Genomic DNA, 72,089 nt, shown 5'->3' on the forward strand with positions numbered 1-72,089 from the left:
GACAAGTGATGTTGAGTATTTTTTCATGTGTCTTTGGCCATTTGTATGTCTTCTTTGGAGAAATGTCTGTTCATGTCTTGTGGTAGGCTTTAATGTAGTAGTCCTAGCCCTTGTTTTATTTTAGCATCACCTGGTAACTTTAACATTTTTTGTACAGGCCTCCTCTAAGATTGTGATTATATTTATCTGAGGGAACCCAGTAATCTTCATTTTTAAAAGCCTCATATATATTTACCATGTACTGCGTAGTCCCTGGACCAGAGCACTGCAGTCACTGGGCACTAATTAAAAATGTAGAACTTTAGGACACCTAAGTGTCTGCCCTCAGCAAGGTCATGATCCCAGGGTCCAAGGATCTAGCCCTACTTTGAGCCCTGCATCAGGCTTTCTGCTTGGCGGCAGTCTGCTTCTCCTCTCCCTCTGCCTGTTGCTCCTCATGCTTGTGTTCTCTCTGTGTCAAATAAATAAATAAATAAATAAAATCTAAAATAAAATATAGGACCAGCCTGCTGAATCAGAATCAGCATTTTAGCAGAATGCCTGGGTGATCTGAATGAGTATTTAATTCTAGCAACACTGTGCTAGGTGATTCTTATGGGCAGTCCAGGCTGAGGACTACTGATCATGGGTGAAAGATGAAAGAGTCATTACATAATTAGTGGGCGCATCTGCAAGTGTTGTCTCTGGTTAATGATTCCTCATCACACCCTCAACACAAGAGATGGATCCCACTCATTTATTAGGAAGCAAAATTCTGAAAAACCAGCTGTATGATTTCCCTTAGATGTTTGTTCCCACTATAGTACCAGTATGTAATGTCCATGTGTAAAAATTGCTAATGTGGGTGGATCAAACAGCACCAGCAGGGTGTAGTCTAAGCAGGTGGATTCAGTTCGGTCTTTAATGCAGGAGCCTCCCACATCTCTTGATAGTTCTCTGCTTTGTCACCTTTTAGACACATTGAGGAGTATTAGGGCTCTCCAGAGAAATAGAACCAATGGGAGATTATATCTTTATCTATATCTATATTTAAATATGTATAAATCAGGTAATATGTCTCTATTATCTGTATCATCTGTAGTCATGAAAAGAGTAGTCTTATATGAGGTACCCCAACACTTTCCATGGGTACAGTATTACAATAATAAATCTGTAACATAGTGACAAATTTAGTGTTACATGGTTGAAGCTAATGAGTACTTGTTCTGAGAGGATTCAATAGGAACGGGTATTTTAACATAATAGGAGTTTGTTGTCTGTAAATTTGAAAGAATGCATGTCTCAGCCTGAAGCTCAGCCAAAGAATATTTACGAAACATAACACAGTGCTACATCGAGGCACTGTGCCAGGTGCTGACACTTCTGCAGTCATGAAGGCAGACGTGGCCTCTCCTGCATGTTTGCAATCCAATAGGGAGAACAGCTGTAACCAATCTCCTGGGCATTCAGTGCTTGAGGGACAAGTATGGGATGCCTGGAAAACATAGTCGCAGGTTCTTACTTGGTCTGGGGAAGGGGGCCAGGAGAGATACAGCTGAGTAAATGACATGTAATGTGGGTGAAGGGTAAGTAGGAACAAACCAGGTGAGGAGGGAGCAGAGAGAGGAAGACGCTAGGCAGGGGAAATAGCAAGTAGAAAAGACGGGTGGCAAGAAATTGTGCCTTTCAAGCCCAGCATTTCTGGAGAGGTGATTGTGAGTGTCACTATGGGGCCAAGTGAAGCTGTGGAAGTCAGCAAGGGTCAGGTCTTGAAGCACCTTTTGTGCAGTTCCTTTGAGAGGAATTTTGCCTTTTCCTTAAGAGCAATGAGAATCTGTGAAGACTTTAGGGAGAATGATGATCAGATTTTCATCTTAGAATGCCACAGTGTGAATGAAAGATATTGAAGGAGAGAGTGTCCAAGGGTGGAAGCAGGAACATGCAGAGCCAAGTCCCATCCATCCCCTATGCTGGCTGCCTGACCCAGATGTACTTCTTCCTGTTTTTTTGAGACCTAGAGAGCTTCCTCCTGGTGGCCATGGCCTATGACCGCTATGTGGCCATCTGCTTCCCCCTGCACTACACCACCATCATGAGCCCCAAGCTCTGTCTCTCCCTGGTGGTGCTGTCCTGCGTGCTGACCATGTTCCATGCTATGTTACACACTCTGCTCATGGCCAGATTGTGGTTTTGTGCAGACAACAAAGTCCCCCACTTTTTTTGTGATTTGTCTGTTCTGCTGAAGCTGGCCTGCTCTGACACTCGAGTTGGTGATATTTATCATGGGAGGGCTTGTTGTCATCATCCCATTCCTGCTCATCATCATGTCTTACGCACGGATTGTGTCCTCCATCCTCAAGGTCCCTTCTGCTAGGGGTATTCACAAAGCCTTCTCCACCTGTGGCTCCCACCTGTCTGTGGTGTCACTGTTCTATGGGACAATTATTGGTCTCTATTTATGCCAATCAGCTAATAATTCTACTGTTAAGGAGACTGTCATGGCCATGATGTACACTGTGGTCACCCCCATGCTGAATCCCTTCATCTATAGTTTGAGAAACAGAGACATGAAGGGAGCCCTGGGAAGAGTCTTTTGTAGAAAGAAAATTATCTTCTCTGCATGATGGTAACATTTTATATTTTTACATATTTCTATCTAGTAGATATAATAATTTTGGAGTATTATTCCAGATATTTTCCTTACCGTGGAAACATTCTGTTAAAATGATATAGTAGTTATTCAATATGTAAAAGAGACGAAATTGAACTACTCAGTTGAACTAGGGGAGAGAAGTCTTGGTGACCTGCTGGCTAAGCCTTCCTCTTTGTGTTCCTCAGGTGATTCTGGCAAAGTGTAGTTTAAGAATTCCTGTTTTAAACAATCTTCATGCCTTACATTCTTTAACTAATTTGTCATGGGAGACTATATTCCTTTTTTAAGCCAGAACTCTGCTTTCATTGTGGTATAATTTTATAAAATAATTCTCTATACTCTAAGGTCAATACTAAATGAGATCCAGAATCTCCACTCCCTGCCTCCCTCTTAATGTCTCCTAGGTACCTCTCTCTGCGTAAGATTCACATCATTTTATCTCTTAACCTTCCCCCTCCCCCTACTTATTTGTTTTCATGTCTTCTCTGTTTTCTGACTGGCCTGAGCTGAAATGTATTTTTCTAGCCCTTGCTACAAGAGTCTATTTTGTCTTTACCTAAAGGGACCTAAAATTTTCCCCAGGAATGAGGAAAGAAGTTGAAAGCTAGTAAACAAGTTCAGAATTTAAGGATGCCTCTTTTCTGTTTGGTATTTTCTGTTTGGTAATTCATATAGTTTGGTTCATAAAAGAACTTTGTATCTATGTTTTTATCCTACCCTGAACCTCACGACAATCCCAAGGAATAGATATGGTTATTATTTTGTAGACTGAAAAGCATGTTGTTCAATTTCTTGTCAAGTCACACAGTGTGTCAATTGTTGAATCTATGTAATATCCCAAATTGTGATTTTATTTCTTTTCATAGGCTTTCACTTTAGAAAGAAAGAGAGCACCCATTAATAACAAACCAATACTAAAGAAAACACCTCCCCCCAAAAAAAACCCCCCAGAAACCAAAACTCTCTTAGCTTCATTTATGGCATGGACTAGTTTTCCAACCTCAGTCCATTTGTGTCCCCACTTGTCCTCTCTAAGCTATGGCATCAAAACCCACCATTTTCATCCTCAAGTACATTCTGGTGACCTCCACCTCTCTGTCTGAAGTCAAGACTTTGTCCAAATTGTTACTGTCATCTGCCCTTTGGACATCTCCACTTGAGGCTCTATGAACTGTTCAAGCTCAACATGCACAATATTGAACTCTTCATGTTCCTTCAAATCTGCTCTTTGTCCATTATTCTATATCTTTATTTATGTCACTTTATACCCAGTTACCAGAACAGCCATACAATCTTTCATGACACATTTTCACTTATATTGTATTTCTTAAAATAGTTTATTGTATCCATGAGGCAACTAAGGAAACACTAATTCCTATAATGGATAAATACAGAAATCTCAGTGCCACCATACAACAGATGTATGGTGACAAGAAAAAAGATTAAATTAATGTACTTTCCTCCATAACAGCAAATTCCATTAACAAGAAAATAAAAAATAGACCCTCTTCTCAATAGCAATGGAATTTATGTGCAATAATATAAGAAGAACATTTTTAAAACTATGGAAAGATATTAAAGAATACCACAGGAGGGAGACAAGATGGCGGGGTACTAGGAAGAGGCGTCTTTTCAGCTGGTACCCCAAAGTGAGCTGATTACCTACCAAAGAACTCCGATCACCCATGAAATCAGCCTGAGATCAGAATTATACACGTCTGGATCTCTACAGGGGCAGAAGATGCCAGTGGGCAGGTAAAGCGGAATGGGAACGGCGGACTGATATCGGAAGATAAACAAAAGGGGGAGGGAGCCACCAGAGGCGACCGGTGCAAAAGTCATACCCCGATACGAGCGAGAGTGCCCTGCGTCTGGGGACCAGCATTAATTTGGAGACTGGTTGAAAGCACTCAAAAAGAGCAAAGGATCGCGGGGGCAAATTGTGGGAATCGGGGCGGCTAGGGACAGGGGCTTAAGTCCCCGGTCCCAGACGGCCTCCCGGGCGCGGAGGCAGAGAGTGCGGCGGAGAAACCAGCTCCTGGTCCCTAAGCCGCCAGCACGCCCCAGAGCGCGGGGGTTCCGGCTCCTGTGAGGGGATGGGAGCTGCGCCGGTCTGCAGAACGCGCACTAGCCCTACCACAAAGCTTGAGATGCGCGCGCACGTCGCTCCAGCTCTCCTGGGTTTCTAAGGCCTGGGGGCGCTTCTTGACCCGGGGCCATTGTTTCAAAGTCTAAGCCGGGGGCGCGAAACTCTTCCCCGGACAGAGGCGCGCAAAAGCCCAGCCTGCGGCTTACGGACCAGCGCCCCGTTCTCAGTGCCCCAGACGCGCGCCCGACCCACAGCCACCTCTGAAAAGAGGTGCGCGCAAGCCAGGCACTCCCAGCCCCGGCCGGCGGCAAAATCTCAGTGTGCGATCGCTGCTTGGAACCTCTCTGGCGGTCAGGAGCTCCCAGACAGCCGCCACTGCCTTGGCTTTGGGGACGAGCAAAAGATCCTGCGCCCCCAGGGTCTTTAACTTGGAACCTGCACTGCCAGCGTCCAAGGGGGAATTTATTCAGCTTCTGCACCCAGACTGAGGCTTCTCTCTGAGATGGAGATCAGGAAGTGTTCCAGGGTGCACCTTGACTGCACCAGAGTTGATACATCCAGCTACATCTGTTCAGTCTTCTCCCACCAAAATGACTAGGAGGAGGAATGCCCAACAGAAGAAAAATACAGAGGATGGACCTTCTGCAATAGAGCTAACGGCTATCAACATAGACAATATGTCAGAAAGAGAATTCAGGCTAACAATTATCCAGGCAATAGCTAGGTTGGAGAAAGCCATGGATGACCAAACAGAATTGATTAGGGCCGAACTGAAAGCGACCAGACAGGATGTTCACAATGTTAGGGCGGAGCTTAAAGCTACCAGGGAGGAGGTCCACAATGCTCTCAATGAGTTCCAATCCAATCTAAACTCTCTCAAAGCTAGGGTAACTGAGACAGAAGATAGAATTAGTGATCTGGAAGACAAACAGATAGAGAGAAAGGATCAGGAGGAAGCCTGGAACAAACAGCTTAGATCCCACGAAAGCAGAATTAGGGAAATAAGTGATGCCATGAAGCGTTCCAACGTCAGAATTATTGGAATTCCTGAAGGGGAGGAGAAAGAAAGAAGTCTAGAAGATGTCGTAGAACAAGTCCTTCATGAAAACTTTCCGAATCTCGCGAATGAAACCAGCGTTCATGTACTAGAGGCTGAACGGTCTCCACCCAAGATTATACACTCCAAAAAAACATCACGACACCTGATAGTCAAATTGAGAAATTATAATTGTAGGTATAATCTCTTGAAAGCTGCCAGGGCAAAGAGGCTCCTTACTTACAGAGGGAAGCCCATCAGAATAACGTCAGACCTGTCCACAGAGACCTGGCAAGCCAGAAGAGGCTGGCAAGATATATTCAGGGCACTAAATGAGAAGAACATGCAGCCAAGAATACTTTATCCAGCAAGACTGACATTCAAAATGGATGGAGAGATAAAGAGTTTCCAAGACCGGCAAGGCTTAAAAGACTATGCAACCACCAAGCCGATACTGCAGGAAATATTAAGGGGGGGTGCTATAAAAGAGGAAAAATCCCAAGAATAGCATTGAACAGAAATATAGAGACAGTCTACAGAAAGAAAGACTTCAAAGGTAACTCGATGTCAATAAAAACGTATCTATCAATAATCACTCTCAATGTGAATGGCCTAAATGCACCCATAAAACGGCACAGGGTTGCAGATTGGATAAAACGACAGGACCCATCCATATGCTGTCTACAAGAGACCCATTTTGAACCTAAAGATACACGCAGACTGAAAGTGAAGGGGTGGAGAAGCATCTTTCATGCCAATGGGACTCAAAAGAAGGCTGGTAGCGATTCTCATATCAGATAAATTAGACTTCAAACTAAAGACTGTAGTCAGAGATACAGAAGGACACTACATAATCCTTAAAGGGACTATCCACCAAGATGATCTAACAATTGTAAATATCTATGCTCCCAATATGGGAGCAGCCAATTACTTAAGAAAACTGTTAATCAAGATAAAGAGTCATATTGATATGAATACACTAATCGTAGGAGATCTTAACACGCCTCTTTCAGAATTAGACAGATCATCGAAGCAGAAAATCAATAAAGAAACAAGAGCATTGAATGACACATTGGACCAGATGGACCTCATAGATATATACAGAACATTCCACCCTAAAACAGCAGAATACTCATTCTTCTCAAGTGCACACGGAACCTTCTCCAGAATAGACCACATACTGGGTCACAAGTCAGGACTCAGCCGATACCAAAAGACTGAGATGATTCCCTGCATATTCTCAGATCACAATGCTTTGAAACTGGAGCTCAATCACAAGGAAAAGTTCCGAAGGAACTCAAACACCTGGAAGCTAAAGACCACCTTGCTTAAGAATGCTTGGATCAACCAGGAGATCAAAGTAGAACTGAAACAATTCATGGAAACCAATGAGAATGAAGACACTTCGGTCCAAAACCTATGGGATACAGCAAAGGCGGTCCTAAGGGGAAAATATAGAGCCATCCAAGCCTTGCTCAAAAAAATTGAAAAATCCAGAACACACCAGCTGTCTCTACACCTTAAAGAACTGGAGGATCAACAACAAATCAAACCAACTCCACACATAAGAAGGGAAATCATCAAGATTAGAGCTGAGATCAATGAGGGAGAAACCAGAGATACAGTAGAATGTATTAATGAAACTAGAAGCTGGTTTTTTGAAAGAATCAATAAGATCGATAAGCCACTGGCTACACTAATCCAAAAGAAAAGAGAGAAATCCCAAATTCATAAAATTATGAATGAAAAGGGAGAGATCACAACTAACACCAAGGAAGTAGAAACAATCATCAGAAGTTATTACGAACAGTTATATGCCAATAAGCTTAGCAACCTAGATGAAATGGATGCATTCCTGGAAAAATATAAACTACCAAAATTGAACCAGGAAGAAATTGACAACCTGAATAGACCGATATCTAATAACGAGATTGAAGCAGTGATCAAAAATCTCCCAAAAAACAAGAGCCCAGGACCTGACGGATTCCCTGGGGAATTCTACCAAACCTTCAAAGAAGAAATAACACCTATTCTCCTGAAGCTGTTTCAAAAAATTGAAGCAGAAGGAAAACTTCCAGACTCTTTCTATGAAGCCAGCATTACCCTGATCCCCAAACCAGGCAAGGACCATACCAAAAAGGAGAATTTCAGACCAATATCACTGATGAATATGGATGCTAAGATTCTCAACAAGATCCTAGCCAACAGGATCCAACAACACATTAAAAAGATTATCCACCATGATCAGGTGGGATTCATCCCTGGGCTACAAGGATGGTTCAACATTCGTAAATCAATCAATGTGATACAACAAATTAATATGAGAAGAGAGAAGAACAACATGGTCCTCTCAATTGATGCAGAAAAAGCATTTGACAAAATCCAATATCCGTTCCTGATTAAAACGCTTCAAAGTATAGGGATAGAGGGAACATTCCTGAAACTCATCAAATCTATCTATGAAAGACCCACAGCAAATATCATCCTCAATGGGAAAAAGCTTGCAGCCTTCCCGTTGAGATCAGGAACAAGACAAGGATGCCCACTTTCACCACTCTTGTTCAACATAGTATTAGAAGTCCTAGCAACAGCAATCAGACAACAGAGAGAAATAAAAGGTATCCAAATTGGTAATGAAGAAGTCAAACTCTCTCTCTTCGCAGATGACATGATTCTTTATATGGAAAACCCAAAAGACTCCACCCCCAAACTACTAGAACTCATACAGCAATTCAGCAGCGTGGCAGGATACAAAGTCAATGTGCAGAAATCAGTGGCTTTCTTATACACTAACAATGAAAATACAGAAAGGGAAATTAGAGAATCGATTCCATTTACTATAGCACCAAGAACCATAAGATACCTGGGAATAAACCTAACTAAAGAGGTAAAGGATCTATACTTGAGGAACTATAGAACACTCATGAAAGAAATTGAAGAAGACACAAAAAGATGGAAGACCATTCCATGCTCTTGGATCGGAAGAATAAACATTGTTAAAATGTCTATACTGCCTAGAGCAATCTATACTTTTAATGCCATTCCGATCAAAATTCCACCGGCATTCTTCAAAGAGCTGGAGCAAATAATCCTAAAATTTGTATGGAATCAGAAGAGACCCCGAATCGCTAAGGAAATGTTGAAAAACAAAAATAAAGCTGGCGGCATCACCTTACCTGATTTCAAGCTTTATTACAAAGCTGTGATCACCAAGACAGCATGGTACTGGCATAAAAACAGACACATAGACCAGTGGAACAGAGTAGAGAGCCCTGATATGGACCCTCAACTCTATGGTCAATTAATCTTCGACAAAACAGGAAAAAATATACAGTGGAAAAAAGACAGTCTCTTCAATAAATGGTGCTGGGAAAGCTGGACAGCTATATGTAGAAGAATGAAACTCGACCATTCTCTTACACCGTACACAAAGATCAACTCAAAATGGATAAAAGACCTCAACGTGAGACAGGAATCCATCAGAATCTTAGAGGAGAACATAGGCAGTAATCTCTTCGATATCAGCCACAGCAACTTCTTTCAAGATACGTCTCCAAAGGCAAAGGAAACAAAAGCGAAAATAAACTTCTGGGACTTCATCAAAATCAAAAGCTTCTGCACAGCAAAGGAAACAGTCAAAAAAACAAAGAGGCAACCCACGGAATGGGAGAAGATATTTGCAAATGACAGTACAGACAAAAGGTTGATATCCAGGATCTATAATGAACTCCTCAAACTCAACCCACACGAAACAGGCAAACACATCAAAAAATGGGCAGAAGATATGAACAGACACTTCTCCAATCAAGACATACAAATGGCTATCAGACACATGAAAAAATGCTCATCATCATTAGCCCTCAGGGAGATTCAAATTAAAACCACATTGAGATATCACCTTACACCAGTTAGAATGGCCAAAATTAACAAAACAGGAAACAACATGTGTTGGAGAGGATGTGGAGAAAGGGGAACCCTCTTACACTGTTGGTGGGAATGCAAGTTGGTGCAGCCTCTTTGGAGAACAGTGTGGAGATTCCTCAAGAAATGAAAAATAGAGCTTCCCTACGACCCTGCAATTGCACTCCTGGGTATTTACCCCAAAGACACAGATGTCGTGAAAAGAAGGGCCATCTGTACCCCAATGTTTATAGCAGCAATGGCCACAGTCGCCAAACTATGGAAAGAACCAAGATGCCCTTCAATGGATGAATGGATAAGGAAGATGTGGTCCATATACACTATGGAGTATTATGCCTCCATCAGAAAGGACGAATATCCAACTTTTGTAGCAACATGGACGGGACTGGAAGAGATTATGCTGAGTGAAATCAGTCAAGCAGAGAGAGTCAACTATCATATGGTTTCACTCATTTGTGGAGCATAACCAATAGCATGGAGGACAAGGGGTGTTAGAGAGTAGTAGGGAATTTGGGTAAATTGGAAGGGGAGGTGAACCATGAGAGACTATGGACTCTGAAAAACAGTCTGAGGGGTTTGAAGTGGCGGGGGGGTGGGAGGGCACAGCTTGCATGGAGCACTGGGTGTGGTGAAAAAATAATGAATACTGTTTTTCTGAAAATAAATAAATTGGGGAAAAATAAAAGAATACCACAATAAGTGGACATACACAATGACCCTAGATGTCTCCTTTTAAATAGATTAGGGAGAGTAATTTTATACACTAAAGTAGATCCATTTAAAACTGTGCATTTTGATGAGTTTTGAAACCTCATTATTTTAACAACATCAGTTATCCTAATACGTCCAGTACAGTCCAGGTTAAATTCTCAAAAGAATTATTTTTGTGGAAACTGACAAGTTATATTGATGTTTGACACATTTGACCACATAAAAAGAGGAAACTTATCTTATCTAGGACTAAAGATAACATAAACAAACTTGAAGGAAAATTGACAGACAATAATATGCCTAAAACATAAGATTAAAATTCGGAATATACAAAGAGCACTTACAAGTCATATAAAAATAAAACAAAGTAAATACCTTGAATAGCCAAAGCAATCTTGAAAAAGAGGTGTAACAATTCCAGATTTCAAGTTATTATTACAAAGCTGCAGTGATCAAAACTGTAGGTACTGGCACAAAAATAGATACACAGATCAATGGAGTAGAACATAAAACCCCCAAATAAACCCACAATTATATGGTCACTTAATCTTTGATAAAGGAAGAAAGAATATCTAATAGGAATAATACGGTCTCTTCAACAAATGGTGTTGGCAAAACTGGACAGCCACATGTGGAAGAAGGAAACAGGACCACTTTCCTAAAGCATACACAAAAATAAATTCAAAATGGACTAAAGACCTAACTGTGAGCCCTGAAACCATAAAAATCCTAGAAGAGAGGAAAGGCAGTGATATTTCTTGACATCTGCTGTAGCAACATTTTTCTATATATGTCTCCTGCAGCAGGGGTTATAAAAGCAAAAATAAACTATTGGTACTACATCAAGATGAAAAGCTTCTGCATAGCAAAGGAAGCAACCAATAAAACTAAAAGGTAACCAACAGGGGCGCCTGGGTGGCTCAGTGGGTTAAAGCCTCTGCCTTCGGCTCAGGTCATGATCCCAGCGTCCTGGGATCGAGCCCCGCATCGGGCTCTCTGCTCTGCAGAGAGTCTGCTTCCTCCTCTCTCTGCCTGCCTCCCTGTCTGCTTGTGACCTCTCTCTGCCAAATAAATAAGTCTTTAAAAAAAAAAAAAGGTAACCAACAGAATGGGAGAAGATATTTGTAAGTGACATATCTGATAAAGGGTTGGTGTTCAAAATAAAGAACTGATACAACTCAACACCCCAAAACCAAATAATCCAACTAAAAACAAGCAAAAAGGGGCACCTGAGTGGCTCAGTGGGTTAAAGTCTCTGCCTTCAGCTTAGGTCATGATCCCAGGGTCCTGGGATCGAGCCCCACATCGGGCTCTCTGCTAGGCAGGGAGCCTGCTTCCCTTCCTCTCTCTGCCTCTCTCTGCCTACTTGTGATCTCTCTCTCTCTGTCAAATAAATAAATAAAATCTTTAAAAAAACAAGCAAAAAGAAGACATACAGATGGCTAACAGACATGTAAAAAGATGCTTAATGTTACTCACTATTAGGGAAATCCAAATCAAAAATACAGTGAACTATCATCTCACACCTGTCAGAAGGGCTAAAATCAGCAATGCAAGAAGCAACAAGAGTTGACAAGGATGTGGAGAAAAAGGAAGCCTCTTGTACTTTTGGTGGAATACAAACTGGTGCAACCACTGTAGAAAACAGTATGGAGTTTTTCTCAAAAAGTGAAAAGGGGAACTGTCCTATGATCCAATACTTGCACGGCTATTTACCTCCCAAAATACAAAAGCACTAATTCAAAGGGACAAAGAGATACACATCCCTATGTTTATAGCAGCATATTTACAATAACCAAATGATGGAAGCAGCTCAATTGTCCATCAGTAGATGAATGGATAAAAAAACATGGTAAATATATATACACAATGGAATATTTTTCAGCCTCTTAACTATAGAGAACTGATGGTTACCAGAGGGAAGTGAGCAGGAGGATGGGTGAAATAGGTGATGGGGATTAAAAAGTTGTTGCAATGAGCACTGGGTGATGTATTGAATTGTTAAATCATTATATTGTACACCTGGAGTTAATATAACAGTCTATGTTAACTATAGTGAAATTAGAATAAAAACTTAATACATAAAAAATATTAACAGAAAATCCATGAAGATCTCAGGAAACAAACTGGGGGTTTATGGAGTGGAGGGGCGTGGGAGGGATGGGTGATGTACATTGGAGAGGGTGAATTGTGTAAGACTGTGAATTGTGTAAGACTGTGGTGCACCCTGTGAATTGTGTAAGACTGATGAATCACAGACCCATACCCCTGAAACAAACAAAACATTATATGTTAATGAAAAAAAGAAAATTCATGAAGAATAAACAGTATGAAAAGATGTTTGACTTCAATGATAACCAGGAAAAAGAAAATTGAAAAACTAACAATTGATAATTGAATGACCACATAATTGACAAATATACAAATGATTGAATTTCTATTTTAATAGTGAAATGTGGGAATAGAGATTTTAAGAGAGCAAATCCTGTGTCATTACACCTATGACATTCAAAACAAAAGCTACAAGCTTAATTTCAAATTAGTTTGTTTTGTTTATACTCCATCAGTTATTCATATCTGTTCATATCTCATTCATTCATATTTATAGCACATATCAAACTCTCTCTCTCCCTTCTAATTGTTACCCCCAGCCCCCCTCTTCCTCTTTCTTTCTCTCCTTTTATTTCTTCTTCTTCTTTTTAAAATGGCTGATCCATGTTGAATCACTATATTGTACACCTGAAATTAATGTAACACTGTATGTTAAAAGAAATTAAAAACTTAAAAAATTAAGTAAAATGGCTGATCTATTTAAGATAACTTTCAGTCATCAAGACAGCCACCAAATTCAGCATTTAGGGTCTCCTAGAAACAAGAACATTTTCATACATAATTACAATACCATTATCACACCCGAGATATTAAACATTAATATACATATATTTAATACAATCTATATACAAATCTCTCCAATGATAAAAACTTGGTTTTGGTGGGGAGGGCACATGGGTGGCTCAGTCGTTAAGCATCTGCCTTGGCTCAGGTCCTGATCCCAGGCTCCTGGGACTGAGCTCTGCATCAGAAGCCTGCTTCTCCCTCTCCCGCTCCCCCTGTTTGTGTTCCCTCTCTCACTGTGTCTCTGTCAAATAAATAAACAAAATCTTTTAAAAAATATTTCTTTTTTATTAGAAGTTTGTTAACATATAATTCACATACTATACCATTTATCCATTTAAAGTATAACATTAATTTTTATATACTCATAATTGTGTAACCATCACCATAATCAGTTTTAGAACATTTTCATAAACCCCCCCAAAAATCTCATTAACAATGACTACCCAGTTTTCCCTAGCAATCGCCACCTTACTTGGTGGATTTGCCTGTTCTTAATATTTCATATAAATCATATCATATAATATGTTATTCTTGGGATTGGCTTCTTTTAATTGGCATAATGTTTTCAAGGTTTATCCATATTATGTTATGTAAGAGTACTTTATTTCATTGTTGAAAAATATTCCACTGTCTGGATATACCACATTCTTTATCCAGTCATCAGTTGATGGTGATTTCCACATTAGGGCTGTTGTGACTGATGCTGCTATGAACATTCATGTACAAGTATTTGTTAGTACTTCAGTTTTCTAGGTATATACTGTTGGTTCCCCAATGTTGGGTCCCAACTGTAATGCGTCCGTGATGAAAGGAGTGAGCCTGATACAAAGCGAAGATCAAGCAAAGCTTTATTTCGCACCAAGCATCGAGAATCAAACTGACAGGCACGACCTCTCCCAGCCTCACAGACTAACTTTTATAGAGCAAAGGCCATGTGGTTGAGCCTGGCCACACACAGGTAGCTAATGAGATTGCAATACACAGAGAAAGCTGCACAGTCATGCTAGATCACACACAGGTAGCCAACTGAACTACAATTCACCCCATAGTAGACATTTGAACTAGCCTATCACCTTGGTGAGAATTGGTGCCCAAAAGCGGGGCCCACACTCCGTGGTAGCTAGGGAGACAGTATGTGCCCTTTACTGATTGGATGTCTCCAGCAGACCCGACTCATCCCTGCAAACGGGCTGTTATCTCCACCTGACCTGACCCGCACTTGTATTTGGGCTTTGTTACCTGGGACTAGTTTCCCGGATTTGCTTTTAAGTAATTTCCCCTGGGGGGAGGATGGGGCAGGGTCAATTTAAGTTTTACTGCATAAACAAAAAAATGGGTGTTCAACCGAGGTGGGGCCTCTCTGGCTAAATAGGCCCTGAACAATACCAAGGAGGGGAACTGCTGGATCATATGGCAGTTCTATGTTTAACATTTTGAGGAATCATCAAACTGTATCACTCACCTTCCCTCCTTCCAATGACCCCTATCTTCTGCCTGCTTCCTAGCACATGTGCTATACCTCAGCCACACTGAACTTCCTTTGCCTTTAAAAAGCTTCAGGCTCTCTCACCTCTGAGTTTTTCCATACGCTATTTCCTCTCTAGATACTTTCATTTTCTTTTTCTGGAGAACTCCTCAGATTCTGCTTAAACTTCATTAAAAAAAAAAAAGTCTTCTCTGACCTAATGGATAAGGTTAGGTGTCCTTAATATGCACTATTTTTTTTTAAAGATTTTATTTATTTATTTAACAGACAAAGATCACAAGTAGGCAGAGAGAAAGGGGGAGGCAGGCTCCCCATGAAGCAGAGAGCCCGATGCAGGGCTCTATCCCAAGATCCTGAGATCGTGACCTGAGCTGAAAGCAGAGGCTTTAACCCACTGAGCCACTCAGGCGTGTCCTTAATATGGACCCTTAACACATCTAGTATTTTCCCTATGATAATATTTGTGATGCTTGGCAGTAGCTTGTTTAGTTACCATGTCTGCCAGCTATCTAGCTGGTCTTTGAGGGCAGGAACCATGTCTACCTACCTAGTAGGCCTTTGAGGGTAGGAACCATGTCTATCTTGGTTTTTCCCACAGTTGTGAGCTCAGTGCCTTGCACGTGGTAGGTACCCAGTAAATATTTCTAGAAGAAATGCATTAATGAACTAATAGATTAAGGATTTCCTTGGTGAATCAATTGACACAATGCTTGCTATCATGGGCCTTAAAGCCCACTTGAGAAGAAAAGGTTGGGGGGGAGGAGTCAAGATGGCCAAGAAAAAAAAAAAAAGAGAAGAAAAGGTTGGTATATGTGGAAGAAATCATTGGACAACATATAACAGTGGTGACCAAGTGCTACAGTATTTGACTCTGATAACTATTGTAGTGGACAGATGTTGGCAGAAGGTAAAGAAGGGAGATACTAATGTGGGCTGTAATGGCTGGGGAAAGCTTTCTTGAGATCAGACTTAGAGTAAACCCAGAATTTTGTCTCAGGGTATGACTTACTCAGAAATGTGCAGGAGTAAGTGTGGATGGAAGGACTGGGCTTGTTAATAATGAGTTTCTTTGGGACCCAGGGATCCCAGGGGTCAGAGCATTATAGAAGAGAGGAGTTGGAAGACAATGGCAGGGCCTCTAGCTGATGGGGAAGTAACAAACAGGAGGCAGGCTCTGCCACACTAAGACAAGCTGGGTAAGCTGAGAGGGGGTTCAGAAGAGGTAGTTACTCCAAAAAAATCCCCTTTAACAGATTAAAATAAGATTCCATAATTATACAGTGCAATTCTTGAAGGATGATTTAGAAGTCATCAGCCTCAGTGTTTTCCTCTCTCAACAGCGATTCCTGTCTCTGAGTATAACTGGGAATCATCAGAGCTATTAGTGGGAAAAAATAAATTGTATATTTGTGGAGTAATTTATACTTTGCAAGTGCCAATCATTCCAAACCTGCAATTCTGCAAGGTAGGTAAGATTCATTAATGATGGAGCATAAGGTTGGAAGAGTTCAACAATTTGCCAAGGTAAATGATGGGGTCTGATTCCTGTGGGCTCCTAAATGTTTTGCTTGGGGGTGAGGTAAACAGAGTGTAAAAGACAATTTTGGGAGCCCCTTTCCATGAAGCCTGTTTTCCTCACCCTCCATTGAGTTATCCTAGTATTAGTATCTTTAGCTAGGGATAGATTTAAGTCATAACTTCAGAGGAAATCCTTTGGATTTCTTTGGGTTCCAAATGTTTGTCCCTTCTGGGCCAGTAGTTTCTTCCACCCCACAATATCCCTTTCCACTTACTTTACTTGCACCGAGGTGTCCTGCTCATGGATAGTGTGAGGGATAGAGATGAGGGTAGAGGTACTTGGGAAAATACTGCATCCTCATCACAGAACTTAATGATGGCAGTAGTAAATCTTACCAGTGCCACACTTGGTCTTAACTTTCTTTGGCAGAATAAATTAGGTACTGTTGTGTTCCTATTGAGCCTATTGGGGAGCTCTGACTAACGGAGATTAAGTTTCTTGGCCAGAACAACAACAACAACAACAAAACACCAAAACTGAAATCTTGCCATTTGCAACAATGTGGCTGGAACTAGAGGGTATTATGCTGAGCGAAATAAGTTAATCAGAGAAAGACAATTATCATCCGATCTCACTGATACGAGGAATTTGAGAAAAAAGACAGAGGATCATAGGGGAAGGGAGGGAAAAATGAAACAAAACCAGAGAGAGAGACAAACCATAAGAGACTCTTAATCTCGGGAAATAAACTGAGGGTTGCTGGAGGGAAGGGAGTAAGAGGGAGGGGATAGCTGGGTGAGGGACATTGGGGAGGGTATGTGATATGGTGAGAAAAAAAATTGTTTTTTAAATAAATTAAATTTTTTAAATAAGTTTCTTGGCCAGGTCGTGGTACAGGTATGGGTGTAGTAAGGGGATCCCAGGTTGACTGGCTCCAGGGCCCAGCACTTAAATGCTAGGTATGCACACTGGGATCTTCCCAAATTCAGCTGCTTACCCTGCTGTCCATCTCCTTCCTTCCCCCTTCTAACTCTTGCTTCTCTGACTAGTGTCCCTTGGGTCAATCAAGTCTTTTTATTTTTTAAGTCTTGAAAGAGAAAACAGACAAGATTTTCATGTGGGTTAGAAGGGTATTAATCCAGGTAACAAAGAAATTAAAATGGAGGAGCCATTTTTCTAGTAGTTCAAGTGTTTGGAACTGGACCTGAAGTGCTGGGGCCGGGGTTCTAGTGCCAACTGACGATGAGAGAACATCTAGTGCCTTCTAATCTGCAGCAACTGAGACCTGTGTGCCATTCTGCAGTTGGAGGAACCCCCCATGGTTCTCAATGGTTCCCAGGCTGTGGCAGGTGCAGAACATGGGCTCAGATCAGTTTTGACTCATCACCTCCTTTGCCACACCACTGAGGTGGGTGGTTGAGGGGGTGTGTAAACTGGGTGGGCAAACAAATAGATGGGCTTTTCTTTGGAGTAGGAGTGCTGGGTGCAGTTTGATGAGAAGGATGCAGGTGCTGATGGTTATGAGGTGGTAGAGCCCCACTTGGTTTTGCACACTCCTTGCTCCAGATAAAGCTGGTCAAGAGGCAGCTTGGGAGAATACACACACACACACACACACACACACACACGTACATACACACACATATATATACATATTCACACTTTCATACAAATTATTCTTAATTTTATAAAGGTAAAACAAAACCAATGTGAAAATGGGAAACCAAACTGTTGTCTCAGAATTCATTCTCCTGGGCCTGCCCATTGATCCAAATCAGCGAGACCTGTTCTATGCCCTGTTCCTGGTCAAGTATGTTACCACCGTCCTGGGGAATCTTCTCATCATCATCCTCATTCGCCTGGACTCCCACCTCCACATGCCCATGTATTTGCTTCTCAGCAATTTATCCTTCTCTGACCTCTGCTTCTTGTCTGTCACAATGCCGAAATTGCTGCAGAACATGCAGAGCCAAGTCCCATCCATCCCCTATGCTGGCTGCCTGACCCAGATGTACTTCTTTCTGCTTTTTGCAGACCTGGAGAGCTTCCTCCTGGTGGCCATGGCCTATGACCGTTATGTGGCCATCTGCTTCCCCCTGCACTACACCACCATCATGAGCCCCAAGCTCTGTCTCTCCCTGGTGGTGCTGTCCTGGCTGCTGACTACTTTTATCTTGTTATTGCACACCCTGCTCATGGCTCGGCTGTCTTTCTGTGCTGATAATGTGATCCCTCACTTTTTCTGTGACATGTCAGCTCTGCTAAAGTTGGCCTGCTCTGACATTCAGATAAATGAAATGGTAATCTTTATTTTGGGAGGGCTCATCATTATTGTTCCATTTCTGTTGATCTCTTCATCCTATGCACGGATTGTGTCCTCCATCCTCAAGGTGCCTTCCGCCAGGGGCATCCGCAAGACCTTCTCCACCTGTGGCTCCCACCTCTCTGTGGTGTCTCTCTTCTCTGGGACAATCATTGGCCTTTATTTGTGCCCATCAGCTAATAATTCTACTGTTAAGGAGACTGTCATGACTGTGATGTACACTGTGGTCACCCCCATGCTGAACCCCTTCATCTACAGCCTGAGGAATCAGGACATAAAGGGAGCCTTGGGAAGAGCCTTTTCAAAGTGGACAATACAGCTTTTTTTGGGACAGAGACTCCAAAGATCAAAGTATGTTTTCAAACAGTAGATGTAATATTGACAATGAGTAGTGTGTATAAAGTCTAGTGTATCCATGCTAATTCAGCCCTAATAGCACCTTTTGGGTTTTTCCCACATGTCACTAGTGGTGGGTCCATTGTACCTCTTGGGTTTACCACAGTTTCTAGGGGTGATGTACATACAACAAGACTGACATGTAGTGGACACTTAGAAATTATTATTCAAATTTGAATAAATACCACTCTAACCTTAGTGTTTACTGCACAAAAAGAAAATGTTCAGTAGTTCTTAATTCTCTAAGAAGTAAATCCAAATTTCTCAACCACTTCAGTGCTTTGCTTCTGACAAATACGTTTATTCCATGAAGAATATCTTCTAATTCATTATGTACATCCTGTTGTAATTTTTTACTCTCCCAAGGATCATCATTTCTTCCCTTGTTGACCTATTCTGTACTTAATTTTCATTTCAGGTCTTGATTCACCTTTTTAATGATCACCTTCTAAAATTTCTTTTTTCTTTGATTTGTTCTATCACTTGTCAGTTAATGACAGATTACTTCTTTTGATAATATTTATATTTTGGATGGGAATTTATCTTTTGAATTAAAATCATATGATAAGCAATGAACCATATGATTCTGTTATGAATTGTTAATTTATAGGAACTACAATGGAAACTCACATACAGCCTAAGGTAGCACAAACAGTGACAGAGGGATTAGAATCTATTTCCTACTCTCAGGTGGATTTTTCCTCTGAAATATTATGCTAATTTTATGATGCTTTCTTCATTTATTTCTTTTTTATGAAGTTTTAGTGTCTTGAAGACAGGTGTTCTCTAATCTCTTTAATGATGAGTTCAGTGCCTTGTAGTTGCTAAATGTAGAATAGTAATTGATTTTATTTGGATGCATTTTCATATGTGTCTTGAAATTAATGTGTGCCTTTAAAAATCTCACCTTAAAAAAAGTCTTCCTAATAATTCCAACTTTGACCTTATTTCTTCTTCAAAAATTTTTATTGATTACGAAAAGAAAACATTCTCATTGAAAATTATCCAAACAATAAAGAAAGAAATAATAAAGTGAGAATGTGAGGGTTCCTCAAAGTTCTGCTCTCCCCGTGAAGGCAGTTAAATATGGCATATCTAATATGCATAGATATTTTCTATGGCATATCTAATATGCATAGATATTTTCTATGTGAAGACTAACTTTGCATGTAATAAATGAGATTAAATTATGCATTCCATTTTTTCGTGTTATTACATAAAATATATTTTGAGTTCATTATTTCATATAAGCACATATAATCCTTTTAGAATCTGTATAGTGTTTTGTTGAATGGATGCATTAACCATAAGTTATTTAAATAATCTGGGTTGTTTTCAGTTCTTTATTATTTTGAACAATACTTCAATTTTATTGCCTGGTCCATGTGTTTTCTTGTGGACTTGTGCTTTGAGTCTAAGGACACATTCTTAGAAATGGGCTTACTAGATCAAAAACATGTTATAATTGGGTAGAAGTTTCCAAATTGCCTCCAAGGAATTCTGCTAACATATATTCCTTCCAAAAGTGAATGAACATAGCTGTTTCTTTACATGTTCTTAACACTGGATTTTTTGTTCTCCAACTATTTATCAACCTAATATCAAAACATGAGATTTTACTATTTTTTTAAAACAGATTGATTTATTTATTTGAGAGAGAGAGAAAACAAACAAACAAAAAACTCGAGCAGGGGGAGGAGCAGAGGGAAAGAGTTTCCAGCAGACACCCCACTGAGCGAGGAGGCCCATCTCAGGACCCTGGGATCATGACCTGAGACAAAATGAAGAGCCAGCTGCTTAACCTACTAAGCCACCCATGCACCTCGAGATTTTGCTATTTTTAAATTGAATTTCTAAACATATCAACAAGGTCAAACATCTCTATATATTAACTGCTATTCCTTGAGCATGTAATTTGAACACGTCCTTTGCCTCAAGTCAATTTTCTTTTTTCTTGTGATGCCACTTTACCTATCTCGTAAGCCACATTTCCCTCAGTCTGTTCAACTTCTGATTTTGGTAGTAATGCATTTTTCCCTCACTAAGATCATAAACTTCAAAGTAGACTAAGTAGACTTAGTTGATTTTTATTTCTTGATATATTTTTTCTTTGACATGCTTAGAAAAGGCTTTTCTATACCCAAATTAATGTTACTATTATCATTATCATCATTATTATCATTATTATTATCTCATTATTGTTTCTAGTTCTTTCACAGTTTTAGTTTCTATATCTCTATTTTGATCCACCCAAAATTTTAAGGGCAACTGCCCCTTTTCTCTTCCCCCCTTCCTTATTGTCTTCACCTTCACAAATATGAAAAACTGATTTTATAATGTCCTAAGGCTCATGTACACCTCCTTATTATATTATTATTATTTTATTCATTTCTGGACTTATTATATTGACATCATCCTATCTATAACAGTACATGTTAGGTACCTTATGTGACAAGCCCTTCTCTATATTCTTCTCTTCCAAAACTTTCCTGACATTTTTCCCTTCAGATATGCTTTAGATCTATTTTGTTAAATTCCGATTAAAAAAAAACCTATTGGGAAATTAACTGGAGTTACGTTGAATTATTACATTCATTTATGAATTAGAGTTGGCTATTTATACAGTTGTTTCAAAAACTATAAACAACAAATATCTTTCCATTTACTCCAAGTTTTCATTTCTCAGTTAAATTCTGTAGACTTCTTAATTTGGTATATTGCTGTATATTGCTTTCTACATTATTCCTAGGTATTTATTCCTAGGTATTTTACATTTTTTTAAAAAAATGTGAAAATGTAAAAAATGCAAAAAAAATGGGGGTCACTATTGTGTTTTTAGACAAGCAATTTTTTTACATAGGAGTTACTGATTGTTTTGTATATCAATTTTTCAGTAGTCCACCTTATTAAATTCTCTTTTTTTTTCTAATAAGGATTTGAAATTAAATATTTAAGCACTGAAGATACACAATCAAAGCTAATATCAGTATTGGTAAGTATGAATATTTTTTCAAATACTTAATTCTGTTATTTCTCTTTTCTAATTGCATTTGAATACCATTTCAAAAACTACATAAAATAATAGTTATTCTAAGGAGAGTTCGGATGTTAGTGTCAGGCCCTACTCTTTATCCTTCAATAGTTTTGGATATCGAAGGGCATAGTTAACTTTCCCAACTTGTTTGGAGGTATTTTTGGAGAAGGCCCTTTGCAGAAGGGCCCACCAATGCATGGGGCCGCTATATCATGACAGCGCTAGTCTACAGGAGAGAGTCTAAAATTCCATCTCTACCTCAGCATGCACACAACTGAGATGAACCATGAGAGACCCTGGACTCTGAGAAACAAACTGAGGGTTTTGGAGGGGAGGGAGGTAGGGGTTTGGGTGAGCCTGGTGGTGGGTATTATGGAAGGCATGTATTGCGTGGAGCACTGGGTGTGCTGCATAAATAATAAATTTTGGAACACTGAAAATAAATATAAATAAATAAATACATGCACACAAACGCAGATCTTCTCAACCATGTTGGGCCATGAAGATCTGAAAAATTCTTACACACACTGATGGAGTGCAGATGGAATTGAGAGTTAGTGTATCTCTAGGGTCTATCAGGGTAATGAGGGAGGAGACCATATAGCAGCAGCTCAAGTCAGAGCTCAGAACCAGAAAGAAGACATTGCTGAGTCTAACAGAATTGGTTTCTCTAAGCCTGTTTCCTCTCTTGTGCAATGAGAATAATAATATATTCCTCCTGGAATCTTGTGAGGTTTAAAGGAAATATATGCATAGAGTACTTACGTTAGGCCTCACTAAAGGTTCTCTTTTATTATTTTTAGTGCAAGGATATCATTACACTATTGTAATAGTGAAACAGTGGGAAGGCATAACTATCAATAAGGGGCTGGTTAAACTGAAGATAAAAATGAAGAAGTTCTGTTTGTAGGATAAGAAAAGATCTCCTGAACTATTATTTTTTTTTCCAATTTATTTATTTTCAGAAAAACAGTATTCATTATTTTTTCACCATACCCAGTGCTCCATGCAAGCTGTGCCCTCTATAATACCCACCACCTGGTACCCCAACCTCCCACCCCCCCGCCACTTCAAACGCCTCAGATTGTTTTTCAGAGTCCATAGTCTCTCATGGTTCACCTCCCCTTCCAATTTACCCAAAAGCACATACCCTCCCCAATGTCCATAACCCTATCCCCCTTCTCCCAACCCCCCTCCCCCCAGCAACCCACAGTTTGTTTTGTGAGATTAAGAGTCACTTATGGTTTGTCTCCTTCCCTATCCCATCTTGTTTCATGGATTCTTCTCCTACCTGAACTATTATTTCATGTAAAGGGAAATTTCAGAATATGTAGAGAGAGAGACTACTATTAATGTGTCAAAAGCAGGGAGAGAAAGGTAGAGGAGGTATTGAATTGGTAACTGGGATAAAGGTGGAGATAGGATTGAATGATAAGAAGAACTTTATCTTTATTTCTATTTTTGAGTTCTTGCCATGAAAATGATGGATATATTATCTAGGGAATAGAATTTTAAAAAAAATTTTATAAAAATTACATCTTCCCTTAAGTTTCCAGAAAAAGAGTCTGAAGATGGTGTGGTCTACACTGCAGCACCCTGTCCCCCTAAAAACAAACAAACAACAACAACAAAAAGGAACTCTTTTAAAAAACCTTATTACACTGCTTCTTGGGTTTCCTCTCCATCCACTAGGTTGCTGCCAGCCACACTCTTCCCTCTTCCTCTCCAGAAGCTACAAGACTCATTCCCAAGTATCCTGATTGTTCCCTTCGCTTTCCCAAAATTTAAAAATAATCTCTATTTTTTAAACATTCAGACAACGAGGAAACGAATTTAGCTTATTGTTATGTACCCATCCCTGTAAAATAAACATATTGCCACCTTTGCTTCAGGTCTAATTTTTCATTTCATTTCATTTCATTTTTAATTTATATACAATATAAAATTGATATACAAATATTAAGATGCTGCAGGATCAAAACTGATAACGGTTGGCAAAGCTAAAAAAGGGGGGAGAGGTTCTTTTGTAATTGTTCTTGTTCTTGAAATCCCTGTTAATCAGGAACTGCCCTCAGAACTCTTGGGACACAGCCCTCCACCTGAGTCCCCTTTTTAGGGCGCCCTTGACCTCCTTGTTGCGAAGGCTGTAGATGAAAGGGTTCAAGGTTGGTGTGAGCACTGCGTAGACCACGCTGGCCAGGCGGTCGTAGCGGGCGGAGTAGGCAGACGATGGCCGGAAATAGACAGAAAGGACAGAGCCAAAGAAGAGAGACACCACCACCAGGTGGGCCCCACAGGTGGAGAAGGCGCGGCGCCGACCCCCCGCTGACCTCACTCGCAGCACCGCAAGGAGGATGCGAGCATAGGAGAGCGACACGAGGAGCAGCGGGGTGAGCACCACGGCCAGGCCTTCGGAGAAGATGGCAGTTTCCGCGGCCGCCGTGTCCGAGGTCGCCAAGCTCAGCATCACGGTCATGTCACAGAAGAAGTGGCGCACAGGGGCGGGGCACGGGTAGGAGAGAGCAGAGATGAGCAGCGTGTGAAGCAGTGAGTGCAGGTGGGCCACTGTCCAGGACGCGGCCACCAGCGCTGCACAGCGCCAGGGCATCATGACCACCCGGTAGTGCAAGGGGCGGCAGACGGCCACCGCGCGGTCATATGACATGGCTGCCAGCAGGTAGCTCTCGGTGATGCCCAGAGCCACGAAGAAGTACATCTGGGCAAAGCATCCCTCGAAGGACACGGCCTGGCCCGGGTGGAGCAGGCCGGCCAACAGTCTGGGGACCGTGACAGTAGTAAAGCAGATATCCACAAGGCTTAGGTGACCCAAGAAATAGTACATAGGGGAGCGGAGGGCCCCATCCGATCTCACCACCACCACCATGGTCAGGTTGCCCAGCGCATTGAGCAGGAAGACACCAAGGAAGAGCAGGAAGAGCAGGGGGTGGGTGTCGGTTCCATCCACCAGGCCCAGGAGGAGGAATGCCGGGGCTGAGGTGAAGTTGGCGAGGGCCATGGAGCAGCGGGACAGGCGGGGCTGCAGAGAGCACAGAGGAGGAGCAGGCCTAAGTTCTGGCACTGCTAGCTAGGCTTCTGCATGTCTGGGTTCATGTCCTATTTTCAAACCTCTGCTTGCTAAAAAGGCTTGGAAACCACAACGTTCCCCCCCCCACCCCCTCATTTTATGAAGACACGGAATCTCAGAAGGGTGTCCTAAGGCCTTGGGTGCTTTCAAGCTGGGAGTAAATCAGATCTGATTTTGAGACCTGTCTACTACTCAGGTGGTGTGACCCCTCTGAATGTTTCTTTTTCTTTCCTTGAGGAAAAGACTACTAGCTACTCCCAAAGTGTGTTATAAAGACAAAGTGGGTAAGAAATTGAAGGCACTTCTCCAAAGAAGATATACAAATGGCCGACAGACACATGAAAAAATGTTCAACGTCACTAGCCATCAGAGAAGAAAAAATCAAAATCACAAGGAGAGACCAACTTACACCAGTTAGAATGGCAAAAATTAACAAGACAGGAAACAAGTGTTGGCGAGGTTGTGGAGAAAGGAGAACCCTCTTACACTGTTTGTGGGAATGCAAGCTGGAGCAGCCACTCTGGAAAACAGTATGGAGGTTCCTGAAGACGTTAAAAATAGAGCTACCCTGCCACCCAGCCATTGCATTACTAGGTATTTATCCCAAAGATACAGATGTAGTAAAAAGAAGGGGCATCTGCACCCCAACGTTCATAGCAGTGATGTCCACAATAGCCAAACTGTGGAAGGAGTGGAAATGTCCTTCAACAGATGAAGAGGATGTGGTCCATATACACAAAGGAATATTACTCAGCCATTAGAAAGGATGAATACCCACCTTTTGCATCAACATGGATGGAACTGGAAGGGATTGTGCTAAGTGAAATAAATCAAGCAGAAAGACAATTTTCATATGGTTTCAGTCATATGTGGAACATAAGGAATAGAATAGACTAGAAAAGAGGAATGGAGGGAACTCTGAATGGGAAGAAATCAGAGAGGGAGACAAACCGTGGGACACTCTGGACTCTAGGAAACAAACTGAGGGTTACAGAAGAGAGAGGGATGGGGGAACGGGGTAACTGGGTGATAGGCATTAAGGCACAGGGTGTTCTATGAAACTATTGAAGTGTTGAACACTACAACAAAACGTTATGATGTACTATGTACTATGCTGACCTAGTGAATATAATAACAAAGAAAAGAAAAGAAATGTAAAATACTTAGCACACCACCCAGCGCATAAAAATGTTACCCATCTACTTATCTACTATCTATGTACCTATCATCTATCATCATTTGCTTAGTCAAATAAGTAGCTGAGGCAGAATTGGGACCCAGACATCTGAATACCAGTTGAAGTTTCTTCATAAAACACCTTGTGGCATTTGCCATTCATTTATTCACCACATATTGTGTGCTAACTGAGGAATTATTAAACTTTTCTGTCAAGGATATTAGAGTAAACATTTTAGGCTTGTGGACCATATGGTCTCTGTTGCAAGTATTCAGCTCTGCCATTGTAGCAGGAAAACAGCCATTGACAATATGTAAATGAATGGCAATGGCTATGCCCCAATAAAACTTTATTTACAAAACAGGCAGAGGGGGCAGATTTGGCTTGTAAGACAGTTTGCTGACCCCTGTGCTAGACACTTTGGAGAACAGGGTGAGTCTTAGTTTTGCCTACAGTCCGACCTAGAGCAGATCGCAGTGTTTCACAGTTTACTAATTTTATGAACCACGTGAGAGTCAATTATTCTGCCGGAGGAGTCTGGGAAGAATTTAAAGAAGAGATGGGAATTGAATTGGGTCTTGGAGAATGAATAGAGTTTTATACTACAGACATGTTTTGGTGTGGGAGGGGGAGGCATCCAGACAAGGGAAGGGGTTGTGTGGGGTTATTGGTAGAGGAGTTATAGAACGAAGAAGATAAAATTCATATATGATACTGGGGCAAGGCTTGTCTTTGTTCTGACCTCAGCTGACAGAGAACTTCAAAGCTTCTCAGTTAACCAAGTGATTCAATGATCTCAGAAACAAGGCACTCATTTTGTTCCCCACTCAATCTGTTCCTTCAAACATATTTTCTCCCATTGCTCTAAAGTTTCTATAAATGTTCTATTACTGGCTTTGCCTATTACCACTTTGCCAGGAAAAGGGGCCAGGTTTTGATGAGATCCCAGAGAGCAGACTCAGTGAGTTCTTAGCAGGAATGTTCCTTGCAAGAAGTCACTGGGGTTTGTTCTGTCTCGCCAGTGACCTAAACACCAAGTTCATCCAAGCAATATTTGTTGAATGAAGCTTTTTAAAGAGCAATGAGAGAAAAAAGAGGGAAGGGAAGGTGAAAGAGAGGAGAAGATGGGCAACCTGCAGTGTCCACTCTTGTCGCTTCCCAGGAGAAACCCCAGATAAAGCCTATAGCCCGTTTTTTTTTCATTTCTTCTACATTTCTGCATTCATATCTTCTGCATTCACTGTCACCCATTAGTTGTCCCAGGGAGTCATCTGCTTATGCCAACTCCACCGCTTTCCCCAGCAAAAAGCCAAAGTATAGAAGATCCAGGACCGTGTCACCTCTCCTGTCCATGTCCTTGTGAGGTGCAGGGCTTCAGAGAGCCCCTGACCTTCCCTCCCCCTCTCCACCTCCAAGTGGGCAGTTGTGGGATGTAGAGGAAAGGTCACTGCCTTTGTAGTCAGAGCCACCTGGGTTTTAATGCTGATTGGCTTTGTAAACATAGACCTGCCTTCATTTCATCTCCACTCTCTTCATCTATAAAGCGGAAATACTAATCATGCCTCTCTGCATGACTGATGCCAAGACTAAATGAGGTAATATATGTATAAGCATGTAGCGGAGGATGAACGCTTAGAAGTCGGTTCCCTTTCCATCAACTTCTGATGCCTTCTGCCTCTTCCCCGAGGCTACTAGAAGCAGTCCAGTCCACTGTTAGTTATTTAAAGATTTTTTTTTTTAATCTCAGCTGAATCCCACTTCCCTGTAACTTTTCTACAAGTCACAGTTTTGGCCACTGGGGGTTAAATGTTTACTCTCCTTTCTGTGCAGCTTTTCATACAGTGTTAAAAAAAACCCATCCTAAGTCTACTAAGTATTCTTTTCTCCAACCCAAATACCCCTGGTGCCTTAGACTCTTTCTTATAGGACCTCATTTCCAGGTCCTTTTCCACTCTGGTCACTCTCTGCTTTGTCCGTGTGTTTCTTAACTGGAACTGGACACGGTGGTCTTGCTGGGGTTGGGCTTTGTGGAGTCCCTGGGAGTAGTACTCAACTGCACGCTTCACACCTCTCTGTTGAGTACCTGCTTTGGGTCAGGTTTTGTATTGGTCTCTAGGATTATAAAGGCAGGTCAGCCATTGTCCTTGATCTCCAGCTGTGCATAATAATAAGCACTCCACTGTGTATGTAGGAACAAATAAGGAGTAATTTCCTGTACTTGGCTGATTCAGGCAGGATTCCAAAAAAGAGGTGAGGTTTGAACTGGGGTTGGGAAGAGAATTTCAGGTAGGGGGAGAGAATGGGAATGCAGAAAAAGGTGTTTTGTAGGTGGAGAGAGCCCGCATGTGGCTTCTTCCTTCCTACAACTGTAAGGCACAATGTAGTGGGGTAGGGAGGAAGATAGGATCCCAGTCAGGAAGACAGCAGAAGAAAGTTGGGCTCTCTCACCTGCAGGGCTGCATGCCAGGCCTCAGTGCTGTCCACAGAGTTTGTGGGCTGATTTCCCTCCTGCCCAGAGGTCCCCAGTCTTCAGAACAGATGCATTCTCATCCATCTTCATCCAGAGACTTTGGTGTGTTTTCTGTGGGGGTAGGACAGCAGCCTTAGAAAGAGAGAAAGCCAGAGCTATATGGACCCAGGGAATTCTTGGACCCACACTCTTTCTACTCAGTTTATGGCCCTTCCTGTCTCCACTGCCCACCAGGGACAGTGCAAACAGCTCAGCCCGGCAGCCAGAGCTTTCCAACTTGGTTCTCTGGTGGTCTCAGCTCCAACTGCTTCCACATGCTTCCCTGTACCCTCACTGTAGGCAGGTCAGCATTGTCATTGTCCCTTATTTACACCTTTCTCACATGCCTTTCTTGTACACTGCTCCCCACCCTAAATCTCTTTCTACCCTTTCCCAATACCCAGCTCTGGCTCTGCCTTCTCCAAGACCTCCTCCCCACACCATCCTTTCTTAACTTCTCCAGTGTGCACAATAACCTCTTTCCTCCATCTCTTGTGCTTACTTAATAAATGTCAATTTCTTCTGCCACCCAGCCCTTAACACTTCTAGTGATGGGAGATAAATTGACTGAATTTTATGTTGCCTACCCTGGAAAGCCTGGCCCAGGACTGGTTTTCTTTCTTTCTTTCTTTCTTTTTTTAATAAGAAATTCTTTTATTTTTTTTAAGGTTTTATTTATTTATTTAACGGAGAGACAGAGATCACAAGTACGCAGAGAGGCAGGCAGAGAGAGAAGGGGAAGCAGGCTCCCCTTTGAGCAGAAAGCCCAATATGGGGCTTGATCCCAGGGTCCTGGGATCATGACCTAAGCTAAAGACAGAGGCTTTAACCCATTGAGCCATCCAGGTGCTCCCAGGACTGGTTTTCTTGAATGCAGAGCTGTTATAGTTTATTCAGAGCCCCTTCTTACAGGCTCTGATTTAATCACACATGACAGGTGTCTGCTTTGAAGTGGATAGGAAGGACTTACTTAAGGTCACAGAATGAGGCAGAGATACTTAGGATATAGAAACAGAAACCCCATTTCCCAGGCAGCTTGTAGAAGAGGTCGCCTTTGTAACAAACTCTTAGACGCACCAAGACACAGAAGTACACAAGGATATGAACCTGCACACAGACATAGACATATCCTGATAAACCCAGGCACATGGACAATGCAAGGACACACTCACACCCACCACTGGGACAGGAATGGACACACATGGGCATACCTGGACACCTGATAACAGTCATTAAACAGAGGTGTAGACATATACACAGATTGGTCCATAGACATACAAGCCACAAACATGGAAAGACCCAGACATAGACCCCTATACCCAAAAATGCCAGAGATGTAGAGACCTCAATGGATTCTTCCACACAGCAGGAGTCAACATACAAACACCAACAGTTTCCTCCTTCCTCTCACTCTTGCCAAAGGTCTCCATTTGCTTTATCAGAGTGGGGCATAGGCAGTGACAAACAAGAGAAGCCATCGCTGGCCCCCGGTATTCTCAGTCCTGGGAGTTTTTCTTTTCTTTCTTTCTCTTTTTTTTCACTTATTTCTCCCTTCCTTCCTTCCTTCCTTCCTTCCTTCCTTCCTTCCTTCCTTCCTTCTTTCCTTCCTTCCTCCCTCCTTCCCTCCCTCTCTTTCTTTCTTTCTTTTGAGGGTATGAGTCAGGGGATCGGGGTGGGGGGGCAGATTTAAGATTTAAGATTCTCTTAAACAGGCTCCAACCCTGCACACAGGCAGCTGTGGGGTTCAATCTCATGACCCTGAGATCATGACCAGAGCCAAAATCAAGAGTCAGACACCTAACCAACTAAGCCCCTCAGGTAACCCTCAGTCCTGAGAATTTCTATCCAATTCCTTGACTCCAGTCTCTTCGTGGTCAGCCCAGATTCTTCTCTCAGTAACATCCAGAACAACCTTCTCTTCAACCAGTTTTAATCCAAGAGGAGTCCTTCCCCCTCAAAGGGTTTCCTCCTTCCTCTGTTTCCCTCTGCCAATTTCTTATTCATTTCTCTTTAATCATTTACACAGCAATCTTACCTGCTTTATTTATTCTATGTCAAGCAGCTACTTAAGCACCAGGCAGAGAGGGCATTCAGAACTTTATGAATAAGACACAATCAAAGAGTTCATCTTCCTATCTTGGTATCAGCAACTGGCAATAATTTTAAGATCACCTAACCCAGCAGCCATGTCAACAATGGGAAACAAGGTCTAGAGAATACTGTGCGTGAAGTCATTCAGCAATCTGGGGACAGAGCCAGGAATTAAATCCAGGACTCTAAACCCTACCATGTCGTGTGCATTTCCTCATCCTCTCTGCCACGTATTGGCAGGTACGTCTCATTTTTCTCTCTCCCTCACCCTCTCTCCTTTGCTTTAGCTCCTTGCCTTTCTGCCATTGATTATTCTGCTCGGTACCAGCAAGTGTCCTGCCTGACCTCTTACCTGTGAGTACAATGAGCTCTGCTCTCCACACCCGATACCAGAGGCTGAATTGCTACCATCAGGGGAAAGTGAAGACAGAAGATTTACCTCAACAGCCAAGGGTGAGAAGAATGGCCTGCTGGCTGGGAGCACAGGGGGCCACTCACTAATTAATTAACCAGGAAGCTTCATGGAGAATGGCCATGAGGCGCCCTCAGCCCTCATCCAACATGGCTTCTCTCCTCCCCTTCTAGAGAGACTGAGTAAGGAGAGAGAACAAAAGAGCTCAGGAATCCAGAATTGGGAAAGACACCCTTCAATGTGGTGACCACCTGTGCCAGCCCACTGTGCTCAGAAGATACTCTCAGGGCTCTGCCACTTTCTCAGAGGGTGCTAACGGCCTGAGAGGGACAGGGCTTATTGGCAATCATAGAGCTAGGGACCCTGGTCTGTTCTCCATGCCATTTAAACCCCACATCCTCCCAGAATTTCTCCATGAATATATTCTGAAACTCTCCTCAGTAGATATACTGAGCTGCAACCATCACCCCTAAAGCTGGAACCTCACTGTGATTTGCCTGTTCGGAAAGAGCTCTCTCTTCTGACCTAGCTCTGGGGAAAGCAGCTAGGTGGAGCTGGGGACCCTGATGCCCAGTCTCCCAGCCTGGACTCACAAAGCCCTTCCTCGAGCCCCAGGCCCACCTCAGCCCCAGAGGTTCCTCCTGACCTAGAAGTTGAAGGAAGGAGGAGGGGCTGGAGATGCCAACAGATTGCTGCCAGGAAACAGGCTCAGGGAGTGCCTATGGAGTTGCCCTTCGTGGGCTTCAGGAGTGTTGTCTTCTGTCACCCATAGTCCCAGTCAGAGATGCTAGGATCTCAGCCCTGCCCAGCTGGAGCCAGGACAAGAGGATTTCTGCTCCTTGTTCCAAAGCCTTTGACTCGTCTATCCTCTTTGGCCTGACACAGCAGCCCTTCTGCCTCTGAGGGGCAGCCTAATTCCCAGGCTGACAAATTTCTTGTGAGGCAGTAAGCTTGTGGAACTAACTGGTAGCAACATCCCAGGGGATGAACCTCTCCAGGAAGACTACTGAAAGCATTGTTCACCATCCACGGGGTGCTGGCCCCACTGGGCTCTGAGGAGTGTCAGAGTAGTCATGGAACGAGTGAGGTATTCCAGTCCTGACCGGCTGTGGGACTCTGGGCAAGTGTCTTCCCTCTCTGGGCCTCTGTTTCCTCATTGTTAAGTTGAGAGGGAGGTATTGACAGAGTCTGATGACCCCTTCATGTTAGAGAATGGAACATTTGGACGGGCCCTGAATAGTTGACATTCAAATACGCGGGGCTGGGGGGAGGCTTGGGTAGAGGAAGTATGATGCACTGTGTGTCTGCGGGGCTTAGAGTAGAAGGTGGCCTGTGGCTTTGTGTTCAGGGAGAATTTCTGGGAGGAAGTGGGGTTTAAATGGCAGAAGAATGGGAGGGTGTGGGTGTTTAAGAAGGCAGTATGGGCAAATCCAGGGATGTGGGGAGCACAATTTATGCAGAGGGGCCACCCACGAGAAATACAATGGAAGGGAAAGGCTGCCTGCACAAGTTTCCAGTAGGAGAGAAGGTCCATGCATCCACTTTCAGGTTCTCTGGCATCCTCTTGCCCTTACTGGCTGTGAGACCTTGGGGAAGTTACTCAAATTTCCTGTACTTGAATGTCCCACCTGTAAAATGGAGAAACAATAGAACCTGCTTCATAGGGATGCTGTGAGGAATGTAAGCCCTTGGAACAGTGCCCAGCACACAGCAACCACAGGCTACATGTTGGCTGTTACTATTATTATCCTGTGTTCTAGGTGTCTTAGGGTTTGCTCTTGTGCCCTTTGGACCTGGATTTTTTTTTTAAACAAAGCACCTTGGATCTTTCCATTCCCCTGGTAAACATGAAATGACTGTTGTTCAATGATAAAGAGACACTATCTTCTTATTAGCTGACTCAAATTGCTAGTAGCTGTCTCAAATAGATCTGAGGATACTATCTAATGTCTTAAGAATATCACTGTTGTTACAACATGTGATAATATGTTCCATTTACTGTGTTCCTATTGCTTAACAATGCTAAGCACTACTGCATGATAGAAACATGTTTGCCATGGAAGAATGGCAATAACTCTTCAGGGACTTGCTAGCTATAAATGCTTAAGGCATGAGTTTCCTTCCTTTTTTTTTTTTCAAAAAGAATTTTTATTATGGTAAAATACAGTTTAAATTTACCATCTTAACCATTTTTTTTTTGATTTTCAAAATGCTTTATCTCCTACATTTGATCTTTACAAGAGTTGTGAGGAGGAAGCAGGTTCGACATTAGAATGTCTGTCTTACAAGATGACAAACTAAGGTTAATCATTATCCTGGATAGAAGTATACAGAACTTGAATATGATGGTACTAGGCTGGCAGCCAGAACTATCTGACTGTGAAGAAAGGTCAGGATTTCTTTCTTTTTTTTTTTTTTTGTGTTTTTTTTTTCTTTTTCCAATATATTTATTTTCAGAAAAACAGTATTCATTATTTTTTCACCACACCCAGTGCTCCATGCAAGCCGTGCCCTCTATAATACCCACCACCTGGTATCCCAACCTCCCACCCCCCCCCCCGCCACTTCAAACCCCTCAGATTGTTTTTCAGAGTCCATAGTCTCTCATGGTTCATCTCCCCTTCCAATTTACCCAAAAGCACATACCCTCCCCAATGTCCATAACCCTACCCCCCTTCTCCCAACCCCCCTCCCCCCAGCAACCCACAGTTTGTTTCATGAGATTAAGAGTCACTTATGGTTTGTCTCCCTCCCTATCCCATCTTGTTTCATGGATTCTTCTCCTACCCACTTAAGCCCCCATGTTGCATCACCACTCCCTCATATCAGGGAGATCATATGATAGTTGTCTTTCTCCGCTTGACTTATTTCACTAAGCATGATACGCTCTAGTTCCATCCATGTTGTCGCAAATGGCAAGATTTCGTTTCTTTTGATGGCTGCATAGTATTCCATTGTGTATATATACCACATCTTCTTGATCCATTCATCTGTTGATGGACATCTAGGTTCTTTCCATAGTTTGGCTATTGTGGACATTGCTGCTATAAACATTCGGGTGCACGTGCCCCTTTGGATCACTACGTTTGTATCTTTAGGGTAAATTCCCAGTAGTGCAATTGCTGGGTCATAGGGCAGTTCTATTTTCAACATTTTGAGGAACCTCCATGCTGTTTTCCAGAGGGGTTGCACCAGCTTGCATTCCCACCAACAGTGTAGGAGGGTTCCCCTTTCTCCGCATCCTCGCCAGCATCTGTCATTTCCTGACTTGTTGATTTTAGCCATTCTGACTGGTGTGAGGTGATATCTCATTGTGGTTTTGATTTGTATTTCCCTGATGCCGAGTGATATGGAGCACTTTTTCATGTGTCTGTTGGCCATCTGGATGTCTTCTTTGCAGAAACGTCTGTTCATGTCCTCTGCCCATTTCTTGATTGGATTATTTGTTCTTTGGGTGTTGAGTTTGTTAAGTTCTTTATAGATTTTGGACACTAGTCCTTTATCTGATATGTCGTTTGCAAATATCTTCTCCCATTCTGTCAGTTGTCTTTTGGTTTTGTTAACTGTTTCCTTTGCTGTGCAAAAGCTTTTGATTTTGATGAAATCCCAAAAGTTCATTTTTGCCCTTGCTTCCCTTGCCTTTGGCGATGTTCCTAGGAAGATGTTGCTGCGGCTGAGGTCGAAGAGGTTGCTGCCTGTGTTCTCCTCAAGGATTTTGATGGATTCCTTTCTCACATTGAGGTCCTTCATCCATTTTGAATCTATTTTTGTGTGTGGTGTAAGGAAATGGTCCAATTTCATTTTTCTGCACGTGGCTGTCCAATTTTCCCAACACCATTTATTGAAGAGGCTGTCTTTTTTCCATTGGACATTCTTTCCTGCTTTGTCGAAGATTAGTTGACCATAGAGTTGAGGGTCTATTTCTGGGCTCTCTATTCTGTTCCATTGGTCTATGTGTCTGTTTTTGTGCCAGTACCATGCTGTCTTGATGATGACAGCTTTGTAATAAAGCTTGAAGTCCGGAATTGTGATGCCACCAACTTTGGCTTTGTTTTTCAATATCCCTTTGGCTATTCGAGGTCTTTTCTGGTTCCATATAAATTTTAAAATTATTTGTTCCATTTCTTTGAAAAAGATGGATGGTACTTTGATAGGAATTGCATTAAATGTGTAGATTGCTTTAGGTAGCATAGACATTTTCACAATATTTATTCTCCAATCCAGGAGCATGGAACATTTTTCCATTTCTTTGTGTCTTCCTCAATTTCTTTCATGAGTACTTTATAGTTTCCTGAGTATAGATTCTTAGCCTCTTTGGTTAGGTTTATTCCTAGGTATCTTATGGTTTGGGGTGCAATTGTCAATGGGATTGACTCCTTAATTTCTCTTTCTTCTGTCTTGTTGTTGGTGTAGAGAAATGCAACTGATTTCTGTGCATTGATCTTATATCCTGACACTTTACTGAATTCCTGTATAAGTTCTAGCAGTTTTGGAGTGCAGTCTTTTGGGTTTTCCACATAGAGTATCATATCATCTGCGAAGAGTGATAATTTGACTTCTTCTTTGCCGATTTGGATGCCTTTAATTTCCTTTTGTTGTCTGATTGCTGAGGCCAGGACTTCTAGTACTATGTTGAATAGCAGTGGTGATAATGGACATCCCTGCCGTGTTCCTGACCTTAGTGGAAAAGCTTTCAGTTTTTCTCCATTGAGAATGATATTTGCAGTGGGTTTTTCATAGATGGCTTTGATGATATTGAGGTATGTGCCCTCTATCCCTACACTTTGAAGGGTTTTGATCAGGAAGGGATGCTGTACTTTGTCAAATGCTTTTTCAGCATCTATTGAGAGTATCATATGGTTCTTGTTCTTTCTTTTATTGATGTGTTGTATCACATTGACTGATTTGCGGATGTTGAACCAACCTTGCAGCCCTGGGATAAATCCCACTTGGTCGTGGTGAATAATTCTTTTAATGTACTGTTGAATCCTATTGGCTAGTATTTTGGTGAGAATTTTTGCATCTGTGTTCATCAAGGATATTGGTCTATAGCTCTCTTTTTTGATGGGATCCTTGTCTGGTTTTGGGATCAAGGTGATGCTGGCCTCATAAAATGAGTTTGGGAGTTTTCCTTCCATTTCTATTTTTTGGAACAGTTTCAGGAGAATAGGAATTAGTTCTTCTTTAAATGTTTGGTAGAATTCCCCCGGGAAGCCGTCTGGCCCTGGGCTTTTGTTTGTTTGTAGATTTTTAATGACTGTTTCAATCTCCTTACTGGTTATGGGTCTGTTCAGGCTTTCTATTTCTTCCTGGTTCAATTTTGGTAGTTTATATGTTTCTAGGAATGCATCCATTTCTTCCAGATTGTCAAATTTGTTGGCGTAGAGTTGCTCATAGTATGTTCTTATAATAGTTTGTATTTCTTTGGTGTTAGTTGTGATCTCTCCTCTTTCATTCATGATTTTATTTATTTGGGTCCTTTCTCTTTTCTTTTTGATAAGTCTGGCCAAGGGTTTATCAATTTTATTAATTCTTTCAAAGAACCAGCTCCTAGTTTGGTTGATTTGTTCTATTGTTTTTTTGGTTTCTATTTCATTGATTTCTGCTCTGATCTTTATGATTTCTCTTCTCCTGCTGGGCTTAGGGTTTCTTTCTTGTTCTTTCTCCAGCTCCTTTAGGTGTAGGGTCAGGTTGTGTACCTGAGACCTTTCTTGTTTCTTGAGAAAAGCTTGTACCGCTATATATTTTCCTCTCAGGACTGCCTTTGTTGTGTCCCACAGATTTTGAACCGTTGTATTTTCATTATCATTTGTTTCCATGATTATTTTCAATTCTTCTTTAATTTCCCGGTTGACCCATTTATTCTTTAGAAGGATGCTGTTTAGTCTCCATGTATTTGGGTTCTTTCCAAATTTCCTCTTGTGGTTGAGTTCTAGCTTCAGAGCATTGTGGTCTGAAAATATGCAGGGAATGATCCCAATCTTTTGATACCAGTTGAGTTCTGATTTAGGACCCAGGATGTGATCTATTCTGGAGAATGTTCCATGTGCACTAGAGAAGAATGTGTATTCTGTTGCTTTGGGATGAAATGTTCTGAATATATCTGTGATGTCCATCTCATCCAGTGTATCATTTAAGGCCTTTATTTCCCTGTTGATCTTTTGCTTGGATGATCTGTCCATTTCAGTGAGGGGAGTGTTAAAGTCCCCTACTATTATTGTACTATTGTTGATGTGTTTCTTTGATTTTGTTATTAATTGGTTTATACAGTTGGCTGCGCCCACGTTGGGGGCATAGATATTTAAAATTGTTAGATCTTCATGTTGGACAGACCCTTTGAGTATGATATAGTGTCCTTCCTCATCTCTTATTATAGTCTTTGGCTTAAAATCTAATTGATCTGATATAAGGATTGCCACTCCTGCTTTTTTCTGATGTCCATTAGCATGGTAAATTCTTTTCCACCCCCTCACTTTAAGTCTGGAGGTGTCTTCGGGTTTAAAATGAGTTTCTTGGAGGCAACATATAGATGGGTTTTGTTTTCTTATCCATTCTGATACCCTGTGTCTTTTGATTGGGGCATTTAGCCCATTAACATTCAGGGTAACTATTGAGAGATATGATTTTAGTGCCATTTTATTGCCTGTAAGGTAACTGTTACTGTATATTGTCTCTGTTCCTTTCTGATCTACCACTTGTAGGCTCTCTCTTTCCTTAGAGGACCCCTTTCAGTATTTCCTGTAGAGCTGGTTTGGTGTTTGCAAATTCTTTCAGTTTTTGTTTGTCCTGGAAGCTTTTAATCTCTCCTTCTATTTTCAATGATAGCCTAGCTGGATATAGTATTCTTGGCTGCATGTTTTTCTCGTTTAGTGCTCTGAAAATGTCATGCCAGCTCTTTCTGGCCTGCCAGGTCTCTGTGGATAAGTCAGCTGCCAATCTAATACTTTTACCATTGTATGTTACAGAGTTCTTTCCCCGGGCTGCTTTCAGGATTTTCTCTTTGTCACTAAGGCTTGTAAATTTTACTATTAGGTGACGGGGTGTGGGCCTATTCTTACTGATTTTGAGGGGCGTTCTCTGAACCTCCTGAATTTTGATGCTCGTTCCCTTTGCCATATTGAGGAAATTCTCCCCAATAATTCTCTCCAGTATACCTTCTGCTCCCCTCTCTCTTTCTTCTTCTTCTGGAATCCCAATTAATCTAATGTTGTTTCGTCTTATGGTGTCACTTATCTCTCGAATTCTCCCCTCATGGTCCAGTAGCTGTTTGTCCCTCTTTTGCTCAGCTTCTTTATTCTCTGTCATTTGGTCTTCTATATCGCTAATTCTTTCTTCTGCCTCATTTATCCTAGCAGTGAGAGCCTCCATTTTTGATTGAACTTCATTAATAGCTTTTTTTATTTCAATTTGGTTAGATTTTAGTTCTTTTATTTCTCCAGAAAGGGCTTTTATATCTCTGGAGAGGGTTTCTCTAATATCTTCCATGCCTTTTTCAAGCCCGGCTATAACCTTGAGAATTGTCATTTTGAACTCTAGATCTGACATATTACCAATGTCTGTATTGATTACGTCCCTAGCCTTCGGTACTGCCTCTTGTTCTTTTTTTTGTTGTGAATTTTTCCGCCTTGTCATTTTGTCCAGCTAAGAGTATATGAAGGAGCAAGTAAAATACTAAAAGGGTAGCAACAATCCTAGGAAAATATGCTTTAACCAAATCAGAAGAGATCCCAAATCATGCGGGGGGATTTCTCCCCCCTCACGATTGGGTGAGGGATCTCCTCTGATTGGGATCTCCTTTGATTGGGATCTCCCAATCTCTTCTGATTGGGATCTCCCAATCTCTTCTGATTGGGATCTCTTCTGATTTGGGGATAAAAAGAGGTTCAAAAAGAAAGAAAGAAAAAAAAGAAAAAAAGAATTAAAAAAAAAGAGATTGAATTAAAAATTCAATCAAGAATTTAAAAAAGAATTAAGAAAAAAAAAAGATTGAAGAGATTAGGATCTCTTCTGATTTGGGGATAAAAAGAGGTTCAAAAAGAAAGAAAGAAAAAAAAAGAATTAAAAAAAAAGAAAATGAATAAAGAAAAGTATAAAAAAGCAAAATATATATATATTAGATAATCTAGTTAAAAATCGTTTAAAAAAGAAAAGGGTAAAATTATAAAAAATTTTAGAAGAAGAGAAAAAAAAATGAAAAAGAAAAAAAAAATAAATTAACTGCAAGACTAAAAAATCACAGGCAGAAAGCCATGAGTTCCGTGGTTTGTTTTCTCCTCCTCTGGAATTCTGCTGCTCTCTCCTTGGTATTGAAACTGCACTCCTTGGTAGGTGAACTTGGTCTTGCCTGGATTTCTTGTTGATCTTCTGGGGGAGGGGCCTGGTGTAGTGATTCTCAAGTGTCTTTGCCCCAGGCGGAATTACACCGCCCTTACCAGGGGCCGGGCTGAGTGATCTGCTCGGCCTTGCTTTCAGGAGCTTTTGTTCCCTGAGCGCTATCTGTAGAGTTCCGGAGGACGGAAATACAAATGGCGGCCTCCTGGTCTCCGGCCCGGAGGAGCCGAGAGCCCAGGGCCCGCTCCCCTGTGCGCCCCCAGCGAACAGCTCCTAGTAACTCGCGTCTGCCTAACCTCCGGCCGCGCTCTGAGCTCACCGAGCTTGTGACCGGTTCAAGGCAACTCCGAGCTGCGAGCTTACTGTCGGCTCTGTCTCTGCAGCCGGCTTTCCCGTTCCAATATCCGCAAGCTCTGCGACACTCAGACACCCCCGATCCTTCTGTGACCCCGCGGGACCTGAGGTCACGCCGACCCCGTGTGGGCTTCGCCCCGGTTTAGCCTCCGGAGCGATGTCCCTCAGCGGAACAGACTTTTAAAAGTCCTGATTCTGTGCTCTGCTGCTCCGCCGCTTGCCGGGAGCCGGCCCCTCCCCCCGGGGTCTATCTTCCAGTCGCTTTGGATTCACTTCTCCGCCAGTCCTACCTTTCAGAAAGTGGTTGTTTTTCTGTTTCTAGAATTGCTGTTCTCTTCGATCTGCCGATGGATTTGCAGGTGTTTGCAATCTTTAGATAAGCTCTCTAGCTGATACCCTGCTAGCTGAGGTAGTCTCAGCCTGCTACTTCTCCGCCATCTTGACTCCTCCCTCAAGCCATCTTAACCATTTTTAATAACTTTTATAAACTTTAAGTATAATTAATACAGTGTTAGTTTCAGGTGACAATATAGTGATTCAATAATTTTATACTTTTCTCAGTGCTCATCAAGATAAATGTATTCTTATTCCCATTTTCTCTATTTCACCCATTCCTCCACCTGCTTCCCCTCTGGAAACCACCAGTTTGTCCTCTGTATTTAATAGCTGGTTTTTTGCTTGTCTCTTTTTTTCCCTTTGTTCATTCATTTTGCTTCTTCAATTCTGCCTATGAATGAAAGCATATGGTATTTTTCTTTCTCTGACTTACTTCGCTTAGTTTGATGCTCTCTAGGTCCATCCATGTTGTTGTAAATGGCGAGATTTCATTCTTTTTTGTGACTGAGTAATATTCCATTGTACATGTACACCACATCTTATTTATCCATTAATCTATTGATGGATATTTGGGTTGTTTCCTCTTGTAAATAATGCTGCAATAAACATAGGGGTTCAGAGTAAAAGAGACTATCAACAAAACAAAGACAATCTGTGAATAGAAGATATTTGTAAATAGTATAACTACTAAGAGGTTAATATCCAAAATATATAAAAAACTTAAACAACTCAACACAAACACACATACACACACTACACAACAACCCAAAACAAATAATCCAATAAACAAATGGACAGAGAACCTGAATAGACATGTTTCCAAAGAAGACCTACAAATGGCCAACAGACACATGAAAAGATGCTCAACATCACTAATAATCAAAGAAATGCAAATTAAAATCACAATAAGATATAAACTTTACATTGTCAGAATGGCTAATATAAAAAACAAAAGATGTAGCAAGTGTTGGTGACGATGTGGAGAAAAGGGAACACTCTTATACTGTTGGCGAGAATGCAAACTGGTGCAGCCACTGTGGAAAACAGTATGGAGATTCCTCAGAAAGTTAAAAATAGAACTATTGTATGATCCAGTAATCCCCCTATGGGGTATTTACCTAAAAGAAAAATAAAACACTAATTTGAAAAGACGCATGCACTCCTATGTTTATTGCATCTTAACTACATTTAAGTGTACAGTTTAGTAGTAATAATTACTGCTTTTCTTTTCAAATTTATTTTTTCTTAAAATTAAATATGTTCTTATTTATTCCCCTCCTTATGTTTAAATTTTCTTTATTTCACTTTCTCCTATTCTAAGGGTAATGAAGAAAAAAAAAATCTCTCCTCACAATTTTAGTATATGTGCTGCCGAAGCGAGCACTCCTCACATATCACACCTCTACAAGGTAATCAGTTTTGACAGCCAGGTTCCATGCTTTTCTCCCAGCACCCACAGACTTATATCTGTCCGTCCATCCACCTATCCATCCATCTACCCATTATTTGTCCACACACACACACACACACAAAGTTTTTAAAAATACATATATTTTAGTAGAAAGAGAAGATAAATATAAAGGAAATATGTAGAGATATTGGCAAAGGATTTTATCTTCTAGTAAAGCAAGTATTTTCATTGTCTTTATTCCCCTTCAACACACATACAATGCTGAGCATTGTGGAAAGTTAAAAAAAGTTCCTTTTTTTACCAATCCCAGACCTTAAGTTAAAAAAATAAACTACATGGTGGTCACGTTAATAACTGCATTTTCCATGACATGGACATGTCACGAGTTATTTAATTATTATTGTCATTTTGAATGAATTATTAAGGAAGGTATGTCAACTCAGGCCTTTTTTTTTTTCTTCCTTGACACTCTCCTAGAACCCCACAGAGAAAATCCAGGGTCAAAGAGATGAACATTTCTCTAACTCCTGACAAATGTGGAGAAGAAATCATCAAGCAAGCCTTTTTACTAATGACACTGCCATCAGCAGTGATGAATGTGCCTTCTCCTCACTGTGACGTACTATCATGATTTTTAGTATTAACATTTTTCTTCTTCATTTTTGTCTCTGTGGAAAACAGAACCTTGCTTTCATTTCCTTTGACTGTGAGGGCATTTCTCTGCAATCACATGAGGAGTAGCTGTGCTCACCTAGTTTTATCTGCCTCTTTCAGCATAGTATAGACAACTCCAAATCAGGGTCTTGGCCTGACTTGGCCTCTGCCCCTGAGAAGCATTAAGCCATAAAATGAGACATTTAATGTTTGCTCTTTCTTCAGTGTAAACTGTTGGAAACAATTGTATTTTTATTTTATTTTGATTTTATTTATTTATTTGAGAAAAAGAGCATGAGCAAGAGAGCACACCAGCAGAGGGAGAGGGAGAAGCAGACTCCCTGCTGAGCAGGGAGTCCAATGTGGGGCTTGATGTGGGGCTTGATCTCAGGATCCTGAAATCATGACCCAAGCCAAAGGCAACTTCTTAACTGACTGAGCCATCTAGGCATCCCACAAGTTTTACTTTTATATTAGCATAGTTATAATTCTCTGACAAATGAATAAATACAGGATAAATATCAAGTTTCACCTTGGTTTGAACTGACTTGTGGAGAAATTTCCAAAGATGCTGTGCCAGATGAACACAAAAAGACATACATATTATATTTTAAAATATGTATATTATAATATTCATGTTATTATAATTTTAAAATATAATTTTTGTGTTTAAAATAGTCATGTAGGGCACCTGGGTGGTTCAGTCTTTAAGCGTCTGCTATCTACTCAGGTCATGGTCCCAAGGTCCTGGGATCCACCCCTGCATTGGGCTTCCTGCTCAGCGGAAAGTCTGCTTCTTCCTCTCCCACTTCCCCTGCGTGTGTTTCCTCTCTCGCTGTGTGTCTCTCTGTCAAATAAATAAAATCTTAAAAAAAAAATATCTCATTGTGGTTTTGATTTGTATTTCCCTGATGCCGAATGATATGGAGCACTTTTTCATGTGTCTGTTGGCCACCTGGATGTCTTCTTTGCTGAAATGTCTGTTCATGTCCTCTGCCCATGTCTCGATTGGATTATTTGTTCTTTGATATGAGGAAGTGGTGATGCAACATGGGGGCTTAAGTGGGTAGGAGAAGAATAAATGAAACAAGATGGGATTGGGAGGGAGACAAACCATAAGTGACACTTAATCTCACAAACAAACTGAGGGTTGCTGGGGGGAGAGGGCTGGGAGAAGGAGGTTGGGGTTATGGACATTGGGGAGGGTATGTGCTTTGATGAGTGCTGTGAAGTGTGTAAACCTGGCGATTCACAGACCTGTACCCCTGGGGATAAAAATATATGTTTATAAAAAATAAAAAATTTTAAAAAATAAAATAAAATATTTATGTAATATTTATATTATATACTATAATTTAATAGTATAAATATATTTATTTTATATTATGTAAATACATATAAAACATCAAGTTAAAGTGAAATAAATATAAAAATTTGGATAATTGTGATGTCCATATTTTTTCTAAATTACAGTGAGAAGTTATGCTTGCAGTTTTTAGCATTATTATTTTGTGAAGAGAATTATCACATCACTTTGTGTTAATTTTTATTTTGATAAATATACAGATGCTGAAATTATACATCATCTTTATGCGTGATCAAAAGCCTATTTTGACTTAATTGTATTTAGAAGGAGTGTAAATCCTAGAGGAAGAACATCAGATGCCAGGTGAAGACTTTGTACACAGCTAGACATTTGATTGCCATTTTAGAAATATGTGAAAGTCACCGTCTCCAGGATTCTTGGACTCTGGTGGTTGAATTTTCACTGTGGATTTCTTTTAAGGATGTCTCATATACTAGGAGTTTATATGCAGCTGGAATTTTGTTGAATTTTTCTTGTTGAAATAATTTCTTGTGCTAGAGCATGCTTTGTTTTACTTTAAAAATAAAATCAGAATTGTTGGTTTGATACTGTAGTATTGTTAAATTAAGAATATATTTAGCTTGGGGCACCTAGGTGGCTCAGTGGGTTAGGCCTCTGCCTTCGGCTCAGGTCATGATCTCAGGGTCCTGGGATTGAGCCCCACATCGGGCTCTCTGCTCGGCGGGGAGCCTGCTTCCCCCTCTCTCTGCCTGCCTCTGCCTACTTGTGATCTCTCTCTGTCAAATAAAAGGATAAAACCTTTTTTAAAAAGAATATATTTAGCTAGTTATGAATTAAAGTAAAAGACTTAGACTTTAACATATGGTTCTGGTCTATGAGAACACTGTAATTTGTAAATGTGGGCCAAAGATTTTGCATGAATGTTGCAGTCTCTTTTCTTTCTTTCTTTCTTTCTTTCTTTTTTTTTTGGCTGTTTTTGTTTTAAAAAGATTTATTTATTTTTTTTAGAGAGAGAGAGATAGTGAGCAGTGAAGAGGGGCAGAGGGTGAGGGAGAGAGTGTTTCAACCTGTGGGACTCCATCTCAAGACCATGAGATCACGATCTGAGCTGGAACTCACGATCAGAGCCATTTGGTTGATTAACTGCACCACCCAAGCAGTCATCTTCTTAAGGTAATCTTTAAATCTTCTGGCCCAGGAGATTCTAAGTAAGTTAAGACCAAGATTTTAGAAAATGAGACCTGCTTCCTAAATTTATATCTATATATATATATAGATATATAGAGTGTGTGTGTGCCTATATACACATTAATATACTATATAATGTACTATAATACTATATTTAATATACTAATATGTGTGTGTGTGCGCACATGCATGTGTGTGTGCATGTGTGTGTGTATTCTGTTAGGTTCCACACCCAGGGTAGAGCTGAATGTGGGGCTTGAGCTCATGACCCTGAGATCAAGACCTGAGCCAAGATCAAGAATCAGATGCCCAACAGCCTGAGCCATCCAGGCACTTCTTGAACTGTTATTTTATTTTTATTTATTTGTTTGTTTGTTTTTAAGATTTTATTTATTTATTTGAGAGAGAGAGAGAGAACATGAATAGGAGGGAGAAGCAGACTCCTCCCAGGACTGGAGATCATGACATGGGCCAAAGGCAGCCCCTCAATGGACTGAACAACCCAGGCACCATGAACTATTAATTTTTTAAATTATTTTTATTAACATATAATGTATTATTTGCCCCAGGGATTAAGGTCAGTGAATAATCAGGTTTACACATTTCACAGCACTAATCATAGCACATACCCTCCATTCTCAACCATTATTTTAAATAAAGAGTCACCAGTAACTGTACATACAGCAAGGAACATGTTTCAGCATCTTAGAAACTTACAGCACAAAGCATACTATCAGGGGTAGAAAACAGGGAATAAAGAAATCAAGATTTCTTGGAGAGTAGTTCTGTATGGTTAAGTCAGTTTCTTGGTTTGCCTCTTCCCTCCAGCATGGTTGTCTGTTTTGTTTTTTAATTTCACATATAAGTGAAATCATATGGTATTTGTCTTTCTCTCTCTGACTTAGCATAATTTTTGTTTTTTGTATGTGGTGTAAGAAAATGGTCCAGTTTCATTCTTCTTCATTTTGCTCTCTAGTTTTCCCAGCACCATTTGTGAAAGAGACCATCTTTTTCCCATTGGATATTCTTTCCTGCTTTGTTGAAGATCAATTAACAATATAGTTGTGGGTCCATTTCTGGGTTTTCTATTCTGTTCTTTGGAATCTGTGTCTGTTTTTGTGTCAGTACCTTATGGTCTTGATCACTATAGCTTTATAATAGAATGTGAAGTCTGGAATTGTGATGTCTCCAGCCTTGCTTTTCTTTTTCAAGGCTGCTTTGGCTATTCAGGGTCTTTTGTAGTTCCACATAAATTTTAGGATTGTATGTTTTAGCTCTGTGAAAAAAATGCTGGTGGTATTTTGATAGGGATTGCATTAAATGTGTAGATTGCTTTGGGTATACACACTATATATAGTGTATATAGCATAGACATGGAATGTCTTTCCTTTTTTTTTCTTTTGTATCTTCTTCAGTTTCTTTTGGAGTACAGGTCTTTCACCTCCCCAAGAGGTGAAATGTTTATTCCTAGGTTTAGGTTTATTCCTAGGTATCTTATTATTTTTTGTACAATTGTAAATGGGATTGTTTTCTTGATTTCTCTTTCTGCTGCTGCATTATTGGTATGTAGAATTGCAAGTCTCCTGGACATTGATTTGTATCCTGTGACTTTACTGCATTTGTGTATCAATTCTGGCAGTTTTTTGGTGGAGTCTTTTGGGTTTTCTATAGAGTATCATGTCATCACCAAATAGTGAAAATTGTACTTCTTCCTTACTGATTTGGATGTCTTTTATTTATTTGCTGTTGTTGTCTGATTGTTGTGGCTAGGACTTCCAGTACTATGTTGAATAGAGGTGAGAGAGGACATCCCTGTCTTGTGTCTTGTTCCTGACCTTAAGGGAAAAGCTTTCAGTTTTCCCCATTGAGAATAATGTTAGCCTGTGGTTTTTCATACATGGCCTTTATTATGTTCATCATTCCTTGATTATGTTCCGTCTGAACCTACTTTGTTGAAGGTTTTATCATAAATGGATGTTGTACTTTGTCAAATTCTTTTTCTGTGTTTTCAGATATTTTCTTGTGGTTGACTTCTAGTTTCATAGCATTGTGGTTAGATAAGATGCATAGTAGGACCATCTGGTCTGGTGTGTTTTTAAAAGCCATTTTTTTGTTTACTTTCTATTTAGATGATCTGTTCATTGATCTAAGTGGGAACTTAAAGTCTCCTACTATTATTGTATTACTATCAATGAGCTCCTTTATGTTTATTATTAACTGTTTTGTGTATTTGGGTGCTCCTATGTGGGGTACATAAATATTGAAAATTGTTATGTCTTCTTGTTGGATTGTCCCCTTTATTATTAACATTTTTAAAATATTTATTTATGTATTTGAGAGAGAGAGCACGAGTGGTGGGAAGGGCAGAAGGAGAGAGAATCCTAAGCAGACTCCATGCAGAGCACATAACCCAACTTGGGACTTGTTCCTGGGACCCTGAGATCATGACCTGTGCCAAAACCAAAAGTCTGACACTCAACTGACTGAGACATCCAGACACTCCTGTGCCCTTTATTTTTATATAGGGTCTTTCTTTGTCTCTTGTTATACTCTTTGCCTCAAAGTCTATTTTGTCCGAAATAAGTATTGCCACTCTAGCTTTCTTTTGACATGCATTTGCATGATAGATATTTCTCTGTCTCCTAACTTTCAATCTGCAGGTGTCTTTAGGTCTAAAATGAGTCTCTTGTAAGCAGCATTTAGATGGGTCTTGGTTCTCTTATCCATTCTGTCACCCTATTTCTTTTACTGGGGCATTCATTCTGTTTATTGGTAATTATTGATAGATATATATTTAGGTACATTAAGGTAATTATTGATAGATATGTATTTAGTGCCATTTTATTATTGGTTTTATCATTGTTTTTGTAGATTTTCTCTGATCCTTTCTTGTCTTTTGTCTTTCATGTTTTGCTGATTTTCTTTAGTGATTATTTGGATTTCTTTCTCTTTATTCTTTGCATGTTTTTTTTGGTGGTTTTTGATATATGGTTGGCATTAAGTTTGTATATAATCTCTTCTCTATATAGCAGTCTATCTTAAGTTGATAATAGTTTAAGTTTGAACCCATTCTTTTCTCCTCTCTTCCCCACATTTTAGGTATATATTATTATTTTGATATCCATTTCTTGTGAGTTCCTTGACTGACTTTTTTATAGAAATATTCATTTTTACTGCTTTTGTGTTTTTTTCCCTTTTGTGTCACTTTTGGTCTCTCTTTTACACTGTAAGAGTCCCCTTTTATATTTCCTACAGGCTTAGTTTGATGGTCATGAAGTCCTTTAGTTTTTGTTTGTTTGGGAAACTCTCTCTCTTTCTCTCTCTTTTTTATTCTGAATGATAGCACTGCTGGATAGAGTATTTTGGGCTGCATATTTTTTCCATTCAGTGCTTTGAATATATTATGTCACTTTCTTCTGGCATACAAAGTTTCCATTGAAAAATCTCCTGCTAGCCTAATGGACTTCCCCTTCTAAGTTAATGATGTCTTTTGTCTTGCTATTTATAATATTTTTTTCTTTATCACTCTATTTTGTGAATTTTATTACAATATGCTTTGATGTTTCCCTGCTTTTGTTGATTTTGATGGGAATTTTCTGTGCCTCCTGGATCTAGATATCTGTTTCCTTCCCTAATTTCTTCCAGATTAGAGAGGTTTCCAGCTATTATTACTTCAGATAAATTTCCCATCTCTTTTTCTCTCTTTTCTTCTTCTGGGATTCCTGAATATGAATGTTTTCATGTTTGACGGAGTCCTTGAGTTTCCTAAATCTATTCTAGTTTTATGTAAATCTTTTTTCTCTCTTTTGTTCAACTTGATTATTTTCCATTCCTCTGTCTTCTAGGTCACTAATTCTTTCCTCTGCTTCTTCCATCATGCTATTCATTGCATCAACGATATTTCCCATTTCATTTATTTATCCCTTTATCTCTGCTGTGTTATTCCTTATCTCTGTGCTAAGGGTCTCACTCAGGTCCTCCACTCTTTTCTCAAGTCCATGAGAAAATTCAATTATACAAAACCACTCTAAGTTGGGGGTGTGTCATATGTATGTTGCTTATACCCTGCTGTTGTCTCTGAGTCACTTTTTCTTTCAATGTAGTCATCTGCACTAACTATCTGCCTGCTGTGGGCCACACTTACTCTTTGTGGCATTAGTGGGACCCAGGCTGGGCAGCTCTGAGCCTGCCAGGGAATTTAGGAGCAGGGCTGCAGTATTAGCAAAATTTTATCTGGACCAGTAGTCCTATGTTGGATATCCTGAACTGCTGTAGCAGTTGGAGGCTTCCCACTGGAGGGCCAGGAGGTTACAGGTAGGTGTAGCTGACAGGCAAGGGTTGGGCATGATGGCAGCTGGGTTGCAGTGGGAGCGCTATACCCTGAGGTTGCGTGTTACATGCGTGGAGCTTTAACAAAATTTGCCCTGAGCCCTGGGCTGAGGCTCTAAGTGTCCATGCAGCCCTTCCTCCTGCAGGTGGTTCTGTGTTTATGCTGGAGGACAGTGGGAGGAAAATGGCACCTGCCATCTTTATTGTTCTTGGAGAAGTCCCTACACTCGTTCTGAAATCAGTATGAATGGACCTGTCTCCTGTTTGCCCCAGCATTAGGTAAACTGCCATTTTTACATTGTCTCTCCATGCATGCTGTTGTCTCTTTAAGGGCCATGGCCTATATCATCCACCCTCTCAGCTTGCCCAGTGCTGAGTCAGCTGACTTTTAAAGCTCCAGGCTCCAGGTCCCCCAGTTTATACAAAGTCTTGGAATTCAGTGCCTTGTTTTTTAAAACTCAAACATTATGGGGATTAGTCTTCCCCTGTGAGCTCCCTGATGTGAGAGCCTGTTTCTCTGCCCTCTCCCTGTACACAGTACCTGCTGGGCTCCCTCCCACTTGCTGCTGCTTCCCTCCACCTTTCTGACCTTCCTAACCTTTCAGATGCAGCTTCTTCTCTATATTCAGTTGTGCTGCCCATCTTCATACCACGTTGTGTTTTGTTGACTTGGATGTGGATAATATCTAGTTGTAAATGCTGGACAGCATGAGCTCATGATCCTCCTACTCTGCCATCTTCCCAAGCTCCTCTCTTTTCAGAATCAATACTATTTAAAAAGCTATGATCCTAAAATAATTGTAGCAGAAGAAGCAAATAACTTTACATATTTTTTTAAAAAATTTTTGCCACTATGCAGAACATGTCACTTTTAATGCAATTAAAATAAATGTTTTGTTGAAATTCCTTTATTATGCCTAGAGAATACATTTTTAAAAATCAGTAGCAAAAAATGACAACCAAGAAAATATCTAGTCAAGCACAGATCATACTCTGAGCTAATAAGACTCTCTCCATAATCCATATCATGGAAACAAGTGCTACTTTGACCATAACAAACCCCAGATGGTGTCACTAGAGTTCATCAGGTCACTGAAAAACAGTGTTATAACTCCATGAAAAATCTGGGAAACAGCTATTCATTCTATAAATATTTACTGTTCCATTCTCTATATGAAGTATGCTGTGATGCCACAGAAGATAAAATGAATATAATAACTTCCTACCCAGAGTTTACCACAGGGGCAAACATAAAAGTCAGGAGTAATTTGAAAAAATAATATTGGATCTGATGGTTCCTTTCCAGAGGAAGCAATACTTTTTGGGGGGGGGGAGAGAGGGTAATTGAGACAACGACAAATTTTTTTGTATGAATGTGTGTCAGAAGTCACAGCACTGAAACTATCATATTTTGTTCCCCCCAATTTGTGTTCTATTTTAGTAAGGAAGAGGATGGCTATACTGACGTTACAATTACCTTCAAAAATCTCAGGGATTAACACAACAAAATTTATTGCTCAATTATGCTTTATGTCCATATGGCATGAGAGGTCTGCTCCACATATTCAAGGACCAAGTTGACAGAGGCTTTACCATCTTGAACTGAGAACCCAACACCTGAGGTCACTAAAGCAGGGCAGAGGGGAGTGGGGGAAGTACATAGGCCATTAACTTAAACCAGAAATGGCACAACACTTCTGCTCACAACAAAAACTAAGTGTATGGCAGACTGAGAAATGTAAGTGAATACATGGTTCCTGCCAAAGATTCTTTAATTACAAGCAACAGAAATCAACTAACTTACTTATGCAGAGAAGAAAAATCGTTGGAAAGACATGGGGGAGATCACAGTATCAAAGAGACATTGAAAGAAGCATCTTTGCATATAGGACTCAGGAAGCCTCAGGGGTTCTCGAGAACAGAGAGTCCTGGGTCACCGCTAGAATGGGTGACCCTAGTCTTTCTTCAATTCTTGCATATTTCCACTCAAGAGTCAAAGCCCCAGGGACCAACTGGGAAAAGAAAAGTGCTGGTGGAAGCACTTTCTTTCCTTCCAGTGATTCCTTCAATTTAGTATAGTGTGAAGTCAGGGCTCCTGGGTTTACTGCCCCAAACCAAGACCACAAACAATGAATGAAGGAATTTTCCCAAAGGGAAATCATAGCCCTGTTATAAATGGAGAATGGACTTAGGGTGAGCACTGTGTTGATATTCTCACTTTAATATTTATCTTGGTGATTCCAGGTAGTGACCTCTTTGACATGGCTGTAGCAACTTTCTTCTACATATGTCTCTTGAGGCAAAGGAAATAAAACAAAAAATAAACTACAGGGATTACATCAAAGTAAAGGCCTTCTGCCCCGTGAAGGAAACAAAACTTAAAGGCAACCTACGGAATGGGAGAAGATAACTGCAAATGACGTATCCATCAAAGGGTTAGAAAACATGAGCAGATATTTCTCCAAAGAAGACATCCAGATAACCAGCAGACACATGAAAAGATCTTTATCATCACTTAGGGAAATTCAAATCAAAACTATAATGAGATATCACTCCATGCCTGTCAGAATGGCTAAAATCAACAACACAAGAAACGAGTGTTGATGACAATGTGGAGAAAAAGGAACACTTCTGCCCTGTTGGTGAGAATGAAAACTACACAGCCACTGTGGAAAACAGTATGGATATTCCTCAAGAAATTACAATCCAGCAGTTGCGCTACTGGGTATTTCCCCAAAGAATACCAAAACACTAATTCCAAAGGGATACCTGCACTTCCGTTTACTACACTGGCTTATTTACTATAGCCAAGATATGGAAGCAAACCAAGTGTCCATCAATAGATGAGTGGACAGGGACACCTGGGTGGCTCAGTTGGTTGGACGACTGCCTTCGCCTCAGGTCATGATCCCGGAGTCCTGGGATCGAGTCCCGCATCGGGCTCCCAGCTCCATGCGGAGTCTGCTTCTCCCTCTGACCTTCTCCTTGCTCATGCTCTCTCTCACTGTCTCTCTCTCAAATAAATAAATAAAATCTTTAAAAAAAATAGATGAGTGGACAAAGAAACTGTGGCATATATATATATATATATATATATATATATATATATACAATGGATTATTACTCAGTCATAAAGTGAAGGGAATCTTGCCATTTACAAGGACATGGATGGAATTAGAGAGTATAATGCTAAGCAAAATAAGAGAAAGAAAAATACAGTATTATTTTACTCAGATGTAGAATTTAAGAAAGAAAACAAAAGAGCAAAGGGAAAAAGAAAGAGAGAAAGACAAACCAAGAAGCAGATCACCTGGGTGGCTCAGTGGGTTAAGCCTCTGCCTTCGGCTCAGGTCATGATCTCAGGGTCCTGGGATCAAGCCCTGAATTGGGCTGTCTGCTCAGCAGGGAACCTGCTTCCCCCTCTCTCTGCTGGCCTGTCTGCCTGCTTGCGATCTGTCTCTCTCTTTGTCAAATAAATAAATAAAGTCTTTTAGGAAAAAAAAAGAAAACAAACTGATGCTTACCAGATGGGAGGTGGAGGGTTGGGTTAAATGGGTGATGGAGATTAAGGAGTGCATTTGTTGTGATGAGCACAAGGGGTTGTTTGGAAGTGTTGAATCACTACACTGTACTCCCAAAATTAATATAACACTTTAAATTTTTAAAAGTAAAAAAAATAAAAATTATTGATTCTAATACTTCACATATTTTGTTTCTACCTACGCAATTTTTTTCTTTGCCATCCAATAGATTTAATTTTTTATTTGTGTAGCATACATTCCTTAAATATCGTTCTCCTTTTAGAAGCAACTAAGATTGCTTATTTTGAAAAATTATGCATGAATTTCAGAAATTACTTCTAGAAAAATCTGTGATTTTTATATTGAGATATGGTGTTCACTAAGTAAAATTCTTAAAATCATAAACTTATATTAAAACAAATTCAAATATTAATCCTAAAGAAAAAATGTGCAGCCAGTTCTGTAGCATATTATATACATTTACATTTAAATGTAATTTTTTTTTCAGTTATCAACTCCAATTTTTTTATTATGTTATGTTATTCACCATACTAACATCATTAGTCTTTGATGTAGTGTTCCATGATTCATTGTTTGCGTGGAACACCCAGTGCTCCATGCAATCTGTGCTCCTTAATACCCACCACCAGGCTCACCCTTCCTCCCACCCCACCCAAAACTCTCAATTTGTTTCCTGGAGTCCCTAATCTCTCATGGTTTTTTTTTTTACCTCTGATTCCCCCCCTTCATTTTCCCCTTCCTTCTTCTACTACTGTTCTCCATGCTATTCCTTATGTTCCACAAATAAGTGAAACCATATGATAATTAGCTTTCTCTTTGATTTATTTCACTTATATAATCTCCTCCAGTCCTGTCCATGTTGATGCAATTGTTGGGTATTCATCCTTCCTAATGGCTGAGTAATATTCCATTATGTATATGGACCACATCTTCTTTATTCATTCGTCTGTGGATGGGCATCTCCATTCCTTCCACAGTTTGCTATTGTGGACATCATTGCTATGAACATTGGGTGAGTGTGCCCCTTCTTTTTACTACAACTCTATCTTTGGGGTAAATACCTACAAGTACAATCACTGGGTCATAGGGTAACTTTATTTTTAACATCTTGAGGAACTTCTGTACTGTTTCCCAGAGTGGCTGTTGTAGCTTGCATTCCTACCAACAGTCCAAGAGGGTTCCCACTTCTCATCCTCTCCAACACTTGTTTCCTGTCTTGTTAATTTTGGCCATTCTAGCTTGTGTAAGGTGGAACAATATTGTTTAGATGTGCTAATCAAAGTGTGGGCCACCCACCAGGAATACTGGCTTCATCTGGAGCTTCTTAGAAATGCAAACTCTGGGACACCTGGGTGGCTCAGTGGGTTAAGCCTCTACCTTCCTCTCAGGTCTTGATCCCAGGGTCCTGGGATCAAGCCACCCGAGTCATGCTCTCTGCTCAGCAGGGAGCCTGCTTCCCCCTCTCTCTCTGCCTGCCTCTCTGCCTACTTGTGATCTCTGTCTGTCAAACAAATAAACAAAATATTAAAAAAAAAGAAAAGAAAAGACATGCAAACCCTCTGGCCCCACCTGAGACCTGTTGGTTCAGAATCTGCTTCTTAATAAGAACACCAAACTCTTTGCATACACATTAAAATTGCCCTGCATGGGCTAGGATGTCTCTTGTTATACAGGGGGCAGGTTTAGCCATCTTCCCCAATGGACTTAGTGTTTGGGGGTGATAACTGCATAGCTTTCTCTCTTAGTAAAACTAAGAGAATAAGACCCTTAAAAATAAATTTTCCATCTTACATTCTTTTCAAGTACCCTTCTCCTCTTTTTCTCCAGTACCGATAAAATATTGATTATTAGAAAATTCAATTATACAAAACCCCTCTAAGTTGGGGTTAATACGTTTATTTTGGTTAACATTTTCAGATGCACCAATTGCAGAGTAATAACTTGAAATTACAAGGGAAACAAAAACAAAAAGCTACTGGGACTTCATCAAGATAAAAAGCTCCTTCACAGCGAAGAAAACAGTCAACAAAACTAAAAGACAATCTTTGGAATGGGAAAGGATATGTGCAAATGACATACCCAATAAAGGGTTAGTATCCAAAATCTATAAAGAACTTATCAAACTCAACACCAAAAAACCAAACAATCCATTTAAAAAAGGGGAGAAGACATAAATAGCCATTTTCCAAAGACCTACAAATGGTCAACAAACACATGAAAAGATGTTCAGCATCACTCATCATCAGGGAAATGCAAATCAAAACTACAATAAAATGTCACCTCACATCTGTCAGAATGGCTAGAATTAACACAGGAAACAGGAGATGTTGGCAAAGATGCAGAGAAAGGGGAACCCTCTTACACTGTTGGGGACATGCAATTTGGTGCAGCCACTCTGGAAAACAGTATGGTACTTCCTCAGAAAATTAAAAATGGAACTACTCTATGACCCAGCAATTGCACTACTAGGTATTTACCCAAAAGATAAAAAAAATAGTGATTCGAAGGAATACATGCACCCCAATGTTTACAGCAGCATATTATCAACAAAAGCCAAATTATGGAAAGAACCCAAATGTCCATTGACTAATGAATGGATAAAGAAGAAGTGCACACACACAGACAATAGAATATTACTCAACTATCATAAAGAATGAAATCTTGCCATTTGCAACAACATGGGTGGAGCTAGAGACTATTAAGCTAAGTGAAAGGAGTCACTCAGAGAAAGACAAATACCAAATACTTAAAACAAAACAGATGAACATGAAATAGGCAAACCATAAAATAGACTCTTAACCACAGAGAATAAACTGTGGGTTGCTGCAAGGGAATTGGGTGTAGGGATGGGTTAAATGGGTGATGAGTATTAAGGAGGGCACTTGTGATGAGCACTGGGTATTACATGTAAGTGATGAATGTCTAAATTCTACTCCTGAAACTAAATTATACTATATGGTAACTAACTGGAATTTAAATAAAAACTTGAAACAACAGCAACGAAAACAGAAATTACAGAACAGAAACTGTGCCATGTGACCTGAGGCCTTTCTGGGCAGAACACAATTTCAAAACAATCACGACCGATCTGGAGCTATGTCAGTGAAATCTGTTTTCAGGCACACTCTATGGAGTGGGAGTGCCATGGAGTACTTCGCAGCTGAAAAGTAAGCAGCCATGTGTATTAGTCAGGGTTCTGCAGAGAAATAGAACCATATCTATCTATCATCTATGTATTTATGTGTGTATCTCCTGTTGCCTTAGTTCAGTTCCTCTGGAGAAACACATATATGTATATATACATATACACAGATATATACATACAAATATGTATATATATGCATATTAAAAGGAGATTTATAAATAAAAGATTATATATTATAAAAGTTTATGGAGGCTGAGAAATCCCATAATCTTCCATCTGTAATCTGGAGACCTAGGAAAGCCAGTAGTTCAGTCTGATTGCAAAGACCTAAGAACGAAGGGACCCACTGGTATAAATCCCAGTCCAAAAACAGAAGAGATGAGATGTCCCACCTCCACCAGTGAAGCAGAAAAAGGAGTGACTTCCTCCTTGGTCTGCCCTGTGCTCTCTTCAGGCCCTCTCACAAAGGAGAGTGCTGTCTGCTTTGCTCAGTCAATTGATTTAAACGCCAATCTCATCCAGAAACAATCCCCCAGACTCATCTACAGCAGTGTTTAATCTGGGAACACTGTGGCCAGTCAAGATGACACTTAAAAGGGACCATAATGGTATGAAAGTTAAAACACAGTTACAGACTAATTTATTGCAGTCAGGAGCTCTTAGTTTCTCCAGAGAGAAGCAAGAAATTAAGAGAATCCTATCATCAGGGAGGCTGAGCAGGAGGATAGAGGCTGGACACAGCTAGTAACTAATAATCTCTATTGGCTGTTACATACTGATGGCAAGTCTTTGGATTTGTAATATTAGCTAAAGGAGAGAAAAAGTAAGGCCAGTAATAAAAATAACCATGTGAAGGCTTCACCTTGTGCAAGGCACTTTCATATGTGGTTTAAAAAGTCACTCCTGTGGCCAGCTCAGAAACCTCCCTCACCCGAACTTTGGTCTTTGCTGAGCACCCCAGAGTAAGGGGTTCCCACCCAGCAAGCCATTATAGGATGTCTTCCTGTTTCACGGGCTCCTCCTGTGTTCATCATAAGGGAGGTCCTTCTTGTTCCCAACATGGGTGAAGGCACAGCAGGGGGAAAATGACTGATCTCTGGTGTCCGTTTTACTGAGATGTTTTGAACAATGTAAGGGCAACCACGGGGGAGCAGGTGGGTATAACTAAAGTCCACCTTCGGGTAGGAGAGAGGCCTCGTGAGGCCAGTCTCCCCATCCAGCTGGGTCTCCGAGACCACCTTAGGTCCTCCAGGGAGCTCTCAAACCCCTGGCATGTGACTGAGAACTGGTCCTTGTCGAAGCAGCTCTTGCCACATCCGCCATCACCCATGGGCGCGAGCTTCCGTGGACGGCGGCCCGCGCCCACTCCCACGAAGGGACCGGCTCACCAAGTCCCTGGGCACTCCTTGACCTTCTGGCAAGAGTTTTCCGGCTTTCCATGCGCTGAGGCTGCCACCTGGCGGCAGGGGCGCAGGTAGTGCTTGGCCCAGACTCCGGTAAGAGAGAAGGGGACCCGGCTCCGGGGGATAGCCGGGGACCTCGTGTCCCCATCCTGGCGTCCCTGGAGCTGGCCTGCCTGCGTGGAAGGTTTTGTAGAATGCCCTCCTGAGTGTGCGCCTCCCTGATTACGGAAACTGTGCTTTCGTAAGTTGATTGACCGCTTGGATGTCTTCTTGTGTGATATCCAAGCCCACTTTTTTGTTGAATTAATTTGTACAGATTCCTTAGTCAGTTACTTACTTGGTTGGTTGGTTAGTGAGTTAGTTAGTTGTTTATATATATATATATATATATATATATATATATATATATATATATATATATATATATATATGTTGCTGTGCTCTTCTCCCAGTCTGTGGCTTTCCTTTTTATTCTCTGAGGGGTATCCTCTGATAAACGGAAGTTCTTCATTTTAATGTAGGCAAGTTGCTCAGTGATGTCCCTTTATGACTGAACTTTTTGTCTTATTTAAGAAAATTGTCTCTATTCTGAGTCCTAAAGTTATTCTGCCTTTATTATCCACTTGAAGATTTATTGTTTCTGCCTCTACAACTAGATCTTCAATCTGCTGGAACCCACATCAGTGTGTAATGTGAGATATGGGTCAAATTTCATAGTTTCCTGTTTAGATATTCAGTTATGCCATACAGTTTGTCGACAAGACCATCCTTTCCTTAGTGCTTTGAAGAGCCACCTTTTGTTGTAAATCAAGATCTATTTGTGTGACGATACTTCTGGACTCTTCTTTAGTACATTAATTTGCCTATCTTTGTATCAATACCACATATCTCAGTATCCAGTAGAGATAGTTGCTATCATAAATAAATCTCAATATCCATAGAGAACAAAAAACTTGTTCTTCAAGCTATTCTTGAACCTTTGTATTTTCCACAGAAATTTTAGAATCAGCTTCTCCAGTATCCCTGCTTCCCCCCTCCACACAACACACACCAGTTAAGATTTTGATTGGGATTGAATTAAACATAGAGATCAATCTGGGGAGAATTTACTCCTTCATGTATTATATTTTTCAATCATGAACATGAAAGCCCTTCATTTATTTTAGTCTTTTAAAATTTCTCTCTACTTTATGTTGTATAATTTCCCACTCAGTTTTACACACATTTTATCAATTATGTATTGGGGTATTTGATATTTTTGGTGCTGTTTTAAGTGCTACCTTTTAATCTTTATGGTTTAACTGGAAGTTGCTGGTATATAGAAGTGCAGCTGAGTTGGTATCCAGCAGTCCTATTAATCTCAATCTTAATGGCTTATTGTGTAATTTTTAGATTTTCTAAACACACCAATATATAATCTATGAAAAGTGGTAATTACAATTCTCCCTTTCAAGTTCTCATTATTTTAATTATTATTACAGTTTTGCCTTATCAAACTGGTAAGAACTTCCAGGACAATGTTAAATAGAAGCGGTGATAGCACTTGCTTTTGATCTCAGAAGGAAAACTTGCTGTATTCTTAGTTTGGGCTCCTCTAACAGAATATCATAGATTGAGTGGTTTATGAACAACAGGAATTTATTTCCCACAGTTCTAGAAACTAGGAAGTATGAGAATAAAGCACAGGCAGAATTCATGTCTGGTGGGACATGCCTCTTGGCTCACAGGCAGCCATCTTCTCTCTGTGTCCTTACATGGCAGAAGGTGTGGGACTTCTCTCTGGGATCTCTTAACAAGAGCACTAATCCCATTCGTGAGGGCTCCATCCTCATGAGCACCTCCCGAAGGCCCCACTTCCAAATACCACCACATTGAGGATTAGGTTTCAACGTATGAATTTGGAGGGACACAAAACTTCAGTCTACAGCAAGCACGATGTTTGCTGTATTATTTGGCAGATACTCTTCACTAGATTACAGAAGTTCCTCCTATTCATACTTTTTCCATGTTATTATCATGAATGGATATTTAATATTAGTCCATTTTTTTCTGCATTTAATGACAAGATCAATTGATTTTTTTCCTCCTTTATTGTGTTAATTTGGTGAATTACCCTGGTCTTTGAATGGCATGTCAACTCTGCACATCTGGAATAAACCCATATTGTTGTATTGAATCCTCTATATTATGAATGGCTGACTTATCTTACCTTATTTTATTTAAGTTTTTTCCATAATGTTTATGATGACATTTGCCTGAATTTTTCTTTGTTTTAATGTTCTTGATAAATTTTGTTATCAAATGTATTCAAGTCTTATAAAACAGTAGGGGAATGAATTCTGTTTTTCTATCCTCTTGAGGAGATTGTGTAAAATTGGAATTATTTATTCCTTAAATGTCTGGTACAAACTCACATGATGCTTTTTTTGTGTGTTAAACATTTTTCATTAAAGATTTAATTTCTTTAACAACTGCACACTGTTCAGATCTCATATATATTCTTTTAAATTTTTTAACTTTTGGGACATCTGGGTGGCTCAAACTTATTGTGGACATTGCTGCTATAAACATTCAGGTGCACATGTCCCTTCGTTCAGATCACTACATTTGTATCTTTAGGGTAAATACCCAGTAGTGCAATTGCTGGGTCATAGGGTAGCTCTATTTTCAACTTTTTGAGGAACCTCCATGTTGTTTTCCAGAATGGCTGCACCAGACTGCATTCCCACCAACAGTGTAGGTGGGTTCCCCTTTCTCCACATCCTCCCCCCACATCTGTTGTTTCCTGACTTGTTAATTTTAGCCATTCTGAATGGTGTGAGGTGGTATCTCATTGTGGTTTTGATTTTTATTTCCCTGATGCCAAGTGAAGTTGAGCACTTTTTCATGTGTCTGTTGCCCATCTGAATGTCTTCTTTGTAGAAATGTCTATTCATGTCCTCTGCCCATTTCTTGATTGGATTATGTGTTCTTTGGGTGTTGAGTTGAATAAGTTCTTTATGGATTTTGGATACTAGCCCTTTATCTGATGTCATTTGCGAATATTGTCTCCCATTCTGTAGGTTGTCTTTTGGTTTTGTTGATGGTTTCATTTACTATGCAAAAGCTTTTGATCTAGATGAAATCCCAATAGTTCATTTTTGCCCATGCTTCCCTTGCCTTTGGCAATGTTTCTAGGAAGAAGTTGCTATGGCTGAGTTTGAAGAGGTTGCTGCCTGTGTTCTCCTCAAGGATTTTGATGAATTTCTGTTTCACATTGAGGTCTTTCATCCATTTTTATTTTTGTCTGTGGTGTAAGGAACAGGTCCGGTTTCATTCTTCTGCATGTGGCCATCCAATTTTCCCAACATCATTTGTTAAAGACACTGTCTTTTTTCTATTGGACATTCTTTCCTGCTTTGTCGAAGATTAGTTGACCATAGAGTTGAAGGTCTATTTCTGGGCTCTGTATTGACCTATGTATCTATGTATGTATCTATGTATCTATTTTCGTGCCAATACTATACTGTCTTGATGATTATAGCTTTGTACTAGAGGTTGAAGTCTGGAATTGTGAGGCCACCAACTTTGTTTTTTTTTGTTTGTTTGTTTTTTGTTTTTTGTTTTATTTGTTTGTTTGTTTGTTTGGTTTGGTTTTCAACATTCCTCTGGCTATTCGGGGTCTTTTCTGGTTCCGTACATATTTTAGTATTATTTGTTCCATTGCTTTGAAGAAAATTGATGGTATTTTGATAGGGATTGCATTAAATGTGTAGATTGTTCTAGGTAGCATAGACATTTTCACAATATTTGTACTTCCAATCCATGAACATGGAACTTTTTTCCATTTCTTATGTCTTCCTCAATTTCTTTCGTGAGTACTTTATAGTTTTCTGAGTGGAAACTCTGCCTCTTTGGTTAGGTTTATTCCTAGGCATCTTATGGTTTTGGGTGTAATTGTAAATGGGATTGACTCCTTAATTTCTCTTTCTTCTGTCCTGTTATTGGTGTATAGAAATGCAACTGATTTCTGTGCATTGATTTTACATCCTGACACTTTACTGAATTCCTGTATGAGTTCTAGCAGATTTGGAGTGGATTCTTTTTGGGTTTTCCGCATAAAGTATCATATCATCTGCAAAGAGTGAGAGTTTGACTTTCTCTTTGCTGATTTGGATGCCTTTAATTTCTTTTTTTTGTCTGATGGCTGAGGCTAGGACTTCTAGTACTAAGTTGAATAGTAGTGGTGATAGTGGACATCCCTGCCATGTTCCTGACCTAGGGGAAAAGCTCTCAGTTTTTCTCCTTTGAGAATGATATTTGCAGTTGGTTTTTTATAGATGGCTTTGATGATATTGAGGTGTGTACCCTCTATCCCTACACTTTGAAGAGTTTTGATCAAGAAAAGATGCTGTACTTTGTCAAATGCTTTTTTAGCATCTATTGAGAGTATTATATGGTTCTTGTTCTTTCTTTTATTAATGTATTGTATCACATTGATTGATTTGTGAATGTTGAACCAACCTTGAAACCCTGCAATAAATTCCACTTGGTTGTGGAGAATAATCCTTTTAATGTACTGTTGGATCCTATTGGCTAGTATTTTGGTGAGAATTTTTGCATCTGTGTTCATCAAGAATACTGGTCTGTAATTCTCCTTTTTGGTGGGGTTGTTGTCTGGTTTTGGGATCAAGATGATGCTGGCCTCATAAAATGAGTAAGGAAGTTTTCCTTCCATTTCTATTTTTTGGAATGGTTTCAGGAGAATAGGTATTAATAAATGTTTGGTAGAATTCCCCTGGGAAGCCGTCTGGCCCTGGGCTCTTGTTTCTTGGGAGATTTTTGATGACTGCTTCAATCTCCTTGCTGGTTATGGATCTGTTCAGGTTTTCTATTTCTTCCTGGTTCACTTTTGATATAGTTTATATGTCTCTAGGAGTGCATTCATTTCTTCCAGATTGTCAAATTTGCTGGCGTATAGTTGCTCATAATATGTTCTTATAATTGTATTTATTTGGTGTTGGTTGGGATCTCTCCTCTTTCATTCATGATTTTATTAATTTGGGTCCTTTCTCTTTTCTTTTTGATAAGTCTGTCCAGGGGTTTATCAATCTTATTAATTCCTGCAAAGAACCACCTCCTAGTTTTGTTGATTTGTTCTACTGTTGTTTTGATTTCTATTTCATTGATTTCTGCTCTGATCTTTATTCTCTTCTCCTGCTGGGTTTAGGCTTTCTTTGCTGTTCTTTCTCCAGCTGCTTTAGGTGTAGGGTTAGGTTGTGTGCTTGAGGCCTTTCTTGTTTCTTGAGAAAGGCTTGTATTGCTATATATTTTCCTCTCAGGACTGACTTTGCTGTGTCCCAAAGATTTTGAACAGTTGTGTTTTCATTATCCTTTGTTTCCATGAATTTTTAAATTCTTCTTTAATTTCCTGGTTGACCCGTTCATTCTTTAGTAGGATTCTCTTTAGCCTCCATGTATTTGAGTTCTTTCCTACTTTCCTCTTGTGATTGAATTCTAGCTTCAGAGCATTCTGGTCTGAAAATATGCAGGGAATGATCCCAATCTCTTGGTACTGGTTGAGACCTGATTTGCGACCAAGGATGTGACTTATTCTGGAGAATGTTCCATGTGCACTAGAGAAGAATGTGTATTCTGTTGCTTTAGGATGGAACATTCTGAATATATCTGTGATGTCCATCTGGTCCAGTATGTCATTTAAGGCCTCTATTTCCTTGTTGATCTTTTCCTTGCATGATCTGTCCATTTCAGAGAGGAGGGTGTTAAAGTCTCCTACTATTATTGTATTGTTGTTGATGTGTTTCTTTGTTTTTGTTATTAATTGGTTTATATAGTTGGCTTCTCCTATGTTAGGGGCATGGGTATTTAAAATTGCTAGATTTTCTTGTTGGACAGACCCTTTAAGTATGATATAGTGTCCTTCCTCATCTTTTATTATAGTCTTTAACTTAAAAATCTAATTTATCTGATAAAAGGATTGCCCTCGCAGCTTTCTTTTGGTGTCCATTGGCATGGTAAATTGTTTTCCACGCCCTCACTTTACATCTGGAGGTGTCTTTGGGTCTAAAATGAGTTTCTTGTAGATGGCATATTGATGGGTTTGGGTTTTTTACTCATTCTGATACCCTGTGTCTTTTGATTGGGGGCATTTAGCCCATTTACATTCAGGGTAGCTATTGAAAGATATGAATTTAGTGCCATTGTATTACCTGTAAGGTTCCTCTTACTGTATATTGTCTCTGTTCCTTTCTGGTCTACTACTTTTAGGCACTCTCTTTGCTTAAAGGACCACTTTCAATATTTCCTGTAGGGCTGGTTTGTGTTTACAAATTCTTTTAATTTTTGTTTGTCCTGGAAGCTTTTCATCTTTCCTTCTATTTTCAATGACAGCCTAGCTCGATATAGTATTATTGGCATCTTATTTTTCTCATTTAGTACTCTGAATATATCATGCCAGTTCTTTCTGGCCTGCCAGGTCTCTGTCGATAAGTCTGCTGCCAATCTAGTATTTCTGCCATTGTATGTTATAAACTTCTTGTACCAAGCTGCTCTGAGGAGTTTCTCTTTATCACTACGACTTGTAGGTCTACTATTAGAGGACAGGGTGTAGACCTATTTTATTGATTTTGTGTCTCCTGGACTGATGCTTGTTCCCTTTGCCATATTAGGGAAATTGTCTACTATAATTTGCTCCAATATGCCTTCTGCCCCCCTCTCTCTTTCTTCTTCTTCTGGAATCCCAATTATTCTAATATTGTTTTGTCTTCTGGTATCACTTATCTCTTGAATTGTCCCCTCTTGGTCCAGTAGTTGTTTGTCTCCCTTTTCTCAGCTTCTTTATTCTCTATCATTTGGTCTTCTATAGCACTAATCCTTTCTTCTGCCTCATTTATCCTAGCAGTAAGAACCTCCCGTTTTGATTGCACCTCATTAATAGCTTTTTAAATTTTAACTTGGTTAGATTTTAGTTCTTTTATTTCTCCAGAAACAGATTTTATTTCTCCAGACAGGGATTTTCTAATATCTTCCATACCTTTTTCAAGTCCAGCTAGCACCTTGAGAATTGTCATTCTGAAATTTAGTTCTAACATACTACCAATGTCCATATTGATTATGTCCCTGGTCATTGGTACTGCCTCTTGTTCTTTTTTCTTTTTTTTGGGGGGGTGAGTTTTTCACCTTGTCATTTCATCCAGCTAAGAATATATGAATGAGGGAATAAAAATACTAAAAGGTTGGCAAAGACCCCCCCCCCAAAAATGTACACTAACCAGATCAGAAGACATCCAAAAGTAGGGGGAGAAGAAAGGGGGAAAAATAAATAAATAAATACACACACACACACACACACACACACACACACACACTCACAAATAAGGGCAAACATAATGAAGGGATGGAATATGGCTATAAAGATGAAAATTTAAAGAAAATTCTAAGAGTTCTTTAGAAATTTTAATTGGAATTGATAAGGTGGTATGATAGGAATTGATAAGATGATTGGAAAAAGAAAAAAAAAAAGGAGGGAATGTGCTCAGGTTGGAGACTAGAACAAAGCCATGTGCTAGATTAGGGTATATTTGATCTATTAGAAGAAATTGTATCCCAAAATTTCTTAGAAAAAAAAACCCCATATGTATACAAAAAATAAAGTTAAATACAATGAAAGGATAGGATAAAATATCACTATAACAATGAAGGTTTAAGAATATTTTTTAAGAAATGTATTGTTAAGATAAACTAGTTAAAAAACATTAAAAGAAGAAAGAGGAAAAGTTAAAAAAAGAATAAGAAAAAAATAAAATAAAAAAGAAATTTAACTTCACAAGACTGAAGGATCATGGGGAAAAAGCCATGAATTCTACGTGCTGTTTTCCCCTGGCTCTCGAGTACTGCTGTTCTCCTTGATTAGTGGGCTTGGTCCTGGCTGGATGTTCTTGCTGATCAGGAGGGGTCCATTGCAGTGATTCTCAAATGTTTTTCCCTAAGGCAGAATTGCACCACCTTTGCCAGGGACGGGGCTAAGTAATCTGCTCAGGTTCAGCTCTCGGTAGCTTTTGTTCCCTGAACGCTTTCTGTACCGCTTTGGAGGACAAGAATGAAAATGTCGGCCTCCCAATCTCTGGCCCAGAGGAGCTGAGAGCTGGGGCCCCACTCCTCAGTGTCCCCTCAGAGATAAACAGTCAATCACTCCCATCTCCCTGGTCTCTGGCTGCAATCCATGTTCACCTGGCCTGTGACTGAGCATTTCTTTCTTTGGCACACGGCCCTGTTTGGAGTCTCCAAACCCAGCAGATTTCTGCTGTGCTGCTCCTCCTGGAGGAGGAAGGTGAGTTCCCTGGATCTGCCACTGTGGGGTCCCTGCTTGAAGAGCAGTGGTTCAGCTGTGCCTTGGATCATGACTTAAGGTAACCCCAAGCTGTGAGCTCACTCCTTGGCTCCAGGTCCATCTTTGCAGCTGGCTTCCCCACTCCAATACATGGCAGCTCTCTCACACTCAGACACCCCTGATCTTTCTGTGACCCCCATGGGACCTGAGACCACATTGTCCTCACGAGGGCTCCACCCCCACTTAGCCTCTGGAGCAATGTCCCCCAGTGGAGCAGACTTCTTCAAGTTCTGATTTTGTGTTCTACTGCTCCACCACTTGCTAGGAGCCAGCCCGTCCCCACACAGTCTATCTTCCTATTGCTTGGGATTCACTTCTCTGCACATCCTACCTTTTAGAAAGTGGCCAATTTTCTGTTTCTAGAATTGCTGCTCTTCTTCTCTTCTATCTCTTGTTGAGTCTGTAGGTGTTCAGAAGGGTTTGATACCTATCAAGCTGAACTCCTGGGATATGATGTCATTTCAGTCTGCTACCTCTCTGACATCTTGCCTCTCCCCCGCTTTGTTTTTTTCTTGGTAAGTCTTGCCAGGCTTTATCAATTTTATTAGTCAGTCTTTTCAAAGAACAAACTGGTGGCTTTGTTGATCATCTCTGTGATGATATTTTCTCTATTTTATTGATTTCAACTCACATCTTTATTATTTCCTTCCTTCCTTCTTTGAATTTAACTAGTACTTTTTTGTTTTGAACTTTTTTTAAAAAAGATTTTATTTATTTGACAGAGAGACAGAGAGGGATTACAAGTAAGCAGAGAGACAGGTAGAGAGAGAGGGGGATGCAGGTTCCCCACTGAGCAGAGAGCCCGATGTGGGGCTCAATCCCACGACCCTGAGATCAACCTGAGCTTAACCCACTGAGCCACCCAGGCACCCCTGTTTTAAACTTCTTAAGGTGGGTGTTTTGTTCATTGATTTAGAAAAATTTTTCTTTCCAAATATGTCTTTAAGTGCTTTTGACACTCTTCAAGGTCATAGAGAGAAAGGGTTAGAGTTCAGGTTGTAATGAAACCCCTTTGTTTGGGTTGGGATGCAGAAAGATTGCATTTTAATAACAAAGGGTGAACTAAAAATACAGAGACAACAGCACAGCTCCACCTTATCTCAGTTCTTGAAGTCCAGTCAGGAAATCCTGAATTTCTAGCTGGCGCACTCTGAAAACAGTGAAGGGCTCCAGGGAAAAATCCTGAATGGGTTCATTTCTGTGGGACTTCCCTTCCCTCTGGGTTCTGTCCTAGCAATAATTCTTCTTCTTCTTCTTCTTCTTCTTCTTCTTCTTCTTCTTCTTCTTCTTCTTCTTCTTCTTTTTAATTAGCTCTGTGATACCTTCATGAATATATTTTAAAATATTTTGTTGTGGTTTTATAATTGTCTGGATAGGGAGGCTTAGTCCAAGTTACCTCATCTGCCATTATGAGAAAAGGAAGTGTATCTGAATCCTTACTCTTCATGTGTGAACTGACAGTTTCCTTCTCTCGCACCTCCACTTTGAAAGCGTGTGGACTATTCTCTGAAATCCCAGTGACTTGAAATTTCATGATTGCCTTAGAGTAGATGTATTTTCATCCACTACATTTTGAACCTGGACATTTTCTTGAGATAAAGAAATTTAAATACAACAACAACAACAACAACAAAAACCACCTTTACTCCCCCCATTCCACCCTCACCTCATTCCATTTTCTTTGCTCTCTCTAGGCCACTTTCATTATCCAGATATTGAAAATTCTGATCCTTTTAAAAAATGTCTTTGGTTTTACTGCTCCTGCTTCTGCATTCTTCTTAAGTAAGGTCCTTCTTGTTCCCAACCAGGAAATGGGCACAGCAGGGTAGAAATGACTGATCTCTGGGGTCCCTTTTACTGGGTTGTTTTGGAAACTGTTAGGGAAAACCACAGAGAAGCAGGTCAGTACCATGTTGACATCTGGGCAGGACAGAGGCCTCAGGCAGCCACAGTCCTCCCTCTCACTCTGTCCCACAGAGCCAGCTCCACCTCCAAGTTGGCCAGGTAGTTGAAACACCCTAGTGTGTAACTGAGAATTGGTCGTCTTGTCACATCCATCATCACGGATGGCCACAAGTAAATGAAAGCAAGAAGAGGCATATGAAACCTTAGCAATCTCCAAAGCGAATCACTAGGTAAGGTAGACTGAGCCTATTTTGGTCAATAAGTCAAATTCTTACTGTCTTTACGTTAGGTTTTCCTATGAGGAAGTGTGTGCTTTGCTTCTGGAAATAAACTATCCAGTTGGGATTTGGAGATAGAAAGAAGAATGAAGTTAGACACAGATACCAGAACCCAAGTTTGCAGTTTAACCCAAGAACACAATCAAAGGAGAGGAGTAACCACTGTTCCTGAGAAGGAGGTGAGTTAGGCGTTAGGGTAGGAATGAGGAGAGCAGCACTATCTGTTCATTCAGGGGCTATTTACTAACGACTACCATGTGCCTGGTTCTGGGGAGGTTTCAAGAAATAATACACAATTTCTTGATCTTGTAGTGAATGCTGTCTAGTCTGGGAGGGGGAAGAGTTAAGAAGACATGTCTGGTGTGAGCACAGCTAAACAGGTGTGTGGGCTCCCAGATGGTGTAATACTTGGATATATTTTCAAATTGATGTTTTTATGCAATTCCTCAAATTTTATTTATTGTAGAGTATGGAAAAGATTCTTTTATTTTTTTAAGATTTTTTATTTGTTTATACGACAGACAGAGACACAGCAAGAGAGGGAACACAAGCAGGGTGGGTGGGAGAGGGAGAAGCAGACTTCCCATCGACCAGGGAGCCTGATGTGGGACTCGATCCCAGGACCCTGGGATCATGACCAAAGGCAGACACTTAATGACTGAGTCACCCAGGCGTCCCTGGAATGGATTCTTAATTAATAAAAATTGCATGTCTCTCTCCCTTGGGTACCATTAATGGATTTAGTACTTGCCGGAACATAACTTGACTCAATAAAATAAAATACTCTCTTTTTTAAAGCTTATTTGTTTTCTATTATGTTGATCAATGATCATCATAAGAGTATTAGAAAATGGAGAAACAGATAAAGAAAACATAAAGGTCATTCAAGATGCTGTAAGTCAGATAATAAAATTCTTTTTTAAAATTTTATGCTTCTTCCACTATTTATAGCTGAACACTGCTAGTTACATTCCTTAAAAATAGAGGAAATTTATATGAATATGATTTTAGAGTTTTGTCAAAGTGTGTATGGAAATTATACTTTTGGGATATGTCCACAATTTCTTTGATGCCCCTCCCCCAAGGAGAACTTAATTTCTGTCCCATGAAAGTGGGCTGGACTTGGTGACTCACTTCTAACAAACAGAATATCACAGAAGTGATGGGCTTCCCTCCCAAGATTCAGTTCTTTGGTTTCCATCTTCAGTGTTCTCTCTCTGGTCTCTCTCACCAACCTCCTCTCACCATTCACTCTGGCAGAAGCCATGGTAAGAACATTCCTATGGAGAGGACCACATGGTGATGAATTGAAGCTTCCAGTTCCAGTCAAGTCTTCAGAGTCTATAGCCCTGCCAGCAGGGTTTGACTACAATATCATGAAAGACCCTGAGCCAGAACCACCCAGTTAACAGACTCCCAGATACCCAACCCTCTGAAGCATATGAAATAAGACAAGTTATTTTAACCTGCTTTAAAAAGTATTCTTTTCCTGGCTTGCATATCCCTTCTGAAGTGTTTAAAATTAAGATAATAAAAAAAAGAAAAAAAGTCATTTATTCTCCCTAACAATTGCTATGCTGTGACTTATTTGGTTTAGAATTTTAGCCCACTTCACCTACTCTATTCAGATGACCAATACCTGGCTGATGTCAAAGCTGGTTACACGTCTTTATTTCCATATGCACTTCACAAAATATAAATCAAAGATAGGTCAGCATTGCTAAGGAGAGTTTTAAAATTTTCCACTGGAAGTACACTGGAGGGTTTTATGTTTTTCAGCAGGATAGTCAGTGGGCTTGCTTCTTGTCAGTTGTGAAAGACTTTGCATGAGGGGGCATCTGGATGGCTCAGTCAGTTAAGCAACTGACTTTGGCTCAGGTCATGATCCCAGGGTCCTGGGATCAAGTTCCCCATCAGGCTCTTTGCTTGGTGGGGAGTTGGCTTCTCTTTCTGTCTCTCTCCCTGCTTCCTGGCTTTTGTTCTCTCACTCTCTCACTCTCTCTCAAATATCTCAAATAAATAGATAAAATCTTAATTAAAAAAAAAAAAGAAGTTGCATGAGGAACTCTGAGTGGAAACGTTGCAGCAATGTCTTATCCTTTGTTGTGCATCGACACTGGCGCTTCTTTGGCTCATCTGGTCCCTGATCCACTTTATTAGGTGTGGCAGGATAGTTTGTGTGCATACTGTTAAAGGCCTTAAGTAAGGTGGACTGGGGATTGAGAGAAGCCAGGTGATGTACCCTTAAACAAACTGAAAAAAAAAAGACATTGGGCACCTGGGGGGCTCAGTGGGTTAAACCTCTGCCTTCAGCTCAGGTCATGATCTCAGGGTCCTGGGATTGAGCCCCGCATCAGGCTCTCTGCTCAGCAGGGAACCTGCTTTCTCCCCCCTCTCTCTCTCTCTGCCTGCCTCTCTGCCTACTTGTGATCTGTCAAATAAATAACTAAAATCTTAAAAAAAAAGACAAAAATGAAAATGTTGCAGAGTATTTTCTGTCAGAATTTTCCTGCTCGGGCTGTCTTCATGTGTAAAATGAAAATTCTAACATTCGTCTCAAAGGAATTTATTGTAAGGATTAAATGAGATGGTGTATGTAAAGCTTAGTCCCTGGCCAGTTGCTAAATAAATGGAAATAAATAGGTTTGTTATTAACAATAATAGAAATATACTGGGGTGCCTGGATGACTTCCAGTCAGTTAAGTGTCTGCCTTCAGTTCAGGTCAGATCTTGGGGTCCTGGGATCAGAACCCCGAATCAGGTTCCCTCTTCAGTGGGAAGCTTACTTCTCTCTTTCCCTCTACCTCTCCCCCTACTTGTGCTCTCCCCCACTCACTTTGTATCTCAAAAAACAAACAAAATCTTTTAAAAAATACTGAAAGAAGATATAAAAGAACATTTTAATAGATATCATGACATTCAAATCAAGAATCATTTTTTTAAGCCTCCAAATTACTAACAAAAACAATGAATGCAGAAAAAACCCTGAAATGTGTATACATTAAAGAAATGCCATTTCTACTGTAAAAATTTCTTTTTAGGTTCTTTTTCGGATTTCTTTTTAGGTTTTTATGAGTTAGTCATAAAAATTGTCTTGAGCATGAGGGGAGCCTGGGTGACTCAGTCAGTTGAGTGTCCCGAGTCTTGGTTTCAGCTCTGGTTGAGCTGAAGGGCTCTGAGGTTGAGCCCCGCATCAGGCTCTGTGCTCAGTGGGGAACCTGCTTGGGATTTTTCTCTCTTTCCCTCTCCCTCTGTCCCTCCCCTCACTCCACTCTCTCCCTAAAAATAAATAAATAAATAAATAAATAATTTAAAAAGAATTGTCTTGAGAATGAAAAAAGTACAGTGATCTTTATTTAGAAGTAGACAATTGTAGAATGGAAGACATATGCCACAAAAATTTTTTTAGCTTTATAATAATTTAATATGTACATAAAGTAAGCATACAAATAGCTTGGTTGGGGAATAGAATATTCAATAAATAGTGTTGATTGTTCATATGAAAGATGAAGATACCTTGGATGCATATGCTATTTGATGTGGCAAAGCAAATGCAGGATGGGTTTAAGCGTTAAATACAAAATTCAAAATTGAAAAAGTACACGGGATGGCAGACATTCTAGGAACACACAGAATGGAAGAAGGCTCAAAGGATAACATCAAAAGATTTGACTATATGCACATTTTTAAAAACTTATGTAAAAAGTTACCCAAATTAAAAGACAAACAACAAACTTGGAGAAATAATTGAAGGAAGTATGAAAATGTTAATATATTTATCCTTTAAAGATTTACTAGAAACGTACACAAAACAGACTAAAAAAAAAATGAAAAACTGAAGTGAAAACACTGAGGTCTCTTTAGATAAACAGCCCAAGGACATAAAAAGCCATTTACAAGAGAGAAAAATGCAAACATGGTTACCTGAGGAAAATACTCTGCTTTCTAGTAAGCAGAAAAAGCAAAATAATATTATAGTAAATTTTTGTCTCTCAAATTGGAAATGATAAAAAAATCAGTATTTACAATAGTATGATGAAATGGACAGGGATCATTTCTAAGTAGAGACTGTTGGTAGTTTAACAATATGTATTAAATTCTTAAAATACTAAAATATTTTAATATGAATATTCCTACAATATTCATAATTTATGTTAAAATATAAATATAAAATATTA

General features: G+C 40.2%; 2 protein-coding genes and 1 pseudogene across 2 annotated transcripts; 2 read left to right on the top strand and 1 right to left on the bottom strand.

Moving 5' to 3' along the window:
• The first annotated feature begins 1,918 nt into the window (after window positions 1-1,918).
• On the top strand, window positions 1,919-2,603 carry LOC122907381 (annotated as a pseudogene).
• Window positions 2,604-18,007: 15,404 nt separating this feature from the next.
• Window positions 18,008-18,985, top strand: LOC122907382 (olfactory receptor-like protein DTMT). Its single transcript, XM_044250270.1, has one exon. It carries the CDS (start codon window positions 18,008-18,010, stop codon window positions 18,983-18,985), a length of 978 nt encoding a protein of 325 aa, XP_044106205.1.
• Window positions 18,986-24,116: 5,131 nt separating this feature from the next.
• On the bottom strand, window positions 24,117-25,061 carry LOC122907383 (olfactory receptor 1L4-like). Its single transcript, XM_044250271.1, has one exon. It carries the CDS (start codon window positions 25,059-25,061, stop codon window positions 24,117-24,119), a length of 945 nt encoding a protein of 314 aa, XP_044106206.1.
• Between the last annotated feature and the right edge of the window lie 47,028 nt (window positions 25,062-72,089).

This window comes from Neovison vison, chromosome 5, assembly GCF_020171115.1.
Source record: "Neovison vison isolate M4711 chromosome 5, ASM_NN_V1, whole genome shotgun sequence".
Lineage (NCBI taxonomy): Eukaryota > Metazoa > Chordata > Mammalia > Carnivora > Mustelidae > Neogale > Neogale vison.

Bases quoted from the DNA above. Each gene is read 5' to 3' on its own strand.
- LOC122907382 (XM_044250270.1), top strand. From the start codon at position 18,008: ATGGGAAACCAAACTGTTGTCTCAGAATTCATTCTCCTGGGCCTGCCC.
- LOC122907383 (XM_044250271.1), bottom strand. From the start codon at position 25,061: ATGGCCCTCGCCAACTTCACCTCAGCCCCGGCATTCCTCCTCCTGGGC.